Source organism: Wolffia australiana, chromosome 10, assembly GCF_029677425.1.
Source record: "Wolffia australiana isolate 7733 chromosome 10, ASM2967742v1".
Classification (NCBI taxonomy): Eukaryota; Viridiplantae; Streptophyta; class Magnoliopsida; order Alismatales; family Araceae; genus Wolffia; species Wolffia australiana.
In genome coordinates, this window is record NC_135844.1 from 12908976 (window position 1) to 12981064 (window position 72089).

Sequence of the window (72089 nt, forward strand, 5' to 3'; positions counted from 1 at the left end):
ATAGCAATGGGTTTCTTACATTTCAATAGTTCTTAAAGTTTATTAAAGTTTTTTATGAATTTATTTATTTATTGAGGATTAATATTTCTTTTGAAAAATACATCACACTTGCTTATCGACCCTCCAAGAAAATTAAAGTTTGAATCATGATAAATTACATTGAAAATTGAAGATAGGATACTTTAATACACTTTATTAAAATTTTAGTATATTAGTCAAATATGTTGCCTATTTTTTCTAGAATTGCATCAAGGTTAAAACCAATTAGAAAATTATTTAATGGAAATTAATGTAAAAACTAAATGTTTAAAATTTCACTCACACACCTTTTTTTATTTAGAAATTGGCAAAATCACGGTGCCGGGTACGTCCAACCCTGCGGTTGTGCCCATAGGCTGATCCAGCAATGCCCTGGATGCCACCCAAGGGTTTCATATAGATAAAATAGATTGTTTACTAGTGTTTGTAGGCATGGAGTGAGCATAAATATCCCAAATACACTCGGATCCCCCTCGTCCATGCCCATGTGCAGGAAAGGAAAAAGATGCATATGTGATACCTGGCAGGTGCTTGGAGAAAGTTGCTCGTGCCGACGGCTCTCCGGATCTCCCCGCAGAGGTGATGATGCATGGAGTGTGGGGAGCCCTCCCCGCCATCGACAGGTGGCATCGATGGTGCGTGGCAGGGACATCAGTCAAGCGAGAGAGCGAGCACTTCCGCCTCCCAGACTTCATGCAAGATGCCAATCATAGGGGCCAATCTCAAGGATATGTGTACGCGTGGCAGCAGGAGAATGGGGAGTCGGCGTAATAGATGCGATGCATGGAGGGCAGACCAATCCGCTGGCTACAGATGTCAGCGTTGAGGTGCATGACAAATGGAACTATTAGGCAAGAGGGTGGGCTCTCCCGCCACCAACCCTCCATGCAATCCGCCACTTCCATGACCGCTCCTTCGATAGTTTCCAACGCATGCGAAGAGCCGACAAGCCAAGGCATTCAACGCGATAGCATCCACGAGCTGCCGGAGGGAGTTGTTGCTAAGAAAAGAAAAAGGAGGTAGGGGTTCGTATGTGTACCGCGTGGTTGGCAAGGGCATCTGTTGTCTGATTTCCCTCACATAGCTAGTGATGAACATTAGTTGTGCAAGGGCGGCACCACATGATGTCCTACCATACGAGCTAAAGCCGCATGACGTTCCTCGCAAAGGAGTAAACCATCACGTATCGCCATAGCCTCGACTACTATATTAGTCTGAATGCCAAAAAAGATGAAAGCGCAAAGATAATTCTCATGTATGGTCACGGAGGATACCACCTCTCTCGGCTGGACCTGGGTTCCCTTTGGCCGCATCATCCATATTCAGTTTGAGGGTGCCGATTGGCGGTGGATGCCAACGAATAACCTGTAGTCGAATGCGAATGGAGGCGAGGGTCACTAAAATGCCCCAAGAGCGAAGGAGGTCGCATGCGAGGTCTGAGCTGTGGGTGCGAAGTGGTATAAGATGGTGGGTGCATCGTATCCATTGCTTGACTCGTTGCATGATATCCAATGCGCGCATGGGAGTTCCTGCAAAACAAGAAGAATTTCTCCCTTTCCATATCTCCCATAGTAAGTAAGCTATGATGACATGGAGGAAGGAGCTATGTTTAGAGCATGTTGGCAAGAGATACATCTTGCAAAAACACTCTAAAGGTGTTAGAGTAGAGGAGGTATCGAGGAGTGGACTCCAATGGTGTATGATTTGGCACCAACAGTCTAGGGTTGTCTCACTATGGAAGAAAAGGTGCTCCATAGTCTTAGCTTGGGGAGATGCGGGGAAACAATGGCAACGCGAACTGAGGGAGTGACCAATACTAGTCACTCGATCATCAGTTGGGAGGCCACGATGCAAGAGTCTCCAAAGAAAGAAGGAGATAGGAGTAATGATCGCCAATTGCCATATGCTGCAACCCCAGGGCTGGATGGGGGATTTCTCACGGAAATGTTCCCAAGAAGATTTACAAGAGTAGGACCCATTGAGGGAAAGTGTCCAAATAGCACGGTCGTGAGTGGTCCGGATGGGAGTACGCTGAGTGTGGGATAACATGTCTAATGGGAGGCCATGCTTCTCCCAAAGGCATGGCGCAGGTGATGTGGTACAAAGTGGGGCTGATGAGAAACTGTGCCCATGGGAAACTATGCCACGGTCAGTCGTAGGTGATGTGGTACAAAGTGGGGCTGATGGGCTAAAGGCTCGTCTACGAGCCATGTGTCATACCAGGCACTAACCGCACCTCAGCCGAGATGCCAACGTATGACCTTAGCTATCTCTAGCCAATGTCGCTACCAAGTCTGCCATTTGCGATGACCTTGGATATCTATCTCTCTACGAGCCCACTTGTCATACTTGGTTGAGACGAAACTTCCCGATGGGGAGTGCGTGGTATGCATACACCGCACATGCTTCTTTTGAAGCATGTGTTGGACGTCTTGAAGGCATCTAATCCCTAGACCCCCCTCTTTCGTTAGCCGACAAGCTTTCTCCCAAGAAACCCAGTGGTGGTGACTCTCTTCCTCGAGGTGACCTGACCATAAGAAGCGTCCACAAAGTCACTCCACAGAGCGAAGGACTGTGAGCAATAGTGAGTGGACCGCTAGGGTATGCAGCCGGATACTCCCGAGCACATGTCGAATAAGTTGGATGTGTCCTCTAGGGGAGAGAAAATGAAGTTTCCATCACTCTAGTTTCTTTCTCATTTTGGCGAACAAGGCATCAAAACAATGATGCCTAGCTGTCCGAGAAAGATAGGGCATCCTAGATAATTGAAAGGGAGGCATCCTTGTGTGTATCAGGTATAGTGTTGGATAATCTAAGAGCGCTTTATAGTGGTGGACGGACCTACCATAAAGCTGCTCTTTGAGGCATTGACGACATGGCCAAAAGCCCGCTCGTACGTTGTGAGAGCACTCATGAGTTTCTTAAATGATTTTTTAGATCTGTTAAGTAAAAGTTTGGCATTATCTACAAATAAGGAGTGCGAGAGGATCGGGCATCGCCTTTTCGTAAAGTATGGTTGGATGAGGCTGCGGGTGATCGCTTGTGTGAGCGATCGGCTGAAGACTTCCTCCATCAATATGAAAGGATGGGTGCGACGGGATCACCTTACCGTAGACCCCTCATGGCCGTGAAGAAGCTAGTGGAGTTTCCGTCCACCAGGAGGGAGAAGTGATTCTCTCTGATGCACGCATCAACGAGAGCAAGGAATGTATTAGTGAATGCAAAGCGACATAACACTTCGGTAAGAAAACTCCACTCGACTCGATCAAAAGCTTTTTCCATATCCAATTTGATGTCACTCATACACCTTAATTTGTAATAAAAATGTATATGATCATAAATTATTAAATGAGAAAATTACAAATTAATAATTAAAGGATAAAAATCAAGTGAATAAGATAATTACAGTAAAATCCATACATATATTTGGGTTGACTTAAAATTTTCAGAAAAATTGAATAATGACATGTTATCAGAATTAACTGAAAGCAAGGTACAAAGTGATAATATTTCCCATATACCAGTAGAAAACAAATTATACTCATTAAATGACATAATAAATCACATAAATCAATGGACATGGCAAAGTTCAAAGTTACTTATCAACAAATCAAATGAAATGAGAATCGACTACTTTTAGTCTAGATTATGTGGAAAACTTCATTACTTACCTGAAATTATGACCATAAATTTATAATGTTCTCTACTTCCATGGACATTTGAGTTTAGATCAAAATGAATATTTTTTTACCAAGATTTGAGTGCGTAATATATTCAAGGGGTATTTCACTCATTAACGAGAATGGTTAACACAAGTTGTTTCATGTAGTTAAAAACTGAGGCTCTTTCCGTTATCTTAGGAGATTTTTTAAAGGATAAGATATAAATATGAAACTAGTGTGGTGAAAGAATGACATTTCCCGACACCACAATATTGTCTCAAATGCTGAACTTCAATAGTTTGTGTGAGATTTGATACGAAGATAGAGGGCTTGAATAAGGGAGAGATTGATATAGCCGTCTATCACCAATTTCATTGGGTGAACCAATGGAGTGAACTTATAGACGGGGATAATGACACCACCTTAGTACAAGAATAATGTAGAAATACGACTTGAATCTAGAAGCCTCTCTCTAGTTGAAGTAGAAAGTAGGGCGATCGAAGAGAAAGAAAGCGACGGAAATTAGAAAATAGGGTTCAATGTTCTTGACAAGACATCCGCATATATTTATATGGGATATGAGAGAAGAAAGAGAATGTGGTCGCCATGGTAGTTTTGATGTCGTGTTCGCCATGGTCCTGTACTCTGACTCGGTAGTGGAACGGGAAATCGCATATTGTTTATGTGATCTCCATGTGACCAGATTGCCCCCACATAAGTGGCGTAGCCACCATGAGACTTACGATCCTCCTTATCACCCACGTATCCTGCATAAGAATAAGCCTCAACATGTAGATGGCCATGCCTCTGGTACAATAGGCCTTTTCTAGAGGCTCGCTTGATGTAGATGAGAACACGATATACACCGTCAAGGTGTACTACACAAGAAGCTTGCATGAGCTGACTCAATACACTCACTACATATGCAATGTCAAGGCGTGTCATAGTCAGATAGAGGAGTTTACCAACCAAACGACGATATTGGCCCAGGTCCACCAACAATGTTGTTGCCTTATCCCACCAATCGACATTTGCCTCCATAGGAGAAACTACTGGTTTACATCCGAGCATACCCGTTTCTTCCATGAGATCTAATGCATACTTCCGCTGGCATAAAACCATGTGGTCGGGGCGATAAGCACTTTCAAGACCAAGGAAGTACCATGGTGGGGAGAGATCACACGTCACAAAATGCTGACGAAGATAAGCCTTGGTGCAGCAATCTCGGCCTCGTCATTACCAGTGATAATAATACCATCAACATACACAGCTAACACAACGCACCCCACAGGAGTTTGCTTGCGCATAACTATGGGATCGGAGAGAGTGGAGACGAAGCCATAAGCAAACACAACTTGGAGAACTTTTGAAACCAGACGTGAGGGCTTTGATTCAAGCCATAGATTGTTTTGTTCAAGAAACATACCATAGAAGACTCCCCCTGAGCAACATACCTAGGAGGTTGCTCCATATAGACTTGCTCTGCCAAGTCTCTATAAAGGAAGGCATTAGAGACGTCAAGTTGATGAAGAGACTATGCCTGATTGAGTGCCACCGAGAAGAGGACTTGAATAAAGCTAAGACGGGCCACTAGAGAGAAAGTCTTAGTATAGTTGAGACCAGGCCTAAGAGAAGCCGCGAGCAATGAGACGCGCCTTGTGCTGGGCAATAGTACCATCAGGATTGTACTTGAGGGAGTACACCCACTTACAGGAGACAACGTTGGTATTGGACGGACGAGGCACCAGCTGCCATGTGTCTTGCTGAAGAAAGGCAACATATTCTGCATCCATAGCCGTCGTCCACTCTGGTACCTGCAAAGCTTCAAAATACGATTTGGGAATTGACCCATTGATGACGGAAAGGGCGAAGGTGTGATAGGACGGAGAGAGATGAGTAGAGGAAACATGATGGCTAATAGGATGTTGAGTACATCGACGTGTGTCTTTTCGAAAGGCAATAGGAAGGTCAAGGTTCAAGGGAGGAGGGGCAGGTACCGATGATAGAGGTGCGGGGGAGGATACAGGGTCGACGAATGGATCGACGAGTGGAGGAGATGTAGGGATTACAGTCTCAAGAGCAGGAAAAGGTGCGAAGAGTGGTGGAGAGTCGGGACCAGATGAAGAGTCGGCTAGGATGGTGGAAGAAGAGGATGCGGTAGCGGAATCGGAAATGGAAGCCGAGGAAAGAAGAGTGAGAAGAGGGCCTCCAGCGTCAAAAGGAGTTATAGAGACGGGTGAGGGAAATAGGGGTGATGGTGTGAAATATGGAACATCCTCATGGAAAGTGACATTGGCAGATGTGATGCAGCGGCGTGCACAGGGAAAGTAGACTCGGTAACCTTTTTGAGTCTTGGAATAACCAACGAGGACACCCTTGAGAGCACGCAAAGAAAGTTTGGATAACCGAGGGGTGTGATCTCGAACACATGCAGTGCAGCCAAAGACTCGAGGATGTAAGGAGAATGTGTCTGCATTGGGATGAAGCCGCTGAATAGGAACATCCCCACTTTAACGCAACAGATGGAAGGCGATTCGCTAATAATGTGGCAGTCAGAACTGCATCGGACCATAGATACATGGGAACATGCATAACAACCAACATGGTACACAATATCCAAGAGATGTTGATGTTTCCGCTCAGCCACTCCATTCTGTTGGGAGGTGTAGGGGCAAGTCGTCTGATGGATAATCCCTTTCTCTGCACAAATGGTCCCAAAGAACGTTGTACAAATTCCAAGGCATTATCCGTATGAAGTACCTTCGAGGTGGTAGCGTATTGTGTAATGATCTCCATCACAAATTGTTGAACCGTGTCTAAGACTTGTTTTCGGCTCTATAGAATGTACATCCAACTGCATCTAGTGTAGTAATCCACGAAGACAATGTAGTATCTCCCCCCGAAAGGTGAGGTGTGCTGAGCAGGGCCCCATACGTCGCAGTGCACAAGATTGAAAGGTCGAGCGGAAGGTATGCCGGTGCATGCAGGATATGATGATCGATGATGTTTCCCTAGTTCACACGATTCACATTTGAAAGAACACACATTAATCCATGGTAAGGCTTCTTTGAATTTTGCAAAACTTGGATGTCCCAAACGACAATGCCATAAAAAGGAGTTTTGGGAAGAACATTGGGATGCAGAAAATGAAAACAAAGCAAGTAGTCTAGCTGATGGCGAAGCAGGCATGAGCTCATAGATTCCCCGTCCATTCTCATGGCCCTGTCCAATCCTCTGCCCCATACGAAGGTCCTGGAAGATGCAATGATAAGGATAGAAGAAAACACCACAGTTGAGGGGTTTGGTAATAGCACTGATGGAAAGCAGGTTTGTGGGAAAGTCGGGAACATAAAGGACATTGTGGAGGGCCAAATAAGGTGTAGCGTGAGTGGATCATGACCCCTTTACAGGACACGAACGACCATCAACGATGTAGATGTCAGGGTGTGAGGCGTTGGGGGAATAGGGTTTTAAGATGGAGGAGGTACTCGTCATATGAGCCGAAGCTTCTGAGTCAATTATCCATATCAGATTAGAAGCTGAGAGGCCGGACATAACTTGAGTGGAGGAGCTTCCTATGGTGTAGGAAGCTGGACTAGTGGGGAGAGAGGCCATACTAGTTGATGCACCCTGCGAAGTGTGCATAGCGGATGCGCGGGAAGCCTAGAGATATGCAAGCTCTATACGTGAGACCAAGACCTGGTAGCCTACAACAGATGAGGCGGCGCGGACATAGTGGACATCATAGAAGGACCTGAGGCGCTCGATGCGGTCTGTGTGGATTTGCACCCATAGGCGGCGAGTACCCATGCTGGTTTCCCAAATTCCTTCCAGAACTTCTCAGAGGGATGCGTCAGCTTCCCACAATACTTGCACGGAGGAAAAGCATTACGTGGCTTTCCAGAGATAGGCCCCTTGCCCAAGTGCTTCGGGGGACCTCCAGATCCACTAGATTCAGCTAGGGCACAGATGTCGGTCGGAGGTGTAGGCGACAAGGTAGGCACACTGTCATGAGCCCAAAGTGTTGCAGAAAAAATTTCCTTGATAGGCATCACCCGATAACCAGCAAGAACTTATCCACGTATCATATGGGCGAGCTGAGGCTTCAGCCCACTCAGGAATGCGCCAGCCCGAAGCTCGTCTCGGTATCGAGTCAATGTGTCGGGATCAATAGACGGAGGCTAATACACTGGTATATCGGTAATGATGGACTCCATCGTGCCATAATAGTCCTAGAGTGAGTGAGAACCCTGCTTACATGAAAATAGATCTTCATATAGACGAACGGTCTTATTGACATTACTCTTGTTGGCGTACATCATTGCTAGTCGTTGCCATAAAGCACGAGTTGGGCGAGTTCGACTGATAGATTGCATGATCTTTATGTCGATGCTCTCACACAGCCACGTACATACTGCCGATTCAAGGTAACTCCACTTGGCATAGGTCGGATCTGACTTGATCGGCGGAGGATCCGTCAGGTGATGTCGAAGCCGATGAGCATTCAAGAATTCCAGGAATACAATCGACCATGAACTATAATTTGTTCCGTCAAATGTATATGACGGACGCGTGAGAGTCGTCGTGATCGAGTGCCTCATGGGAATTGGGCCAAGAAAATCCATTTGGACGGAGGATTCTGCTTCATCCGCCATGAACGGGGATAGAGATAGGAATGCCGCCTATAACAATGCCTCCGGAGAGAGATGTGCTGAAGGGAAACCGCCGCCTGATAAAGATCAGTGACTGGCCTAGAAGGCCTTGATGGAGACCCCTTGAAGAACGACGCCTAATAAAGTCGGCAGGAGGGAGACCGCTACCTGATGAAGATTGGCGCCTGGCCTGGAGGGTGCGTGATGAAGATATGTGGGAAGAATGCCTAGAAGGGCCACAACCTGATGAAAATCGACGCCTGATGAAGTCGGCTGGCAGATCGGCGCTTGATGAAGACACTAGGAAGGATCACCGCCTGATGAAGTCGGTTGTCGCCTGGAAGTTCACTGCCTTCAAGGATGGCCGCTGTTAAGGGGAAGACACCGTCAAGAATAACTGGGAAGGATCGCCACTCCCGATGCTCTGATACCAAGTAGAAAGTAGGGCGATCGAAGAGAAAGAAAGTGATAGAAATTAGAAAAATAGGGTTCAATGTTCGTGACAAGACGTCCCCATAATTTTATATAGGATATGAGAGAAGAAAAAGAATGTGAGCCCAGAGTGGACCCACTAAAGAAAGAGAGAGAGAGAGATATTCCAACAAAGTAGCGAAGTAGTGAATCCCCTCAACTAGCTTCTCCAGCCCAGGAGTCCACGAGCATGAAAACAATATCTAACAAAGAGAACAATCTAAGGGGAGAAACAAGAGTTTCGAAAAAAAAAATTCATTCAAATGATCGCCCTTTTGTACCCTTCTAGGGTACAGAAGGTTTAGGGTCATCCATACTGAAAAGACAACTCAAAACATTGACCCAAACAACTTTGAAATGATTAAATAAAAGATCTGTTGCCTTACAAGCCTGAGCAGAGATATTTTGTAAATTTTGGGGCCTATAGAATATGTCAAAAGATACTGTGTGGCTCAAGAAGAACCTAACAAGACAAAATAGAAGATTTCCATCTGAACTACGTCTAGTAGACTTATTCTACAAATTCTGGTAGAAGAAAAATCTATCAAAGGATTTTCTAAGATAAAAATCTGTCAGCTATGTGTCAAAATAAAATATGAGTATATATTGTCTATCAAAAAAATCTATTAGAGGAATTTGTGGTCTCTAGGTACTTTTTTGCAGATCTTGTCATCTTCAAGAAAGATCTCCTTCTCGAGGCACCAGTTGCTGATGGTCTCAAAAAATGGGCTTAGAGGCTAAATCAGATAATATGATGGCATGAAAGAGTTTTTAGAGAGTATAACTAAGTGTTATAATACCTTTAAGTGGGGGAGACTCTGTCGAAATTTCACTTAACACTAGGCATTGACCTTACCTTAGCATTTTAATCTACTGTGATCCTCGAAGAAACCCTTCTACATACTCTCTTTATTTAATATGTTTTGAGTTAGGTTGCACTTAAATCTCTATCCCATTATGTTATGCTACAATTAATGGCCTAAAATTTTTAAAATATTGATCCCATATGTGGCATATTAAGAGTTGAGCTTATAAACTAGTGGTGTCCATGGTCTCTTTGAATTAACCCCTATTGGAAAGATACTGAGAGCCAACTATGGGTTCCATGTGCATCCAACCCCATGGGATGTTATCTTGAAAATTCGTGTGAATCCCTATAGTTAGGTTCTACCACAATCAAAGATTTATCTCGAGATTCATGTTTCAGAAGAAACAAGTAAAATTGGATCTTAAAAAAACACACAATGATTAAATAACATTGTGTAGAATTGAATCCGTTATTGTTTCATTCATTTAATGAGCTATCTCAAGCATCTGGACATAATTATACAATCCTCTCCACTTATTGCTCTTTTACTTCTACTATAGGGGAGGGTACTCAAGGAGAAGGGAGATGAAAGGGGTAAACCTAGGAGATATTTGGACAGGTGTTTCTCACCTTTAACTTTTGGTCATTTTATTAAAAAGCCCTCACACATTAAGTGTGTCCTTTGGTGTTTAGTAAACCTTATGTGTGTGACCTTTTAGGCCTGTGTACTAGTCGAGTTTATGACTCCATTAGCCCAATAGTGAACTCGATTGAGGCATAGAAGTGTGATTCACTTGCAGGCCGAATAATGCCATCACATATTACTTCAAGCCCATCCATATGTTACACCTAGATGCCACTTGGGATGGCAGATTTCAATCTCAATGAGCCTTAAAACCTTAGAGATGGTGCAAAATATATTTTATCCTTGAAATAATATGTGTTTAGTTTATTTTATCATATTCTTTGCTTTATTTTTATTTTTTTGAACCATATTATCATATACTCTATGTTGCTCTATTATTACACAGAAAAACCAAATAAAAAAGGTAATTTAAATAAGTAGCCCATAAAATTTGTTCAGTTTTCAAAAGTCAAATGATGGTAGACAAGTGTGTTCTTCCTCGTTTGTATTATTAACCACTTGAACTGAGACCAGAATTTGATTAGCTCAACAATAGAGGATGGAAATATATTTTTATGACGTAAAAGGTGAAACGATGTTAAACCATAAATTAAAATGAAATTAGTGCGAATTGGAACTTTCGTTAATGTGCCTAGAGTACATGAAAATTTATGAAATAAAGGATAGAATCTTCGGACAACTAATTTTTCGCATTATAATAAACAAATGATGTATATTATCCAATACCTTTTAACCTTGTAAAAGGTCAAACTAGGTAAGCAATAAAATAGCACAAAAATGTGGTGACGTGTGAAATAAGAATAGTTTTCATGGAATACATGAAAGAGCATATACCGAATAATACCACACATCATGTAAACTAAATTTATGCATCTGGAGGATATCAATTATAGATGAATTGATGAAATTCATGTCATCCATCTCACGTTAATAGATAATCATGTTTCATTTTTGGATGTCAATGTTGGCTTTATTTTCCATTATATATATATATATATATTTGTGAAACAATATTCGATATAAAAACTCAACAGAATAGAAAATTTTTTTCCCTAATTTCAAAATTTTCCATATAATGAATTCAAATGCCCAATGAATTCCGAATGAAGAAGTTTCATGAACTCATATCATACTTATATTGTTTATTGATACATCCACTTAAAAAATATGTGCATTAAATAAACATGAAAATATTTGTATCAAAGTTCAATAAACCCATAAAGCTTCTAAAGGTTTCAATGCATGAATTACTCCAAATGATGCATAGTTGAAATTTAAGATATTTTAAATGGAATGCATGCGAATGCAAGAGTTTGATGATAGTATGAATTAAAAAAATGTGTTGCATTTATTTTACGTATGCAATAAAAGTAACTCTGTCGGTAATTATTATGTTATATACATGTTAGATACATAATTTGATGGCATTTTAGTAATAGATATGGATTAAAATGCTAAATTATATATATGCTACACTCCATGTGTATTTACTTATCTACTCATAAGCTAATATTATTGGGATAAGTAGCAAATCATGAAAAGTAACTTTTCCAAATTATATTATTTTATTTACTCTCAAAATTACATGCATAATTCAACTGGATTTTATGGTTTTCTTTTTGTCTTTATATTAATGATGCATGAAGACTTATATTGAATAAAAATACTTCTCATAGATGTAAACATTAGATTAAGGTTGTTAGCATTGAAATATATATAAAAAGTTTAGGATAAAATTTGAAAAATAACTAATCAAATTAGTATTTTATCATCATAATTCAGTCACCATTGCACGTATCCTTGGACTTAATTAAAAACATCACATGGGAATAATAATGAACATTAATGAACATCATATATAAAAATATGCAAAAAATTATGAATAAAGACGTTAAATTTGAGGTTGTATTGCACACCTTATAATTCCATCATTTAGTTCCTTTAAAATTTAAAAAATAGAATAATTTTTATAAGAAATATAATTTTCCTCAGAATTATTCTTGAAATATAATATTCACATGAACAAAATATTTTGTGAAGAAATTAGTGGTTTTTATATAGATTTTTTAAAATGAGAGGCAATATGACATTTTCTTTTCACGACGAGAGACAAATAACTTGATATCCTTTGTATTCTTCTTGAAAGGGTGAATACATTTGGATAAACAAAAAAATAAGGGCAATGTTGTGACATAAGTTTTTGAAAGAGAAGGCAATCGACATTTTTGGGGACCCATTGAGGTTTTTATTTTAAGTCCCATATGCACACCTAGCAAGTGATAACTACTATACCAAGTTTAGGAGCCTATTTAAACCAATAAACTCCTTGAAACATTAACATATTACATTTTTTTACCCGACACATTTACATATCTCGGTGGGCCTAAGATCTAGTACTTAACAATATTTGATTTAAAACTGAACCTAATTAATGCATTATGAAACATAAGGAACTCGTGTTCTTTAACTGTACACATTTACACATCTCACTGGGTCTAAGAGCCAATACTTAGTAGTATTGGAATTAAGAATGAAATTATTTAGCACATTATGAAACATGATGAACTTATTTTCTTTGAACCCACACATTTATACATCACACTGTGTCTAAGAGCCAATCATTCATAGTATTTGAAAAAAAAAAACCTATTTAACACATTATGAAAGATGAGTAACTTATGTTATCCTTACACATTTACACATCTCACTGAGTCTAGGAGCCAATACTTTATGGTACATGAGTTAATAATGAACTTACATATTTCTTAAATAAAAAGAATGAACTTGGCACATTATGAAACATGTTGAACTTATGTTCTTTGATTCTACACATTTACAAATCTCACAGAGCCTGAGAGAAATACATTTTTTTATTGGAAAAAATGCGGTGTCGGGTACGACCGATCCAACCGTGGCCTGGATGCCACCCAACATGGACTCCACTCACCCACACCTATGACATAAAAGATAAATATATAATAGTGATACTGCTGGATGTTATACCGTGCTATCAGCTCCTTCATGTCCCTTGGAATTGGCGATGCATGGAACAGATGTAAGAGAATACTTAACACTAATTGATATAAGAATGAACTTATTTAGCACACTATGAAACATGATGAACTTTTCTTTAACCCTACACATTAACACATTCCACCATGTCTCAGAGACAAAACTTAATCAGCACATGATGGTAGGGAACGACACGTCTGGGACGTGACGCCCTAGACGTGACGGGACGGCACATCCTAGGATTTCGGAAAAATCCATCACGTTCGTGTCACCGTCATGGTTTGCGGCGTCCCCGTCACGTCCCCGTCACCAGATGGCATCACCGTCACATGTGATGGGAAAAACAACCATGCGGAGGAGAGAGAATTGGAGGGGCATATCTCCAATTATCTTTGGAAGGCATCCTTTTGAGCGCGTAAATCAATGCAGGGATTTTTCTGCAAAAAGCCAAGAAATCAAGCTACCAACACCACATGGCAAAATGTCGACCGTCGAACAGCTTAAATCTAACAATTTTTAAGCTTTTTTGGTCATTTTTAAAAATTAGTGACGGCCGTCATCTGTGACGGCCGTCCCGTCACATCACTCGTCCGAGGCCCTTCGTCACCGTTGCGTCACCGTCACACCCAGTTCTTCATCCGTCACGGTCATGGGCCCCTAATTTTGTCACCGTCACCATCACGTCATCCGTCATGTTGCCGTCACCATGACGTGTGATGAGACGGATGACGGCTGCCGTCCCCTAGACTAACATGACTAGCATCATTTCATCACCACAAAAAAATCTCATCTTGACCGTCCATCAAGTGGACCTCCTTCCATGATGGTGATCCCAATCCGCCAACCATTTCCTTATAAAGGGCGGGAAAAGAGAACATTTGATCGTCTTCAAGCTCTAGCCGAAGATTTCAAGAACGAGAGAAGCCATGGAAGAAGAAGAGCCCTAGCTCTGGAGCTCGATGGGTCCGCGGAAGAGACCTTCCTCTTCGTCTTCCTCTTCGAGGAAGCCAAGTCAGGCCGTTCGCCAGTCCCAGCCTGCAAAGTTCGGCATTCAGCATTTCTTCGAGCGCCACACTCAGGCTACCGCTGCGGCCGTCGATTCTGCGGATGCCCATTTTGATGGCGCAGACTCTCAGTTGGATCCACCGGAGAAGGCGGAAGAAGAGAACCCTTCTCCGATTTCCCCGGAAGCTACCCGTGCTCCGCTGCCCAAGCGCGCCAGATTCTCTCCTGGGATGGTAATGTTGATACTGAAGTAACATCTGGATTTGGGTTCTTTAGGATGAGCGAATTTAAGAATATGCAATTTTTCATCCCGCAGATGACTGTTAATGCGACTAGTAATATGATTTTTCTTACTCGATCGTTTATCATACATGTGACGGTAAGAGTTGAGACTACTAGTTTTGGATCCACTATTCGTAGAACTCGAATGCAGGTAACTAGGAAAAAGAATATTCTAGTTTAGTGACTACAGAACTCTCATTGTCAATCCCAAAAATCAGGATAGATGAAAAATCACTTAAATTATGGAGTTAAGAATACTTAAATTGATGCTATAAGAAATCTTAAATTAAAGAGTTGAGACTATATGCCTGAGTCCATCGATATCTTGGCATTTAAAGGATGTCGTTTGAATCAACACTTTGTACATTACTCTTGGAAGTGATGGGGACTCTCCAGTAAAACTTCACATGTGACTTCAACATGCTCCGATTTATGGACAAGATGAGAGGCCATATCCTCATTAGTTCATCCTAAATGTCTTTCAAAAAAAAATTAGTCCATCCTAAAATAGCCCATCATTATTTTTAGGACAGACATGAAATGTCCAAACCCCAAAATTTAAGAAATGTTTCACTTTATTAAGAATTAATTGCTGGTTTGTGGTCTACAATGATGCCTATTATTGTTGTCCATTAGGAAGTTTAAACCCGATTGATGATTGATCTCGTTTATTTCCTTTCTCGGATTTTATACTTCTTTAATGATCTCTCTTCTTTCTTTGGTTATGCCAGCTGATTAAGCAGAGCCAGGATGATGGAATTGATGAGATTACCTGGAGAATCTCACCCATCAATCAGAGGCTACGATCTTTCACTACCAAAGTTTTCCAGGACGAGGCAAGCCCTCCGATTAAGACTGAACAGAAGTTATCCTCGTTACGTCCTTGTTCGGAAGAGAAGGTCTGTCAACTAAGTCAGTTCTCAGCATAATTTTCTTTATTCATGTTTGGAGTTTTGGTTTTCTTGGGCAGAATTCGGAGACAACTTCTGAGAATAACTCATTCCCGAAGCAGGAAGAATGCTTTGAGAATGTTGATTCAAACACTTTCGCTAACACTGGACAGCAAACTCCATTTAGAACCCCTCCATCCATGCCGTATGCCCCTCTAGAGGTATATTTTTCACTTTTTTATAAGACAAGGAACGACATTTATTCATTTTTGAGTTTTACTTTTGAAAAGTCTGTTGGAGGTGATGATTCCAATTCAACGTCAACGCTGGTGGACTCAATGAAGCACAGAAAGGTGTTTTACAGTTCATCCTCAAACTGATATCTTTGACAGTGCTCATTTTAAAATGATTTCTCTTAGTATTTCTCTTTCATCTTTGTCATTCGTTTCAGACACTACTAGAGCTTCTAGATGAAGTGGAGGATGAGATTTCCAATGACGATTCAACTGGGAAAACCAGAGAGCCGTCAGCTACAAGAAATGCAGACAAGGCTTTGAATTTTGATTCATTAACCGATGATCATCACAAGCCACCTGTCTACACAGGCCCAGAAAATAGTTGCAATGAAAATCTTCTTGTGCTTGAGGTGTTTTCATCGTATCCCCACTTTGGAATTGTCTTTAATTTTATCATTATGCAATTCTAATAGAAATCTGTTTGTGATAGGTTACAGAAGAGCAGACGTCCAGTGGTTCATCCCATAGGTTAGAATCCCTAAAGGTCCTCCGTTTACTTAACGAGAATTCTGGTGAAGAGCGGAGTTTGCATTTGCGTGATGAATGGTATGTCCTCTTCAATCAATATCATGCAACCTAGGTTTTTTTTTAGTTTTTTTGGCTTAAATGCCTGCACAGCTTTGACTGATGTGTACCGGCTAAGCTTTGGCATGGAGAGAGAGATGGAGAAAGAGGTGAGAGAGAGATGGAGAGAGAGATGGAGAGAGAGAAGAGAGAGACAGAGAGAGATATGGAGGGAGAGGAGAGAGAGAGACAGAGAGAGAAGATAGAGAGAGACAGAGAGAGATATGGAGGGAGAGAAGAGAGAAAGGGAAGAGAGAGAGAGAGATGGAAGATAGACAGAGAGATATGGAGGGAGAGAAGAGAGAAAGGGAAGGGAGAGAGAGAGATGGAAGAGAGACAGAGAGATATGGAGGGAGAGAAGAGAGAAAGGGAAGGGAGAGAGAGAGATGGAAGATAGACAGAGAGATTTGGAGGGAGAGAAGAGAGAGAGAAGGGAGAGAGAGAAGAAAGGGAAAGATAGAGAGAGAAGGAAGAGAGTGAAGAGAGAGATAGAGATAGAGATATGGAGGGAGAGAAGAGAGAGAGAGAGACAGAGATAGAGATATGGAGAGAGAGAAGAGAGGGAGAGAAGGAAGAGAGAGAGAGGTGTGGAGAGAGAGATAGAGATATGGAGGGAGAGAAGAGAGAGATATGTATGGAGAGAGAAGAGAGAGAGAGACAGAGAGAGATATGGAGGGAGAGAAGAGAGAGATATGTATGGAGAGAGAAGAGAGAGAGAGACAGAGAGAGATATGGAGAGGGAGAAGATAGAGAGATATGGAGAGGGAGAAGATAGAGAGAGAGAGTGAAGAGAGAGAGATATGGAGAGAGAAGATAGAGAGATATGGAGAGGGAGAAGATAGAGAGAGAGCGAAGAGAGAGAGACAGAGAGATATGGAGAGAGAAGATAGAGAGATATGGATAGGGAGAAGAGAGAGAGTGAAGGGAGAAGAGAGAGCGAAAAGAGAGGGGGGACAAGAGAGAGAGAGAGAGAGAGAGAGAGAGAGAGAGAGAGAGAGAGAGAGAGAGAGAGAGAGAGAGAGAGAGAGAGAGAGAGAGAGAGAGAGAGAGAGAGAGAGAGAGAGAGAGAGAGAGAGAGAGAGAGAGAGAGAGAGAGAGAGAGTGAGAGAGAGAGAGAGAGAGAGCGAGAGAGAGAGAGAGAGAGAGAGAGAGAGAGAGAGAGAGAGGGGAAGAGAGAGAGAGAGAGAGAGAGAGAGAGAGAGAGAGAGAGAGAGAGAGAGAGAGAGAGAGAGAGAGAGAGAGAGAGAGAGAGAGAGAGAGAGAGAGTGAGTGAGTTAGAGTGAGAAAGAGAGCAAGGGAGGGAGGGAGGGAAATATTTTTATTTTTTTATGTTACATGGCATATACTTTACTAAAATTTTGTCCTCTAATGTTGTCTTGTTAGTGAGGCTTATCACAGCCATTCAAAGCATCACGGAGAGCCATTGTTTCAGGTTTTATAGCCAGATAGGACCTGGCGACTGTGTAAATGTGATTGGAGAATTCGATGGCCATGGAAGATGTTTAATTGATCGGAATCAAAATCTTATCATCGTTCATCCTCACATACTTGTCTCAGGAACTCGTGTATGCTTTATAACTTTTATCCTTTTTGTCTTAATTAACAATATGCGTCAATTAGTTTTCCAGTTTGAATGCAGTTTGTTGTCTATTCAGTCATGCTCTTCCTCTGTAAAATATAGGTTGCCTCTAGTTTCAGCTGCCCAAGACGAACAGTTCTTGATGAGAGATTCAAAGTTGCTGAGTATTGTACACCAGCAATGATGGGGACCTTGCTTCATCAGATCTTCCAGGTACTTACTAAACATTTTTTGACCTTCTAAAGGTTGGTTGGTTTTTGTTCTTTCCGTGAAGGACTTTTGTTGAATGTATTTTACCAATTGAATCTCTCATCTTCTAGGCTGGACTGCTTAAAGACAATCCTACCCCTACATTCATGGAAGAATATGCTGGGACTTTATTACAGCAGAACATAGAGAGCTTATATGCTTGTGGAGGTATTGTTCCTTCAGCCTTTTCTGGTTTTTGTTTACGCTGCTTATTCATCGCTTTGTATGAACTGATAATTGTTAAACTGTAGGATTAAAAATGTCAATCTCGACTTTATTAGAGTGCTTTATGCGAAACTGTTATATACTATCTGCTTTAGATAAGGCAGATGGAATGCGAATGAAAATGAGTTTTTCTACTGATTTTTCTAGGGTTTCTTTTCGTGCTTGGGGGGGGGGGCCGGGGGTCCTCCCGTCACCTTGCCCTCTCTCTCTCTCTCTCTCCTCATAGTATCCCAAAAGTTAGCATGGTATCAGAGCAGTTTCAAAGTAGAACAAGAAGAGTAAGATGAGAAGACTGGAGGTGCACTGCGGCAGAAGCAGGTGCACAGCAGCGTTGACCTTGGGTCTGTGCACGATCAATGCTGAGGCCCTCTGGCTCCAGTTATGAAATGGCTTGAACGGGAGTATGCGAAGATAGTAGCAATTGATTCCCAGAATTTGTGAATAAATCTTTGGTATTGAATAGGGTTCCAGTCGATTTCAATCTTGAAAAAAACAGCAAACTTTCGAAACTCTGTTGTGGTCAACCCCACGGTCTGTGCCAAGGTCTTGCAATGTGGTCGATGCCATTGTTCATGCCTCAATCAAACCTCGGTCAAATGCGGGTTACGCCATGTTTTCCCTGCAGTCAATTCCTTGGTCTCCTGTTGTGGTCAGTGGCACAGGCCTACTGGGTCTGCTGCGCAGTTTCCCTGTCTATCACTTCTTATGGGTCTCTTGGACCTCCTCTGGGGTTTGTCCCAGCCTCCCATTTCTGCAGAGGCTCCTCCTCCGGTACTCTTCTAGACTCCCCTAGACTTCTTGTCTCCCGGAACTCCTCAGGCTTTTCCCAGTGCTCCCCAGGTTGTCCCGAGTCTCCTCCCAGTCCTCTCCTGGGTTCTGAACTGGGATAGCAATATGAGTCACTGTTTATACCACAAATCATTGCTAGGCCTTTCCCAAACTCAAGAAAATTCGTGGAAGGCTTTGGATATTTTGTCGTTTATGGACTGGTCCTCTGGCTTAAATCTGTATACTTCAGCTGGACATGTCCAGCCATGTTTCTTATGCAGAAGGTTTGACTTTATCTGCATTCTTTGTGTCAGCCGCTGGCGTTGCAGGCACTAACTGAGTTGCCGCCGCCTGTAGATACCCTGGCTGATTGATAAGAAAAACAAACTATTTCATTAACTTCGCCTGGGTTTCCCTGCACGATTATGCAGGTTAGCAATGCGGGCCACATCTAATGAGTGGTCCTTTCTGGGCGTATTAAAGAAGACCCTTACATGTGAGCCTCATAAAGACACGGGCGCAATTATACAGAAATACAGGATATATGAACAAAAAATAAGGCAACATGAATAAACTCCTCAGCTGATACCCTCCTTCAAGCTGGTTCATAGATGCTTCTGATGCCCAGATCGTCACTAAGACGACGAAGGAGAGTTCCTGGTAGCTCTTTTGTCAGCTTATCGACAACCCTATGTGTTGGCTTCTCAAGCTCCAACTGGACAATTCTCTGATTGATTTTCTCCCTGATGAAATGTCAATTAATCCACACATGCTTCTGATGCCCAGCTCGTCACTGAGCTAACGCAGGATTGATCCCGGTACCTCTTTGGTCAGCATATTGACTACCTGATCTGTTGGCTTCTCATATTCCAATTGGACAATTCTCCGATCAATTTTCTCCCTCATAAAATTTCAATCGATCTACATATGCTTGGTTCGGTCATTTTGCACTGGGTTGTGGGCAATATCTGACAATTTCTGGAGACCAAATTAGTGAGGATGACAGAGGTAAGAGAGAAGAGAAGGATTAGGGAAATTCACACTTGCATTCATTCATTTAACTACAATCGCACACCATTACAATTTATAGTTGCCGTCTAACGGCTAGTTTTCAACGGCTAGTTAACGGCTAGTTTAACTAGCCGTTAGCTGTCGTTAGTGGGCCCGATAGCAGCCGATATGGGGCCTGAGAGAGCCCGATAATGATTAAGAAGAGGCCCGATTAGCCTGGACTCCTTTTTGGCCCATATCTTCAACAATATCAATGGCTCCTTTTATAGTTCAAAAAAAATAATATTAATGGCTCTTTTGCTATTGCAAGACATAATTGTTGTCCCAGTTAGAGTTATTCCATCTTCTTTAAGAAAATTCCTCATCCATATGGCTTCACACATTTCCTTTTGCCTCTGACCTGCACTCTGCTTCAGCACTTGAGAGATAAATATATCTCCTTTTGAATAGGCAACTTCAATGCCCCCAAAATATCCCAATCTTCCCTGGGATTTCTTGGCAAATGCTTGAGAAAACTTGACACTCAGTTGATGATTTCCACCATCATCACTTGTGATAATTATGCCTTCAGGTATACAGCTAAAATATAAAGTTTCCCAGTCTCAGAGTTCTTTATAAACAGTGTATGAACTATCTGGCGATATATCATATTTTTCACATTTTGGGAAGATTTACCAAACCAAGATGGGGCGATTGCTTCAGACCTGGCAAGAACTTCTTCAACTTAACCCGTTATGTCCACACTCCACATAGTATCCAAGTGGCAGTTGCATTTAAATTTCCTTGTCAAGGTCTCCATGGAAAAAGGTATTCTTTATGCCGTACTAAACTCCCCTGGGAAGAGAAGAACTTTTCTCCTTCACGAAATGTGACATTAGTGAAGAAAAAAATCCTAATTCAGTTTTGTTGGTTTATATTTTCACAAAAGGATTCATGCACCACCCTTTACACTTTGAAGTGAGCAGATAGAGATTCATTGCAAAAATCACTGGCATTATTAGTTTTGAAACATTTGATAGACGTGCCAAATTCCCTTCTCACCATGGCTATGAAGTTCTGCACGACCCGCTTCATTTCCAACTTCGGCGGAGAAAATGGACCCAAGTCACCCTTGTACAATTATCAATGAAGATAATAAATCACAGGGGCCTGTCAGAAAAGCTGTTGTAGATGGCTACTTTCACTTCTCCCATTAAACACTACCCTTCATGTTTAGCTAACATGCACTTATCACTCAAAACATCTGAGAGTTGACAAAATTCAAATTCAAATGATGAACGACCATCACAAAAATGCCACAGTTTCACCTGCTTCAGATGTTCTTGTGATGCTTCCCTCCTGTACAACATTTCCTCACCACTCTGTCACCTTGGGTATCGTCCACATACAAAAGTTTATTCCTTTCTTTAGGATTTAAGTTCTTCTATCTCCTTGCCTTATCAAATAGAAAACATTAATTCAAAAAAAAATCAAGTAGAAAATACACATCATATGTCAAGTCCAGAAGGCAATTAATAACCTTGAGCAATTTATGGGGATATTTCAATCGTGTCTATATGTCAGGGACATGTAAGTCATTTTTAACAATACTCGGATCTTTAAGCTTTATGCCACCAATGCCAGTGACCGGCAAGACTTTTCTCTGCAGTAAAGAACCTTCTTTCTACCTTGCGGAGAGTTTATGTATGGAATTTAGAACAATAAGGATCATATGATCAGTTACACTTGTATCCAACACCAATCACCGGATATGTGAGATAAGGATGAATACAACTTACCAGATCTTGCCATGGAAGTGGAAATAAACTGACCCTTCAACTTTTCAACTTCTTCATTCAGAGAAATCAGTTATTCCTCTGGAGTTTTGGACGTGACTCTGATGATATCCACTGCCTTGATCTCAGGTTACATCTGGTCAACCCCATGTGTATTGGCTCTGTATGCTTGACATTGTCTAAGGGGAGGCCCATGTATATCCCAACAAGTATCCTTATTATGCCCCTTCTTGCAATGTGAATATGACTGGTTCGACCTGTATTGTTGCCCCTGGCTTCTGATCTGGTTTATCACGGTCCCCTTGGTTTTTCTTCTGGTAGGTTTTTTTGATCCCTTGGACGGAGATTCTTAACTCTTTATCTTGACCATGAGATGAGCCCCCTTCCTCCTTTGTAACACCAGCAACAAGCTGTAGACAATTTTCCTCCAGAATAATGAATAGCCTCTTCAAGATCTGGTAATTTTCATGTTTAAGAAGCCGGCTCCTCGAGGATTCATTCTCATTATTATATTAGTGTTAGACCTTGAAGGAGGTTAGGAGAGGTGAGAGGGATGGTGCTCCAGCCAGAGGCAGTGCCTGAGAGGGAAGCCAGTTGAATAGAAAAAAAGAGAAAAGTACATCTCCTTGGCGGCTAGGGTTTGGGGCCCTTTAAAGGGCCCCACACAGGTGTCCCACGTGTGGGCTCATTAATGAGGCTCACACGTGGGAGAAACATGAGTTTGAGTAAAATAAAAGAAAGAAAGAAAGAAACTCCCATGTGGGCCACTTATATACTGTGGTCCACTCACAGTGGAGAGAGAGAGAAAGAGAGGGAAAATTGAGAGATCTTCAGGTGCTACTGTTCAACAATTAGACCCATCATAAACTTGTTTAAGCAATCCGTCAATGCATACTTCCATGCTAGAGTCTCCTTGATTAGATACTGGTGTACAGTGGTCAATTTCCTGCCAGATTGTCTGTAGCTCATTTGCATATCCCATAACTGTCAATTCACCTTGTATCAATTTGGTTGCTGATATGATCAGCGGGTTTGTGCTAGGAGGAAACCACGGGTCAGGCCCATCAAGCACGCACCGGCCCAATCCACATCAATGCCTACTTAAGAACCCTTCCCGTGACCGGGGGAGGCAGGCAATCAGATAGTAAGTTTCACTCTCCTTCCCTACCTCCCTCTCGGGGTTCCCTCACTCTCTCTCTCTCGTGGTTCGTAGGTCGACGCGCCCTCCTCCACGCGGAGCCAACAGCCTCCTCTCCCTGACCATTCCCGTTCCTCCTCTTCCAACCCCGGGAACTTCTCCTCATCCTCTCTCCTCTTTCATCTTGATCATCGTCGTGGGATCTTGAAATATTTCTGTTGGAATTATTGAATTGCTTGTGGTTACACGATACGCCCCAAGTAGGATCGTATCACTGGTATCAGAGCCAAACTTGCTCCACCCCGCCGCTGCACCTCGCTGTCACCGTCATGGAGAACATGTCGGAGCGGGGATCCCCAGTCCGCAATGACAAATCATGGGCGAAGGCCCTCGCGGACGCCCTAGCGCCCATCCACGCCCAGCTGCGGGGGCTCCGGCAGGAGCAACAGCAGCAGGCCGTGCAAATTTCGGTGACCATGGCCGCCGCAAGCATGACGGGGGAGACGAAGGGCCCCTATGCCTCTGCGACCCTGAGGGGGGAAGGACAGCCACCCCCGCCAGGGGCTACCGACATGGTGGTGTCGGATTCCTTCTCCGACGAGGAATACGGGCTGCTCGTGCCGCCTCCACCGCCGTGCCGAGTAGGATTGTATCAGTTGCCTTTGGTTGCCAGTTCATACACTCACCAATTATGGTTTTTTCTTGAGTAGTTTCTATGCAGATGGTCCCAAATTTGCTTTGCTATCTTTAGATAGATAAACTTTTGGAACAAGCCTTTCACCTCACCATGCAGGATCCAGGCATGGACACTAGCGTCTTCACGTTTCCATGAGTTGTATTTTGGGTCACTGGGGTCGACTACCTCTGTAAGGCGATCACTCAACCCCTTGCTCTGTGAAATAACCTCTATTTACTGGCTCCAAATAAGAAAGTTGAATGTATTGAACTTCACCTTGTATGGGAATGTTACTGACAATTGAACTACTAAACATATAACATATAATAGATGACTGTAACGTTGGAACATAAAGATAACCTCTTAAGGAACCTCTTATCCCCTGTTTTCTCCCCGTCCCTTCAAGAATGTGACAATTGAACGTTGGCACCGCCCACTTCCTTACAGGGAAGAACTTTTTTTTTTCTAATTCACTTCATAAGGGTTCTCTTCACAATTATGTAGGTATACAATGAGGTCCACACATGTGGAGTGGTCCTTACTGGGCCTATTAAAGTGGTGATATGTTACTGTGCTGCTTGTATGAGAAACACCTGCTCAGAGCTATCGCAAAACCTTTCCACCAGCCAACCCCAGGCCAACCCAGATAAAGGATACCAAACCCCTATAAAAAGGGTAGGCGAGACCTAATTGACAGGAAATATTCTACAATATGGGACTCACTTTCCCTCTCTCTACTCGCGACCATTTTCTGGCCCCTTCTCTAATTCTCCCTCTCTAAAGCCTTCCTGCAGTCGTGCCTGTGGGCAGCGCTTATCCTCAGAACATCATTGGCTGATCTCGCTTCCCTTATACTATCTTTCTCCCTCTCTATGGACAATGGAATTAACAAATGCATAACAGATATGTTCAATTGAGAATTCAGTTGAACATATCTGTCATGCTTTTGTTCATTCCATTAATTGAGAATTCAATTGGATTTTTCTAGATATCTGGTCAGGACAGATATGTTTCAAGAACATATCAAGAATACCCTTACACGTGAGCCTTGGGAGGGCACTTACACAAATATACAGAAATACAGGGTGGAGGAACAAAAAATAGAACAACATTGATAAACTCCTTGGCTGACAATTTTTGCATTAATTAGCTAAAATTTGCATTTGTTTCTTGCAGTCAGCGAAACTGAAACTTATTTGAAACTTGTCCGAGAAATTCCAAGAATTTTGAGGTGGATTAAAACTTTCAGGGATGAGCAGGTAAATCCATTATCCTTTTGAAATGATGTCGACAGATTGTTTCTTTATAGCTCTGGCTAACTCTTAAATATTATAGTCTGTCACCTATTCTAGACTTGTTTTTCATATGGAACGTATAAACATGGTGGATAATATATTGTTTTTTCTTCACCAAACTGCTAAAACGACATGTATATCTCCCCAAATGAGTGAGTTTTGCTGATGCTTCATATTCATGCGCTGTGGACAGATTTCGTTCTGATTTAATCAATAAAATGGGAAAATAAGAATAAATGAAGAAACCTGGGGTCAGACATTTTTGTGCTATTAGAGAGCTTCAAATTCTTCTTGCTACCCATCGGATTAACTTTTAACACCATTTAATAGATCTGAAAAGGGCAGTATCATCTGATGTAGGCACACGGGAATGTTTAATGGTTAAAATCATCTCGATTACAGGCATACAAAGCTGTAAAATATTTGGCTCCGAAGAATACCGTCAAGTGCTTTTATTTTTTTGTCTTGGCTTGTATCTCCATCTTTTTGTCCGCATGCTTGATCTCTGTTGCATGGTTTTTCTTTCATTCCTTCATCTATTTTTTCCTATAAATCTCTACGTCAATTGGTAGATTTTGGGGCTATGATGCTTATTTTCTTCACATCGTGCCTTGATTTTCCATCTCAAGTTTAAAAATGTGACCCATTCTCTTGTTGGACCTGAACAGCCACTGGTTAACTTCGGCCAGTACGAAGGAGAAAGATCAATATCTCTTACAGAGGTATGGCCGAAGTATATGTTATTGGTCTTGTATCTTTCAGCTATACTTACGCATGTTTTTCCTCTATAGTCAAGAGTACCAACTTCTCTTCTAGAGTATTGTTAAGCATTATCAAAATAGTGACACCTGTCCTTAAAAACAATGGATATAATTTTTTTCTATCGAAATATTCTTTATCTATATATGCAGATTTCTATATGGATAGTGATTCCACGCAAGAATTATAGACATGTGCAGGTGCCAAGTTTGTGTTGGCCTGTGTCGAATGCAATGAGGTTTTGGACTTGCAGTTGCTGAGAACAATAAAAATTCGTATCCATGTAATGATTTGAAAGTCGTATCCTCTTGCTATGAAATTGTTTTTCGAAATTTACTCACCTTTTTCGTTGGTTTCTCCTAGAATACTTTATTGCCACAGAGATATAAATAGAACAAGGTTACGTTGAGTACAAATCGATATAATTCTGCCATCTCTTTAATGCCCCAGTGTCATGTATCAGTGGCAAAAAATAAACGACTTCTTGTTCAACCTGGTTTGAGTATTGTTTTTTGTTCGATCACTCATTATTTTTGGGTTATCTATTTTTGAATAATATGCTATATTACTTTCATCAACCCTGAAGAATGTTAGGTTGGTTCACGATTTGTTTGTTTGGAATATAGGTTATAGATATTGAGGAGATGGTGCAGACTAGAAGATATGGATTGAAAGGAATGATTGATGCATCGCTCCATCTAAAAATGAAGTCAGTTGATGGTGGCTTAATGGACAAAATCGTTCCTTTCGAACTCAAGACGGGGAAAGCCACCACTGGTCAGGCATGTTTTGCAATGCCTTATCCATAGTCGTAACTTTCATATTCAAATATTTCTCACATCAATTGGCGGCTATCAAATCATCTTCTCTTAGACCAATTTTTGTCTTTCCATTGGCTGCCTCTTTTAGAGAGTGAGGAGCTGTGCTAATTTCCTTTCAGTACCTCTTCTCTTTAGGCTGCCATGGATCATCGAGCACAGGTGATCCTGTACTCGCTGCTAATGAGTGAAAGGTGAGACTTGTTTTGACACGATTAGAAATAAAATCGGCTATCTATCCTCCATATTATTATTTTATTTTGCATGAACTTACAGATATCCAGAGAGTGACGTGGATTCTGGCCTAATTTATTATCTTTTCACCGATCAAACTTTGGTGTGTGCAAACTTTTCTTCTGTATAACTTCATATCTTTTTGTCTCCTGATAGTGCTTTGGCTTTTGCACAGGGTATTAAAGTTCAGAGGTCTGATTTGGTTGGGATAATCATGCGACGTAACGAGCTTGCGACAGACATTTTAAGGGCATCAACGTTTCAAATTCTGCCCCCAATGCTAAGAGTACTGCAACGAGATCATTCTTTCTTTCACTTTTGTGCTTCCACTTATTTCTTGATGAATATTTTATTTCAGAGTCCATCCATCTGCAGAAGTTGTCGACATCTCAACACTTGTGCAATTTATCATAAGGCGAGCTCTTTTTCTATCTTGTCCCTGACTTACATTCTTAGAAAGCTTTTCACTCGAAAAATAATTTTCAATCTGGAGGCATATCAAAGATAACCAACTTCTTTTATGCATCTTTATATTAGTATTTTAGAGTTCTCACTTCATTCTTGTATTGACCGATTGTCATCAAATTGGTAACTGTTCGTAGCATTTTGGACCATACAATTGCGATCTGCAGGCTTATGGCGGTGACCAGGCCAGTAGCGGTCTCGATGAGTTTGATTCGTTTGTGAATCATTTATCTCCTTCGCATGAAGCTTTCTTGCGGCAGTGGGACAGATTAATCGACCTGGATTCTAGAGCATCCTCTGTATGTTTTTCTTCAATGTCTTCATTCATTTTAACTCAATAAAATCTCTCACGTGTACACGGCTGTTGACTTAGGTTGGGAAAAGAGAAGCATTACATCTTTCTGATTCATCGCCTGACCACAACAGTCTTTCCTCTATCGTTCTGGACATGGCGAGGAAATATACAGTAGATGAATCATCAAGAAACGGGCGATTTATTTATCATTTCATAAACAAAAATGTGCATTCAGAAGTGAAAAACGGGCTTCAAAATAACTTGGATTGTGGTCTTAGGTGTGGAGATTATGTGGTAAGAATCTCATCTACTGTCGTCACTCTATCTGCTATGAGTTTCTCCTTGTTGACTTTCCTTAAAGATTGTGGACTCAAAAACTGATGTGATAATTCCGGTAGTTCAGAAGCTTGGATAGAGAAACTACTATGGGAGGAGACATTATCGTCTTCAAGTTGATAAGGACCAAATCATTGGTCCCTATCTGAGAGAACATGAGAGAGGAGGAAAGGAGAGATATAGAAAGCCGATGCCAACAGGCCCAGTCGGTGCCTGTGCCACTGGGAATATTTCCCATCCCAAACTCTGCCCACGCCCAAAATCCACTCTGGTTTTTCGGCCATCTTAATCCTATCAAGCTTCATCCTCATGGCTGGTCCTGGCCATGGCCTATGTGTGTATCCCGGAATCCTGTCTTCTCCAAGCCAATCCCTCCATAACTGCTTTCCTTAAAGGAGAGTTAGTGGCATTTAAAGCGATTACAATAAACCTAAATGAGCAAAAAACTCCTCGTGGTTTGGGGGTCATAACATCAGTCTTTCTTTTATGTTCATGCCTGTATTTTTTATGACCCTCGTGGGGGTCACTTTTCTCATCTTTCATCATAATATCTTCCTGCCAGACACCTTGTCAAGAATACGGTCCACAAGACGTAATTTCTCTTCTTTTCCTGGTTGACTTTGTGCCTTTTTATCTCTATCTGTGGTTTCTAGTTTAGGATGGTGGTGTAAACTGACATAGAAACCCAGACTTACCATTGGAACCATGTTCACTTGCTCTTGTCATTGGTGAAATTCCTGTCTATGGGCCTGAAGTTAGTCTCAGCATATCATTTCGTGCTTGATTCTCTTAGGAAAGATTACTAGTGTTCTTCCTAGATCTTTGCAGTTATTGCACTTTACTGGCTTTGACATCAAGATTATACATCCCGTGTGGATCTGGATTCTGTTAGAGTCCTGATGGATAACCAATTCTTGAAAATCGTAGGGTTATAAATACCCTCTTGTAAGGTCATTAGAGAACCTTTTGATGAATGATCATTTTGTGATTGCTTGGGATGAGTAGCTGTATTCGGCAGTCGTGAATGCAAGAACTCCAGATTCGGAGGTTCTTGAGGGTTTGTTCACCTATTGCTCTCTCTTGTTCTCTATTACCTCTTCCATCTCTCCCGTTCGCCTCTTTGCCTCGTCCCATTTCTTGATTTCATTAGATCGTCATGTGGATCATAAATTATTCTGGCTCAATAATTTTTTAAAAGAAAAAAGATTCTGGCACAGGGTTGCCAGAGAAATTGATGTGTAGAAGATTGATCTATCGAAGAGGTCACAATGGGAGGGTCAAAGATTTTATGTGATCTCTCCTCTCTTCTTCTTCAAAAGAAAAATTGATCTATCAACAAGGGTAGGGATAGATCAGGGCCTAGCCGCCTGTCGGTGAAGTTGTGATGATTATGGGGGGAGTGGATCGTACAGGATCAAAGGGAGAATCCAGATGAGGAAGCAAGGAGGGAAATTCGACAAAGGGCTCCAAACTTCAATATTGTTGGCTGCCCTCCCTTTAGGAAGGCTTCCCTATTCAAGGGGAAACACTCCTAAGGAGGAAATGACAAAAATGGCCCTAGAGGGTTCAGATGAAAGAAATATCATGCACGCGGGTTGGGGTTTGTATCAGAAATGGGAGCCATGGATAGAGACCCAAGTCAACTACCCAAAGAGGGAGAGACCTAAACACAGCGATGGCTTCTTCACCCTAAAGCTCTGCGAGACCTGAAGTTATAAATTCCCTCCTGTATTATTTGTTTATTCAGAACGGCAGCTCTCCTCTGCCAGAAAATATTAGTTGAGAAGTGGCATCAATTACCTATGTTACCGCATATCATTGCCCTGTATCAGTAGTACTAATAATGATCTGTATGACTATGTACCGTAGTCTCTGGTTGGCTGTCAAGAGTCAGAAAAGGGCGACCACAAATTCTTAAAAGAAGCGTGCCTATAACGATGGAGCCAGAAAGAAAAAAAGGAAATTATTCCTTCCCAATCCTCAAAACACTCATGTATTTTCTCTACTCTTGTTCCGTCCAGATCAAAGATGTAAAAGTCAACATTATCTCAGAAACTGACTGCAATTTGTCACAAACACGAGTCTAATTTAGTCAAGGGTTTGTTCTTTATACAAGCATTTTCATCTCCAGTATTTTTTATTGTCACATATGCGTCTTATTAGGTTTTATTTTTTCTTTGGTTTCTTCTTCTCCATTGTCTCTTGAAATTGCTTTTTTTTCATCACTAAAAAAATCGTCTTTTGATCCTTGTCTGAAATTTATGTCATGCATGCTTTGATGCTGTGAATGATGTCTTGTCATACGTCTTTTTTAAATTAGGTTCTCAGAGCACAAACTGGCCATATTTCAGTCGGCAATGGTGTGATTATGGACATCGGCCCTTTTAATGTTTCGGTAAGATTCTCATCTAATATGCAGCCCCAGATATTAGTTGCCTTTCTACTGTTTTGAATTTCTTTTGTAATTATACTTGGCATTATATTTCTTTGGGATTTTCAACATTCCCTTGGATTAATAGCATCTTTCCTGTTATATACATTTCTTATAATCTTATTTTCAGTTGGGGCGTCCAAGTCATTTGTCCGATGACTCCATAGTTCCTTCTCATGCCACATTAATTCATGTTGAGCACATGATCCTCGCCCTTTATTTGTCTCATATATCTTGTTTCTCTGGGACTCTTACGTCCATGTATTAGTGGGCCTGACAATATGATACGTTCTTTTCAAGAATGTACCAGCGACACGCCACCAAGAGGCTATGTTGAGTTAACTCGCACATATGACTTGACTATAAATAAAGCCCAGCCCACTGAGCGCTCAAGAAGCAGTTAGAGATTTAATCGGCAGCTGGAAGCTGAGGCTGGAGTGGGGGAAGACGTCTCTGCGACCAGAAGGGGGAGAAAGGGAGCCGATTCCACTCTCCATTGTTCTTCTTCCATCCTATCCCTATTCATCAGACTATTGTTGATTTCTCTCTTGTTCTCTACTTTATCCGTGACAAATTTCGAACATCTTCTTCTACATTGGTGCTTACAAGTCCGGATTTGTTGAAGTAATTCGATCCAAGATACCCATAGGGTATCACAATATAGTAGGTCAGCTTCTCTGTGGCTCAATTGATGCATGTGTGAATTGAGTCACCTAAACCTGCTTCTGGGCCCAGGCCTTTTTTGTTCTCTAATGGGTTTATAAAACTTACTTGCTCAGTAAAAAAATATTACGTTCTTTTTCTAAACCCTAATGCGTGGGGGCTGGTGGCTGTCAACTTCTGGCCATGCAGATATGATAATTTGTAGTAACAGTATTCCATATCTTCTAAAGATTTTCGTCATGGACCTCAAACAATTTAGGTGGCGCTTCCTAGGAGGTTGAGAATCCCTGGTCTTAAATGTTCACAAGATGAAACTGCTCTCGCTCATCAAAGTTGGCGAATTGAAAAGGATGAAGTTGCTTCGTCTTACGCGGTCATGAGGTATTCCTTTTTCTAAAAAAGGAATTTTCCGTTCAAAATTTAGAAGCATTAATCAGTGGCTGGGATCTGTTCTTCCTGTAGATACAACATAGTGCAGTTATTTCTTCAAAATCGGGAGAGCTTTCGTCTCACAAAAATGATTGTTGACCTAGAGGTCAGTGATTTTATTCTAAGATATCGTCTGCTCAGTTCAATTATATTCAATTCTAACTAACTATTTTTAGGCTCCCATGTTTGATAGAGGGGGTATATTCAGCCAAGATCAGGCTGTGGCATGTGTTCGGTCAGAGAAAACATTGAATGACGATCAACGTAAAGCCATCCACAAGGCATGGTCTCTCTCTCTCTCTCTCTTCCATGTGACATGTCATTTAAACATCATCAGTGATAATCATCAGATTCTAAGCGCCAAGGATTATGCCCTTATCCTTGGAATGCCGGGAACTGGGAAAACCTCAACTATGGTTCATGCTGTGAAGGCATTGTCAATTAGAGGTGCCTCCATTTTGCTGACGTCATACACTAATTCGGCGGTTGACAACCTTCTGCTAAAGCTCAAAGCACAGGTATATTTCTACAATTACAAAAAACTTGATTTTTCTTCCTGATTAAGATGTAACTTGCTGTGTCTCAGTTTGGCTTTTTTGAGTCTGGAAAAAGAATTACCTCCAGCACTGGATTGAAATTTCTGTTTCTCATGCTCTTCTATTTTCATTCCCTCTACCTTAGGGTATATTTGCTCGCGAGAGATGTGCAGTCTTATTATGATAACTATAACTTAGTGACAGCGTCGAGTAGAAATAGTATTGGTTGTCTCGGGATGAATTTGTCGTCGACATCAGGAAATAGTCATCAGTATATTCACACGGTAGTATGATGATGATGATTTCATCATCGTCATCTTACTGGCTCAGACAAATGATGTGGACATTGACAAGTTGTCATCATGAGAAACGGCTAAAAGTTCTCAAAGTTGGCAGCAGTGATTTGTCCCTAAGTCGTGGTTATTATCATCATTCACGTCATCATCATTGTCTGCTGTAAAGGTGACATTGATGACTTTGTCATCATCCAGATATGGGTGGATGGTGAGGGTGAATGACTACTCATCATCGCCCCGTCTTCATCATTGTCGTCATCAGGAAGATTTATGCAGGAATTTACATTCAAGAAAAAAGTATTTAAGCAGAAATAATACCGCTTCTCGAGTTGTCTGGATGATGAATTATTTTAGTTATTAATTTTCAAGTTTTTGGGGCAAAAGAAGATTGATAGAATTAAGGTTTATAGTTACTTTTTTATATGCTTTTGTAGATTCGTTCTTGCATGTTTATCCTGTGAATTTATTATTAAATAGAGATAATAACGTCTTTTCTCCTCTGATATTTCTTGTGGTTCTTTTTTCTTTCAACTTCTTGCAGGGGATAGACTTCATACGCATCGGAAGACAAGAAGCTGTCCATGTTGGCATTCGCGAGCACTGTTTATCAGGTCAAGTGCCACTGACTTCCATTTTTCTCTCATGTATGATTATCTCATTTGTTGTTCTTGATGAAAACTATAGGCAAACTGGGTTTGGAGGCTATCAAACGCCAGATGGAATGTGTCAAAGTTGTTGGAGCAACGTGTTTAGGAATAAATCATCCCCTTCTTTCTAAAAAAAAATTCGATATTTGCATTATGGACGAAGCTGGACAAATCTCGCTTCCGGTATGTGTTGTGTGCTTTTAGGTGTCATCTGTTAAATAATCAGAATTTAATATACTCTGAGATAGTATAGAGTAGCACTCGGTCCCCAAAATGAAATCATCATCATTGTCACAAGGTTGTGTGACAATTGCGGTTTTGTTATCAGCGTCATAATTGCAGACAAGTAACAAATACAATGAAGATGATGCCGATTTACATCATCATCTCGTCGTCTAGAACAAGGAAGAGAAGCTTGCGATGGGAGGAAGGGATCCTTCCTTCCATCAGCATGTGCATTGCCATCATCATCCTGGCTCATACCAATGATGAGGAGGATGATGAATCATCCTCTCGTCATTGGCATCAAGGACGGCAAAAGCTACTTGAGAGATATGGCTGTCATTTGTTTCGGAGATTTCTTTTTCATGCATGTCCCTTTTATTTTCCTTTAATGTATCTCGTCAGATGTTAAATCTATGACATCTTCTCCATCACTTATTAGCTGATCAATTTGGTCCAGATTACATTGGGGCCGTTGATGCTTGCCAAGAGGTTTGTACTTGTCGGAGATCATTACCAGCTTCCTCCACTTGTCAGAGTAATGCTCAATTTCTAATGTGGGATCACGAAATCTGCATTTCACCACTCTAAATATATCTTTCACATTTAGAGCGCAGAGGCTCAAGAAAATGGAATGGGGATAAGTTTATTCTGCAGGTTATCCGAAGCTCATCCCCAGGCAATTGCGGCTCTACAATCTCAGGTCTATCATTAGACTTCCTTCTCTCCTATTTATTTTTTTAGTGAATTAAATTTGTCTCCGCTTAACATATGTATTTACACAATGCAACTGTCATTCAGTATAGAATGTGTGCGGGGATCATGGAACTATCAAATGCCCTGATATATGGGAACAGATTGCGCTGCGGTTCTCCTGAGGTCGCAAATGCAAAGTTGATTTTTTCAGGCAGCGAACCTCTCTCTTGGTTAAAAGAGGTAAAAAGAGATAAACCTCGGTTGCTAATCTTGCTCGACCTTTATCAGTTAATTGGAATTTAGTTCCCTGGACCAGTGGAAAAATTATAGTTACTTTTTTGGCTCTTTTGAACAAGGTCTTTCCATAAAGCATGAAAATTTCAGATTTTAAAACTTCTTGGGTCCAGACAAGATTTAAAAACTTCTTTATCTGGTTATTTCTTTTCAGATTTTGGATCCAGAGAAACCTGTGATATTTGTGAATACAGGTTTGATGGTTCTAATTTCACCTACTCTGTCCCTTTATCTAATTAAATTAATGCGTGAGCTAGAATATATTTACATGGATGAGGTCACCTACTGCAGATGAACTGCCAGCATTGGAGATGAAAGCAAAGAAGGCCATAAGCAACCCTGCGGAGGCAAACATTGTTGCAGCGGTATGGTGTTTGTTGACTTCAAGATTAATGAGAGAAATGCTGAAGAATCAGTGGGAGAAAGGACCAGCAATCAATAGGAAAAATGAATTAAAGATTCTAAAGATCATAATTTTATTTTTGAAAGATGATTGAAAGAGGGTGGGCACCGGGCAAAGCATAAAGATCAGAAATGAGAGTAATGTAAACCCGAAAAATCAATTAAAGGTAGAGAGTTTACATCGGCCTTTATACATTGCGAGGAATCTTAAGAAAAGCGAATTCCAAGAAGACGTGAAGTGTAAATTTAGTTTTTTGGGTTTACGATTTTCTACTTTTAACAGTAACTCCAGTCTTAACCCTCGAGAGATTTTCCCTTCTCTCCGGATTACTTGGACTCTGCATCAAACAGGTCGTTGAGGAATTAATGAAGAGAAATATATCGGGAGATGATTTGGGCGTCATCACTCCGTACAATGCGCAGGCAGATCTGATCAGAGGGCTTGTTGGGCCTGGTGTAGAGGTGCACACCATTGATAAGTATCAGGTGATGCCAAAAAGAAAATCTCATTTCCTCCAAATTTATCGATTTTCTTGTTGCTGACTAAGTCTAAATAAAACTTTCCTCCACTAGTTTTGTTGCTTACTTTTTTTCTATGGAGATAGATTTTACCTATTATCATTATTTTTTAGTGTTAAAATTTTTCATAATGGTTTGTCCAATTTATTTATTGGTTAAGTAGTAATAAAACATATTTTGCAGTTTCCTCCATCTATAGTGATTTTCATTATGGAGAAAGGTATTACTGACTTTCATGATTTTTATCGCTTCAAACTTCCATTCATGTTTCTTCTAAAATTTTTTTTTTATTCATGTTTCATCCAACATATCGATTGTTTTATTTCTGATAAATAATTATCTTGAATTCCCCGCTACTTTTATTGTTTATAATTTTCAATTATGGAGCAGGGTGTCACTGATTTTTCATTATTTTTTATTGCTCGAAATTTTCATTTATGTTTCGTCCAAATTATCGATTTTTTAAGTAGTAATTAGAACTCACGTAGAACTTTCTTCCCTTTATTTTACTGCTTAAACTTTTTATTTGCGAAGCAGCTGGTACTTATTTTCATTAATTCGTGTATCGTACATTAAAGACTATTTTTTTACAGAAAAAACATATCGGTGAACTTTTCTCCTCCGACTTTATAGCTTAAAATTTTCATTTATGGATCAGGGTAGGGATAAAGATTGCATTTTACTCTCCTTTGTGAGATCCTGTGAGAAACATTTCGGGAGCTCTTTACTTGGCGATTGGCACCGGATTAATGTGGCTCTCACACGTCCAAAGGTCAAAGTCCAACTACGTCTTTCCCTTTCCAATTTGGTTAATGTGACATAGATAGAAGTAGCTGAAAAACTTGAGAGTCCTGATTTTTCAGTTGATTATTCATAACTACTGTCACCTATGTTTATTTTCTTAAATTTATCAATGTTCTGAAATAACTTTACACAAAAGAATCCAGAGTTATTAATGAATAAAATATTGCATAAGAATTGGATTGACCATCTTAACGATGACTGGATTCCTCTCGGATGTTTATGATTAAGACGTACTTCTATTCATTGAAAATTATGCCTTCTGCATCGGGTTTTCAACCTATCCCTAGGTTCTTTTCAAGAAAGAATCACATCTAAAATAGAGGTTCTGATTTCTTATAATAAGAAGCAAATGTCTCAATGAATCGACATAATTGACTCTCTTTGTGGGTGCTACAGAAGAAGCTGATCATGGTGGGGTCATGTGGGACCCTCGCCAGGATGCCTCTCTTGAAGCTTTTGATAGAGAAAGTGCGAGAGACAGGCAGCATCATTTCCCCATCCATCCGAGACATGGGCTGGATGAGGCAATTCGTCAGGTGTTCGCATGATTAAATTCTTAACAGGTCATTTTTATTCTTATTTATATTATTTTCATTGGAAAAAATGTTGTCAACAGAGCAGTGCTGGCAAAATAATTTCAATTTTTTAATCCGCGCAATGAGTTTTTTGAATTTTTAGTCATTCTTCTGAATGTTCGTATGATGAAAATTTTGAGTTTTTTGAACATGCAAATAATGACGATGCCTGGCATCAACAGTGTCAAACAAAATTATGATGATAGCGTCAGCTGTTATCGATGTTGATGTCGTCTGTCTGTGGAGTCCCAGGATTTTATTATCATTCACATCGACATCAACATCCATATAGCCATCTAGTAAAAAAATAAGTTGATAACTACATGTAGAATGCTGCCACTCATTAGATATCCAGAGCCCTCCTTACCTGATGCAGATAAAAAAATTGGCTCAATTGTCATTCAATGACAGCATTGAGTCCTCCCATCTGTTAATATATTATTAACCATTGACCATTGTCATCATCGCCATCAATGTCATTATAGGGCAATGACATATTACTAACTATTGACTGCCACAGTCATCATCATCAACATCATCATAGGTCGACATCTATATACCAGCAGAGTAACATTGACTGCCTACCCCTAAACTTAACAAAAAAATAAGTATCTAATTTTCCATCTACATGAGAGAGAGAGGGCTTTGGTGTAAGGTTCACCATTCTAGACAGCAGACCAATCAGACCTGACTTGACCAGGACCGCAAGCATGCCATTTCAGGGTGGACTGCCTGCCTGGTTGGTCCAGATCATGGTCTGTGGATCAAACCAGACTGGGAAAATTAGTGCTTAACCCATGGCCCTCCCTCCAATTCTTGTTGGTGCTTCCCCCCATCCCGGTTCACTTCCCTCTCTTTTACTGTTTGCTGCACTCCTACCCCCCATCTCGCCTTCACTGTCCTGCAACTCCCAAACCCCCACCCTTCCACCCCCCCTCCTTTCTTCTATTTTTATATCCTTCTTTTCTTCTTCATTTCCTTTTTTCTCCTCTTTGTATCTTATTCTTAGTTTCTACTCGGGAAGGTTGTGCGTTCTGGTCCAAGAAATTTGCACTGTCGCACAAGAAGCCTTGTAAGGTGTCCAGTGCAAATTTATGCAAAAATTTGCAGTGCACATCGAACGAGTTCACTAAAAGGAATACCCTTATTCTGATTTTAAAACAATTTGTTACTAATATAAGAACATTAGAGTGCAAAAATATTTTTATTACCATAATCATATACCCCACCAGACAGTTAAAATTCTTTAATAATTGGATTTCATTATTGTTTATTGTTATTTTATATTCCACCAGACAGTTAACATTACAATTTCATAATTATTGGATTCCACCACTACATAAATAATAATTGTAATATTATCCAAATTTATGGGCATATGATTGATTTTGTACTAACATTAATTAATGGACATATTATTTTATAATAATTTATAAAATTGTAATTTTATATTTATTGGATTCCACCACTAAATATATAAAAATTATAATGTTAGTCTGACTTTATGATTAATATTTTAGGGACGTTAGTTGAAGTGGGGCATGCAGTATTTTATAAAATATTTATGAGTCATAAGTTTGATTTATATTATCGGATTCCACCATTGCCTAGATGATGATTATGTTTAATATTTAAATAGCATGAGGTTTAAATTATGCATGAAGTATTTTATAAAGTATTTATGAGAAAAAAATGCAGACACAATATAAATGAATTTCAAAATATAGCTTTATGAAAAGAAATATGAATTATCTTTGAATGTAACCTGTCAGTACAGAATACATTGATTAAAATTTTCAATATGCTAAAGCAAAGAAAAGAAGGTCAACCTAATCAACCCTCGGGGTCCTCATCACTCTCTTTGTCATTTTTCTTACAATCATTGTTGATATTGTTATCTGCTCACCACCAACAATTTAATGTCACAAGTAGTTAGATGCTCTCCGCTGTCCACTTGGATTGCTTGTAGTTGATAACGGCATGACTTTTGGAGAAAAATCTCACTGAGGGTTCACTTGTCGTTGATACTGATAGGGATTCCTTTACAACCATTGCTAATCCTAGATAAGAGTATTCACTTGTGACCTTCCACATGTAGAATTGTTCTGACCCCTTGATAGGACGCGAGCTAATGTATACATCTAGATCATGCACGAGATCAATGGTTGTATATGCTCTTTATCTGGAAACAACTTGTCGAGTGCTTCACAAAAAAACAATTATAATTGTCCAAGCTGGACGAAAACATCCAAAAGAAGCTGAATGAAACATGATCTGATTATACATGATCCCAAGGGTAGTAAATAAATTCTGCACACAAGATATGACTTCATCCTTTCATCTAGGTCAACTAATTATTACTTCACGGATGGATCAAGGAGTGTTGAGATGTTGAATGTTTGGTTGTGAGTGAGGATTGTTGTATATTTAGTCATCTTGGTCTTCATTACGAGACAAGCGTGATAAAAATGTTTGTTGTTGTCATGATATGACACTACTTACTTGAAACATGGTCACATCTCTGATACCACGCTTGACACTATTGAGATGTCTCTTTATAACTCTAATGATAATAACTGCTTCATTTGCTTTTGCTGACTTTGAGGGACAAGCAAGGCAATAGCCCTCAAATGGAGCTTCAATATACATATGAAATCCTTGATCATATGGCACTCCTTTTCAACCAACACAGATTTCTTCAATACCTTCAATGCCATTATGTCAAGAACGTTCCACTTCTCAACAGTGGCAACAGGCATCTCACATGTTGAATTCCACATTTTCAGACAGTCTAGGGAACCCTCTGTAGTTCAACAGGCCAAAATGCTTGCATAATCATATATAGTGATTGTCATAATGTGTCCACCCACGTATTGCAGTGATGATTTCCCTAAGCCGAAATATTGTGTTGCCTAATGTAGGTGAACCAAAGTCATCTTATTCATTGAGCTGTTTAGTGTTGTTCACCCAAGGATGTTATTAGCATCTATAAAGGCCTGCTCTTATGGTGCCTTTGTCGCATGTAGGGAGCTCACCCTGGCCCAGACTACTAGGTTTACAATGTGCGCCATACATAGTACATGTCTACTTGCACTAAAATGAGGGAACCCAACTTTAATTCCTCTTCTATAATATTACTCATTTTCTTGTTATTCGATGTGTTGTTGGTAGTTCCCCCACACATCTATGTAAAATTACAGCAAAATGATAAAAGTAGTTGATAAGAAACATATTATTCATGAAAATGTGATGAATATGCTTTCTTTCAACTCAGACTCTTGCCTTAATTTGGAAGATGCTCACATTGATATTTTCCCTAATGTGGGAGCCTTTTGACTGGCATATGCTTGGCACACGCTCACACAATTTCCACTATACGTCTACCTAGTGCACAATCACCCATTATGCAATGTTTTTCTCTGAAATACGTGGGTCAAGTGTTAGGGATACACATGCAACATTGGCTAATTTTCTTTGGATACTCTTCATATCCTTGTAAAGTCCATTTGCTTTTGCTTTGATACCCTAGAATGATGGGATAAATATCTGTTCTTGTGCAATATAACATAGGAGTATTATGAAATATTTCTTCTTGTAAATTGCTCACAACAAAATAAGAAAGACGTAAGTGGTGCAGAAGTTATTCTTTTGTATTCTATACCATAAGACTTGTATAATACTGTTTTGAGGTTTCGAGGTGTCCCCTTCATGTACTCTATCCCAAATTTCTCTTATATTGACCTGCTATGTCAAAGTACTCAGATACCAATGTCCATGAATACATCAATATTCTTAGTGAATTATGATGAGATTATAATATGAAGATCACTAGTCTTTAAGCATGTAGTTTAAGCATTCATATTCAAAGGATACTTGATAAGGACATCAAAGTATATGTATAGAATTACTATTTAGCCTCACTCATATAATTACTATGGTTTTTCCCTTAGTTATTAGTGTGGAGACACGATGGATAGATAGTGGGTACTCTTTACTGGAAAGAGTTCATTGAATTGATCTGTACAAATCTCTGAATCGTATTACACCAAAGTGTCAATCAAATTGATTCTCGCCATGGTTGTGTAAATGGTCCTTAGACCTGAGATGCCAAAGACGTCATGTGGGCGGATAGTTATACTTTGACTATGATATATGAGTTTCTAATTTGGGGATTCTATATAGTCTTAGTTTGGGTGCATGAAGAAGTTCACGAAGACACAATTGAATGGTCAAGATGGGATCGTCCAACCTCAATAAAAGAGGTGACATCTCAAGGAAGAAGATGCGATAAAGTCCTTGTCTAAGGTAGTGAAATATCAGAAAAGAGTTCTCCAATGATTTCAGAAGGCGTTAGTACTAACTTGGATGACCGATTATGGTTTGATAGTTGACCATACTCTAAGTCCTATGAGAATCAAGTGGATAAGATACTATACTTAGATGGTAACCGATGATGAACATGTTCCATGAATGAAGTCGATACACACTCCTTTGTATCTTCTAGAGCACGAGGTGTAGCTTGGCAACCTACTTGTTCGAGACTCAACCTATGGGTTGGGTTAAATCAATCTGACATTAATTAATCTATATGGTGATATAGTTTATTACTATGAAAGGCCAATAAAGGTTATTGGGCCACTCGAGTCATTAACTAGACTAATACATAGGCCTAGAGGGCCACACATTAATAGTTTTTGGACGTCAAAAGATATATTAAAGTTTGAAAGTTTTATCAAAAATACTCACTTAGTATAAATAGGGGAAGGCTCTGAGTGAAATTCATCCAGGACCGAATTGTTTAGGGGCCTTCCTATTGTTCTCCTTCTCCCTAAGGCTCCTCTCTGATCCCAATGCGATCGAGTTGATGTAATGACAATGACATAGGTTGAACAGAGCCCATCAATGTGAAGGAGGAGATTTTATGTGTTGAGGATCGCATGGATACTTCTTGAGGTTGCACACATGAGCAACTCCACGTGACTCATTCGAGTACTAAATGAATCACGGGCGTGATCCGTGCTGAGGTGATTCGTTTCATGATGTTGTTGATGGTGTTACGATTCCACTTTAAAGTCTTCTCCTGCGGATCATTTTGAGGTGTTCATCTAGTTCAAGGTCTCGGGAAATCAACTCTCTCCCCTTGCCCTTCAAGTTAGCATACACTTTATGGTGAAACCTCTCTAGATGTCTCTAGAGAGGACTGTGGCTTAGATATTTGATGCGGGATACAATGACACCACATAAGTTGCATTTGGAACTTCTGTCATCCCACAGATGCATAGCATCTTAGCGCATCATAGGCGTTAGGGCAAGGTCTTTTTTGTTTGATGTTTGTGCTAATATCATTAGATTCATCTTCCCAAGACATGACTACAAATCCAGTCCGTGTGAAGACATGACATGTTACATCCTATCAATTTGAAGTTGTATTAAATGAATTAAGATGCATGGTGGAACATAAATTACGATTTAGGAGAAAGAAAAATGACACTTATGATTCACATAAAATGGGCTTTGATGAAGAGACAAAAAAATTAAGAGTTTGCAAGTTTGAGGTTTAAAAAGGAAAAAAATAGGGGGAATACTACGAAACAGCATGAACTCCCGTTTTTGTCAGCCAGGCAGCATGAACTTTCATACTTGTTCAAAAAATAGCACGAACCAATAAGAAGACGCCAAGTGGCGTCTTCTTATTTTTTTTGTCAGCGATGGTCAACTGGTGACGTGGTAGCCAGGTGGCTTCCACCGTGGCAGCCAGGTGGACTCCACGGTGGCATCTACGTCTCCGGCCGCCGACGCCGCCCGTCTCCGGCCGCCGCCGACGCCGCCTCTCCGCCGCCGACGCGCCCGCTCGCGCCGACGCCGCCCGTCTCCGTCCGCCGACGCCACCCGTCTCCGGCCGCCCCCACCGCCGCCCGTCTCCAACCGCCGACCCCGCGTGTCTCTCTCTCTCTATCTTTATCTATCCATCTCTCTCTGTGAATGAAGTTGACTGGATTATTTACATGATTGAAGAGATGCGAGAAGAGCTGCCGGCTTCGGTGGACCAATTACTTGATACCTGATCTCAAGCACGACGAGTTTACACCGCGGGATGAGCAGGTATCTATTTTTCTCAGTTTCTGATGATGGGTGTCTCCAAAAATCCCTTCATGTGGGGGGTTCTGATCGTCAGGATTCGGAAAGTTGATCTGCAAGAGAGGGAAAGATGTTTCGCTGCAGACGGGTGGCGTCGGCGGACAGAGACAGGCAGCGGCAGCGGCGGCGGGAGATGGGCGGCGTCGGCGGCCGGAGACGGGCGGCGTCGGCGGCCGGAGACGTAGATGCCACCGTGGAGTCCACCTGGCTGCCACGGTGGAAGCCACCTGGCTACCACGTCACCAGTTGACCATCGCTGACAAAAAAAATAAGAAGATGCCACTTGGCGTCTTCTTATTGGTTCGTGCTATTTTTTGAACAAGTATGAAAGTTCATGCTGCTTGGCTGACAAAAACGGGAGTTCATGCTGTTTCGTAGTATTCCCCCAAAAAAATAAAAGGTATTACAGGTGGGGGGACAGGGTTTTTGTGTTCTTTTCTTTTTTGTGGGTCATTAGGTTTTAATGAAATTTTAATAAATCAAGCACAACATTGTGTTAGTGACCCATTTCTTCCACTATAAGGCTTATTTTCCTAACACTAATAGTAAGGGTCAATGCAATTCTGGACAATGAAATGGATTGATTAGTTGATTTACATAGATAGATTGGAATTTGATCAAAATGATGCAACAATCATCAGATGAAAATGATAAAAAATATTGATTGGTTGGCTAGATTTTTATAATTATTAATTCAATATAAAAAATAAGAATAAAATCATTGATACAAGCAATTTTCTCTCTTTCTTTATTAGCCCATTCCCTTTTTGACCCAATGGGCAATGAAATCCATCTACCTAGTCGTATTAAATCAATTGATCCAGTAGAGTTAATCACTGAAAGGTAAGAAGTCTTATTAAAATTAAAAGAAAATTCAAGATGAAGTTTAGAAAAATTTCATGCAAATAAGGAAGAATTAAGAAGAAAAATACTGAAGTCTGCTAACTTTTATTTCAGAAAAATGAGTAAAACAAAAAAATTTGAAGCAGAGTTTTAGAAAAATCAATGTAATTGTTGGCGGTTGAAGGGTCTTATAGAGGAACATTAAATGAAATGAAAAATGCAAAGATATGCCTGATTAGACCTAGGGTAGCTTATTTAGTGATCGCTTTGGCAACAAAGATATCATTTTCAGAACAAGATTGAAGGTTTCAGTACAAAAATTTTAGGCCTATAAAATAAAAAAAAACATCAAGTTAAAATGATCCAATACAATACCAACCTTAGCCACAAAACTGACAAATGAAAGTATTATGAATTGAAATATAATTCCAAGATCATGTGGTATCTCGACGATATGAACTTTTGATACAAGTTAACTCACAACCTCAGTCCTAGTCATCCTGCATCAAATTACCAACGGGGTGGTTGATATGTGGTCTGATAATTCAGACTGCACTGCACAGCACAATGTTTTCACATTAGTTGCACAAAAGGACCTACCCTAGTTTCTTATTCTCTTACTCATCTTCTTCTTCTTTGATTCTTCTTCTCTTCCTCTTTTATAAGTCTTTTCATCTTGCTTTCTTACTTGTCTTCTTGTTCTTTTCATCTTCCTTTCTTTTTCTCTTCATATTCTTCTTCTTTTTTCTATTACTTTTTTCATCTTCCTATTTCCATATTATTCTCTTCTTCTTTTCTACTTATTTTGATATTATTCTCTCCTTCTTCTTTGCATCTTCCCTTTTATATTTTATATTTTTTCTTTTCTTCTTCTTTTCGTGTTATTTTCTCTTCTTTTCTATGCCATGTTTTTTACTTTTCTTGACTTTGACACTGACCAGTCAATCTGGTTGAATGGGGACCGGAGTGAGACTGGACCGAAACTAGATCAAACTTTAAATAAGTTTTAGGTCCTTAAAAAAATAGGGACACGACCGGGACCGTCAAACCCTACTTGGATGAGGCCCAAAAATCGGTTGCAAGCGAACACATGTAACTAGAAACTACATCTGAGACTGAACAAGATGGGTTACAGGTCACAATGATGTCCACGCCAGGTGCATCCCCCCCAGTTTATTTTAATTTTATTATCAGGTGGAATATATTTAGGCGAACCGTCTGTATTTATCTGTTGGAAAAATCTTTACGGTGGATAAATATATTAAATATCTAGTGATGGCATTTTCGTTATTAAGGTTAAACATGGGGGCATGAATTAATTACCTCCCCTGCCCGTGAGAGTTTGAAATTGGACTTCTGCAGTCTCGTGAAGAACCTGGTGGGACCCACAAGGTTGGATTATTGCCACGTGGACGACGTACGGCCGCTCATCTGAAGAGACAGTGGAGAATTACACGGAGGGTTAGTCCCATCGATTTTAGAAGCGGCAATTTCGAGAAAAACCCATAAAAAGTAATTTTCTTTTAGGAAAGACTTGCGGGCGTCAGAGAATCCAACGAAAGGGTCTGTAAAGCGTGCACTGTAAAGTGAGGTGGCATTTTACGGATCAGTCCTCTTCTTTCAAAACATATTTAAAGGGGAGTAGGTTTCGTATATTTGAGTAGGAGGGAAATAAAATATGTTGTCTGGGTATTTGCGGAAAATTAATCCGTCTGCATTAAAGAAACACGTCGGGAGTTGCATGCTTACGTAGACCGAAAAACACTTCTTCAAATGGCAATTTCTCCGGAAATCGAGACTTTGATTCGTCTCTCTCTCTAGCTTTCTCTCTCTAAAGCTTTCTCTATGAGACATTCTCCCTCTATAAATTTCTCCCCCTGAAGCTTTCTCTCTCTAAAGCTTTCTCCCTCCAAAGCTTCCTCTCTATGAAGTTTTCTCTCTCTAAAGCTCTCTCCTTCAGTCCTTCTAAAGTTTTCTCTCTCTAAAGCTCTCTCTCTAAAAAGTTCTCTCCTTCTGAAGTTTCTCTCTCTCTAAAAAGTTCTCTCCTCTTGAAGTTTTCTCTCTCTAAAGCTCTCTCCTTCTGAAGTTTTGTCTCTCTAAAGCCCTCTCTCAAGCTCTCTCCTTCTGGAGTTTTCTCTCTCGAAAGCTTTCTCCCTCTGGAGTTTTCTCTCTCTAAAGCTTTCTCCCGTGAAGCTTTCTCTCTCTAAAGTTTTCTCCCCATGAAGCTTTCTCTCTCCGAAGCTTTCTCCCCATGAAGCTTTCTCTCTCTAAATCTTTCTCCCTATGAATCTTTCTCTCTCTAAAGCTTTATCTCTCTGATGTTTTCTCTCTCTAAAGTTTTCTCTCTCTAAGACTTTATCTCTCTAAAGGATACTCGCTCTATAGCATTGCTGAGCCAGTTGCAGTCGGATCTCAACACCCACAGTCTCCTCAGCAGGCGCGGAGCTACTCTTTCTCTATCTCTAATTCTCTCTCTCTAGCTTTCTCTCTCTTCGGGGCCATGGGGGAGGAGAGAGAGATGGACTGAGAGGCGACCATCCCGTGCGCTTTGATGAGAATCCAAGATCGTTCCTCGTCTGCGATGTTCTGTGCTTGAACTGAGCCGATTGGGAGGAGATGCGATCGGATTTCCGCCATGGATGAGGTTTCGGTGTCGGATTCGGATCGGGGGAAGGATGAACAGGTTGAATGGCGAGATTTCCCCAAAGGGATTAGGGTTCTTCTTCTTCTCGAACGCGGTTCCTCCTCCTCGGACATCAAATCTCTTCTCGAGCGGATGCAATATTCAGGTTTTGAACGGATTAAATCGGTTTTTCCTCCTCAATCTTGTTCTTGTTCTTCGATTCGATTGTTGATTTCTTCGTTTTTTGTTCAGTTTCTGTGTTCGAAGACGAGGAGGAGGCGCTGGAGGCTGTAAGGGGAACGGCGGAGAGCTTTCACGTCGCCATTGTTGAGGTATTCGAGCTCGGATTAGACTGTTTTATTTTTTGTTCCTCTTTTCTTGATTAGAAATCGTTTCAGGTGACTGATTACAACAGCGATGGCTGCTTCAGATTCCTGGAAACTGCGAAAGGACTCCCCACCATCAGTAATAAATCGTCTTCGTCTTTGTTCTTCGCAGAAATCTCTAGTTTTCTTCCTGAATCGTTTTTTTTTCCAGTGATTTCTGACGCTGAATGCATTGAAACGACGATGAGATGCATTGCTGTGAGTTGCTTAGTTTTCCTTCGATGTTTTTCTCTTCACACAGGTGAATATACCAATTTGAAATTGGGTTTCTGGTTTGATTTCTAGCTTGGGGCAGTGGAATTTCTTCGAAAACCGGTCTCGGAGGAGAAGCTGAAGAACATCTGGCAGCATGTTGTTCATCAGGTGACTGAACTAGAAGCTCCTTCATGGACCTTTAATGGAGGCTGAGAATGGGAAAATGTTCTAAATTGGGATTAGTCTGGGCAGGCCTTCAATGCAGGCGGCGGCGCCATCCCCAATTCCCTGAAACCCGTCAAGGAGACCGTCTCCTCGATGCTTCAGCTCGAGCCGGGGGAAGACGGCGATAGGCTACCGGCGCCGGCGACACCACAGCTGGAACAATTCAGTAGATCTCCGCCGTTGGATCCGTCCAAGGCCTGCAGCTCTGGCAACAAATACGCCGACGAAACATGCAACCATTCCTCCACTGGCGAGGAAGACGACGGCGAGAAGGAGATCTCCGCGCCACCGCCGGGAAGCCGGCCCACGAAGAGGAGGACGAAGGTGAGCTTCACCCAGATTGAGTTCAAAGATTGAATCTTTGAACTCAACTTGCTGATCTAATGTGTTTAGAACACGCAATTATGCATTATGGATCATCATTCTGTGTATTGAATTATGTGAAATAATGCGTGCGACCATTGATCTTATGAATTTTACACAGTCAGTGCATAAGCTTAGTGATTTTTATGATTGAATTGCAGGTTGACTGGACGCCTGATCTGCATAAGCGGTTCGTGCAGGCGGTCGAGCAGCTCGGAATCGATCTGGCTATCCCATCCAAGATCCTGGAGCTGATGAGAGTGGAAGGGTTGACTCGGCACAACGTGGCTAGCCATTTGCAGGTTGACTTCTTCTTATATGATTTCATGCATGTGTCTTGTGACTTATGTTTTTATTGGTCTTTGATGATTGCAGAAGTATCGAATGCGGAAGCGGCATGCGCTTCCGAAGGACGAAGGCAATCGGGTCAGCTGGCAACGGCATGGAAATCATGTACCGCCGTCGGCAGTGATGGCGAGATCGTGCCATTATCGCCCGGTTATGGCCTTTGCCGCCGCCGGGGGGTATCCTGTTTGGGGCCATCCACACGCCTCCATCCAGCCGTGGGCTGCTGCCGCCACGTTCTCCCATTGGCATCCTCCACCTGATCCTCACTGGCCATGGAAATCCCACACTAGGGTGGGTTACCCTTGGGTTCATCATCATCGTCATCATCATCGTCATCTTCATAGTATTCAATGTCGTCATTGTCGTCATCATCCTCATCATCGTCTTTATGGTACTCAATGTCATCATTGTCATCAGCATCATCATCATCATCATCATTGTATTCAATACAATCATCGTCTTTATCATCTTCATGGTATTCTATGTCGTCATCGTCATCATCATCATCATCATATTATTCAATGTCATCATCGTTGTCATCATCTTCATGGTATTCACTATCATCATCGTCATCATCATCTTTGTAGTATTCAATATCATCGTTCTTCATAAAAAGGTATTCGATATCATCATTGTCATCATAATGATCACCTTCATAGTATTCGATACCATCATCATCGTTATCACCACCATTATCTTGAAAAACGAGTACCTCACTTTTGAGCCTCCACCTTTCTTTTATTCAGAATTTCTTCTGTTCTTCTAGTTTTCTTGGTAGGAATCCGACCTGTCTTCATGGTATTCACTATCATGATCGTCATCATCATCTTTGTAGTATTCAATATCATCGTTCTTCATAAAAAAGTATTCAATATCATCATTGTCATCATAATCATCATCTTCATAGTATTCGATATCATCATCATCATCATCTCATGATATTTCTGTGTCATCATGATCGATATCACCACCATTATCTCGAAAAACGAGTACCTTTCTTTTATTTAGAATTTCTTTTGCTCTTCTAGTTTTCTTGGTAGGAATTCGATCTATCTTTTCGTCTATGCAATTATCTTGTAGCCCAAAAGAGTTCAATAATCGCCATACTCATCCATCCTCATCAGCACCATCACCATCATCATCATATCATCATCATCATCATATGATCAAGACATTAACCCAGAACTTTCTTTTCTAATTATACCAAATCATCATCATCTCACATTCATCATCTCTTTTCTTTTGATTTTCTCGATAAAAACGTACCTGTTCATCAGATGCACGCGGATGCATGGGGCTGCCCAGTCCTCCACCATGGCTCATATCCTTCAACACCCATCCACACCCAGGTGCAAATATATCATATTTTCTTAAATTAACACCCCCAAAACCGCATACCTGAGAGTGTCAAAGCAATTAACAAAGATCTGGGTCGAAAAAAACAGGATTTTGGATCGTACTACGCTGGGCCGGCGCAGTTTACCGAGCCGAAGAAGCTCGACGGCGGACTGGTGAGTGGTTTTCTTGATCTTCTTCTCTCAAGTTCTCTGATTGGACGGCTGTGATCGATCCTACGGTTGATCAGACGGAGGAGGTGATCGATGAGGTAGTCAGGCAGGCGTTGACGGAGCCGTGGCGGCCGCTGCCGTTGGGCTTGAAGCCACCGTCAACGGAGAGCGTTCTGTCCGAGTTGCACCGCCAAGGCATCAGCCGAGTCCCTCCTCGTTGACGGCTCTCCTTGTGCCACGTCACCTGGAAAACTTGCGGCTCGGAATCTCTCTCTCTCTCTAGATCTATCTATCTATCTCTCTCTCTTTGTATCTTTATCTCTGTAGGGGTGGTCTTTATTTTGTGTTCTGGGGCTTTGGCCAGCTGGTGGAACGGTGAGTGGTGGAGTAAATAAAAGCGCCTTATCCGGAAGGGGGCCCATGGGGAAGTTAATGGTGTAAAGAGAGATGCATTTAAGAGAGATAAGTGCACGGTCAGATAAGACAGAGGCATCTAGATGGAATGGCAAGTGTCCACAGTAGAGAGTCGGAGTAGGATGATAGAGATGTGCAGCAAAAGGAAAAAGATGGGTGGATAAATAGATGGGTAGATAGATTAGATGGGTGGACGGATAGATTGGCAGATAGGTTAGATGGCTGGATAGGTAGATGGTTATATAGATTGGATGGGTGGATAGATAGATAGATGGGTGGGTAGATAGATGAACAGATAGGCAGATAGACGGACAGAGAGATAGAAATATAGATAATTAGATAGATGGATAGAATGATATAAAGATAGATAGAAGGATAGAATGGCATATAGATAGATAGACAGATAGATGGATAGAATGATAGATAGATGGATAGAATGATACATAGCTAGATAAATAGATGTATAGAATGATTTATAGATAGATAATTAGCTTGATAGATAGATGTATAGAATGATATATAGATAGATAGATAGATTGATAGATGATATATATATATAGAATGATGAGTGGATGGATAGATGGATGGAGGGAAAGAAAGATATGGGGTTGACTGATGGAAGGATGAATAGCTATGGTTAATAGAACGGCAACTAATAGATATATACATATATATAACTAAGTAAAGATTTTTCTAGAAAGAGAGAAATATGAAGATAGTGAATAGAAATCTCTAGAGATATAGACTACTATATGAATCATTTACTACCATTATATACTGTTGGAGTGGGACCGAAATGACGACTGACACAATACTGAGCTGTTCGGATACCGACAATGAACAAACCAGAAAGATATGCTGGTCTCTCTCTCTCTCTATCTCAATCTCTCTCTCTCTCTCTATCAATCTATCTCTCTCTATGTCTCTCTTTCTCTCTCTCTCTATCAATCTATCTCTCTAATGTCTCTCTTTCTCTCTCTCTCTCTCTCTATCAATATATCTCTCCAATGTCTCTCTTTCTCTCTCTCAATCAATCTATCTCTCTAATGTCTCTCTTTCTCTCTCTCTCTCTCTATCAATATCTCTCCAATGTCTCACTTTCTCTCTCTCTCTCTCTCTATCAATGTATCTCTCTCATGTCTCTTTTTCTCTCTCTCTATCAATGTATCTCTCTCATGTCTCTCTTTCTCTCTCTCTATCAATCTATCTCTCTAATGTCTCTCTTTCTCTCTCTCTCTCTCTCTCTCTCTTTCTCTCTCTCTCTATCAATCTATCTCTCTCTCTCTCTATGTCTCTCTTTCTCTCTCTCTCTATCAATCTATCTCTCTAACGTCTCTCTTTCTCTCTTAGTATCTCTCTCTATCAATCTATCTCTCCATGTCTCTCTTTCTCTCTCTATCAATCTAGCTCTCTAACGTCTCTCTTTCTCTCTCTATCAATCTAGCTCTCTAACGTCTCTCTTTCTCTCTCTATCAATCTATCTCTCCATATCTCTCTTTCTCTCTCTATCAATCTATCTCTCCAGTCTCCATGTCTCTCTTTCTCTCTCTATCAATCTATCTCTCCAGTCTCCATGTCTCTCTTTCTCTCTATCAATTTATCTCTCCAGTCTCCATGTCTCTCTTTCTCTCTCTATCAATCTATCTCTCCAGTCTCCATGTCTCTCTTTCTCTCTCTATCAATCTATCTCTCCAGTCTCCATGTCTCTCTTTCTCTCTCTATCAATCTATCTCTACATGTCTCTCTTTCTCTCTCTATCAATCTTTCTCTCCATGACTCTCTTTCTCTCTCTATCAATCTATCTCTCTCCATCTCTTTCTCTCTCTCTCTATCAGTCTATCTCTCTCTATGTCTCTCTTTCTCTCTCCCTATCAGTCTCTCTCTATGTCTCTCTTTCTCTCTCTCTCTCTATCAATCTCTCTCTCCATGTCTCTCTTTCTCTCTCTCTCTCTATCAATCCACATCTCTTTCTCTCTCCCTACTTCCTTTCTCCCTACCTCAACGGCTCAACGTGACAATGCACAAAATGACAAGCCTATTTCTCTCACTACTCACTAGTTCTGTTCTCTTTTTCTCTCTCTGCAGTCCGCACCATACTGGGGCCTCGGGGTTATCAGTTGGCTAGATTTCTTAGGGGCCCAATCAAGGACAGTTAAATACTGTAGTATCCTCAAGAATAATAAATCCCCGTCCACCCATTTTCCTTCTAATTTTTTATGGCCGACTGACTGAAAGGACGTAAAATATATGCTCTAAAACCAAACATTATTCACTAAAATATGTTGCCACAAAAATTGAGGTTTACATGGAAGTATCTGTGGACTGGCACCATCTATGGGGTTTAGGTATCTAAAGGTTTTGGCACGGTTTCCCATATGGGATTATCAGATGTAGAATATGAGAGGGATTTCATGCAAACTTTGTATGGTATAGGGGGGGCACTATCTATATCTGATATCCCATATTTGATAGTGCACATGGATCAAGATAATGGGGGACTATCCCTAATTGTATCAACTGTTGGAGTCCTTCTAGGGGAACATTTCCTTAATTAAATTGAATTTCATAAAATTCCTCTGCGATTCATGAAATTTGAATCGGGCTTCAGATGGCAACAAGTTCAATGTTGGCCACTTATTTCTTTCTCTCTCTATTTCCCATTCTTGTTCCCCTTCCCTATATATCACACTTCTTCGTCTCATCCTCTTCCTCAAATTTTCTCATACTTGCTCTCTCTTTCCTTCTAACTCCCTCTCTTTCTCTATTTCTTTATCTCAGTCTTTATGAAATAAACGCAGTGCATTATCATCCCGTAAATTTCCACCCAAAATTAAGCAGTTTGTGCATTTTCCAGTTTGAAATTCTAATCCAAAATTTTGAATATTTCTTTCCAATTAAGATTGAGTATATCTGTAAAAACATAATGAAATTTACTTCTCCAATCTTCAATCTCTCTATCTCTCGTCCTTTCCAAGTAGCATAAGGCCATCTCAATGCCCCTAACAGTTCATTTGGTCAATCCCCTATCCGACTATCGATTGCATATGAGACTGAATGGGCAAGCCCATTAGGGCCGGTAAGCCATTAAGTGGACCATGCCAGGCGTCCTATCAAGGAGTGAAAAATGTCAGGCCCAAAAATTGAAAGATAATAACTTGCTTCCCTTTTAACTTAATGGCATTTCCTTTTCTACAGGTTAGTCATGTTATCTTTCCAGAAAAATCACAGAAAACATATAATTTGCAAAGTTGAGTAGATTTCAGTTCTCTGTTCCCTGGGTTCAAAATTTCTTTTAACTTAGAAACATTTGAGTTTTAAATTTTGACATATTCGATGTTGAAAAAACATAAGCAGTCCCATTGTTTAGTCATTTATGCTGACGCTGATGAGACATTTTCTCGATCTTTGTGTTCCTCTCTCTCTCTCTCTCTCTCTCTCTTTCCATTTATCTCTAGATTTGTCTCCTTGCTCTCTATCTTGCTCTTTTCTCCCCCCTTTTCTTTCTCTCTAGGCCTCTCCCTCTTCCTATTTCTGCATTTCTCTCTCCAGATATTTCTTTCAACCTCCTCACCCACTTCATTCTCTATATTTCTTATCACTCTCTAGAACTCTCTCGATCAGGGAATCAACATTTCTCTTTCCCTCCTTTATTTCTCATTATTTGTCTCTCTGTATATCTCCCATCGTTTCTCCAAATAAATTTTTTTTGCACTAAGCCATAATTGTCCATTGAAGTTGTCAGCTCTATCCCTGTCACTCTAATTCAGCCTTTTTCAATTTCCCTAAAATACCGTCCGATTAGCATTATAGCGCAATTATTCTCCATTAAATAACGCATAAAAGCAATAATTCATACTGACTCAAAAACTATTTTCCCTAATGGACTCAAATAAAATTTAGATAGAGAAGTCAGTAGATCGAGTCATTATTCATCAGTTTTTTTAACTGAAAGTTCCTCCATGGGCTCATTTAAAATAAAAAAATCAGTAATAAGATTTATGAATCTGCATGAGTTAATTTTAAGATTAAAATGATTTAATTAAAGTTATTTTTAAATTTAAAATAATAAATACTCTTATTTTGAATATTTCACTCGTAACTAATCTCTCTTAAAATTTCCCTTGTCAATGTTTTATCTTCTAAATATGTTGGATGTCATTTTTTACATACATTTCGTAGACCGCGGATAGGGAAACTTTTAAATTATTTGTCGTATGTATTATTCATCTTACTACTAGTCATGTTGGAGAAACACAAAGTGAAATATTCAAAACAGGAGGGGAATAGTGATGCTTAAGAGCTGCGTAGAAGAACCAAACGTTCCCTAATACTAAAATACTCAACTTATGTAGTTATATGACATATGAATGTGAGCTTTTTCACACCAAGAACACAAGAAAGTGCATCCAAAATTTTTCATAGTAAAAAATACAATGACCTCAAGGGTACTGCTAGCACACAACACTATATTAATGAGCTCATGGATGATGGGAAATCAGGAGTCTTTGACAGAATGTGATCCTTCAATGTTAGAATGTCAGAGATGATTAATCAGCTTATTTACCATACTAACTTGCCATGGATTTGAGTTGTCGGCACTATAATTTTTTCTCATCAATCTATAGTGGTCATCGTGGAGCAGTGTTGTGATGTCAAGAAGACTACTGACATTTAGGATATTTATTGAATTGGAGGCGTGTGTTGAGAAGAATGAGTCATATACGATGACACACTAATTCTCTTAGCAAAGCAGCTCAAAAGTTAGAATGGTTGTTTGTGCCATCAATTGATCAACAAAGAGATAACTACACTCTATGGATCATTTTTGGATGCCCAAATTGAAGCTGACCTTAAATCATCTTATTTTTTGATGTGATGGAGTAGCACTCACAATATACATGATGGAGCCATTAGAATTGGGACAATCAATGCACTGACATCCCCCACCATTTCTGGAGGAAAAACAATTTCAGATCATGCGTGAAGAGTGGGAATTGCTTAAGGATTTTGTGTTTGTCTTGGGTTTGTTCATGTACAAAAAGCCATGTGAGAGTTTTTGGAGATGTTCTACAAGATGAAAATGTTTGTGGAATGCAAGCTAATCATAGATTCCATATCTTTTTCCATGCTCATTTATACAAATTATTAAGTATAGTGCAAATGTAATGTTTATAATACACAATCTGGCTGGCTGAATTATAATGAGATCACAATACACATGTCTCTAAATCTTCACCATGTATTCTAAATATCCCTTTTTTAGAGGTCCTCGAGAAGGACATTGATGTATTTGGATAGAATATCACTATCTAACCCCACTCATATGATGAATATGGTTGATCATATAGCCACTAATGTGGAGATTAAGGATAGATAGTGGGTGCTCTTCAGAAAAAAAGAGTTCACTTAATCAGTTTGCATCAATCTCTGAATGGTATTACACCAAATTGTCAATCAGGTTAATTCATGTCACAATTTTGGTAGTGTTCCTTAGACCTTAGACACAAATGATGTCTTGTGGACGGACAGTTGACTAGAACCTAAGATTTCATACAAATAGAATTCCAAACCATCTATGCTCGGGTGTTGCAAGAAGTTCATGAGTATGATTGAATCGCTGAAATATGGCTATATGTCAATTGTATAAGAGTAGACATCTCAACGAAGACAATGCAATGAAGTCCTTGGCCAAGGTAGTGGAATATCAAAGAAGAATTATTGGTGACGATTCCTGAAGTCATCATAGGAGTGTCAATCAAATGAGGGAGTTAATACACTCCTTTGTATCTTCTATAGCATGGGGTGTATCTTGGCACCCATGGCTTGGAAACTCAACCTATTGATTGGGTTGAGTCAATATGTAGTTCATTAATTGATATGATTATATAGAAAATTAATTTGGAAGGCTAATAAATGTTACTCACCACTAGAGCTGTCAACTAGACTAATACATTTGCCTAGGGGATCACACAAATGAACTTTTGACAGTCATAAAATAGATTTAAAGTTTATTAGTTTTTATTAAACTCTTCCACAATATAAATAGAAGAAAAACCTAAAATAAATTCACCCAGGCCAGAACCGTTTAGGTGCCTCACCCTTATTCTCACGTCTCCCCTTAGTTCCTCTCCACTCTCGATGAGATCAAAGAGGCATAAGAATGACACTAGAGAAATAACGGGGCTCATCAAGATTTTGAAAGAGATTAGAAATTCTGGGGATTTTGTGGATATATCTAGAGGCTATAAACATTACTAGCTCAACATGTCTCACTAAAAGAATCGATAAACTACGGATGTAATCCAGGCATTATGGAATGTTGTAATAATCCATTCAGTCTTCAGCTGCATGAATCATTTAGATCTTGTATCAATCATGGACCAAAACCCATCACTCCTTGTGGGGCACTAATGTAAACATAGTTAAGGTTATGATGTGGGTCATCAAAATTGACATTGGTCACAAGGAAGAGGCTGACTTAGGAGAAGCAGGTATCTTTGATGTCTATGTGCATATCTATGCAGCCAAATCTTCATAACAGGTCATTATAGCAGATCTATTTTGGGATATCATATTTTTCAAAGAAAATTAATACTCAAAGATTGTATCCAACATTTGAGGTCTTCGATCCAACTACAACACTAGAAATATAAGATAGACATGAAGCATGCGCACCCAGTTAGCAGCCATCATCAAAGTCTTGGGTCAGTTCTGCCCCAATGTCCAAACCTGCTAGTATAGCATCGTCACCAAATACGTTGAGGCAATTAAAAAATGTCCTATGTACTACACAGAAGGGTTGAGATGAAACTGTGCTTAAAATAGTGGTGCATTAAAGCCATTCATATACTCATACTCTCAAACATTCCATGCAAATGTTTTGGAAATTTTCAGAATGAATGTTCCATCAGAAAATGTTTTCTCTATGGGCTGAGTGGTTGTCACCTATAATAATCCCAATTAGAGCAATTAGAGGTCCCAAGTATCTAGACGCTCTTGTGTAAGTGCAAATGTTGAGGATACAATACAAGGTGGGTTGACGTTAGGCTAGATGACAACATTGTCATTAAATTAGAATCAACACATAGTTATCATCTTTAACTTTTGTATGATACCTTCCCATGTTACCATTTTTTCAATATAATTAATTTCTAGGTACTGTGGTGAATTGGTGGACAGGAGACATCCTTATCAACATTGGGAGCCTTGATCTGGAGAGGCATCAACATTTTTATTTCCTATTTTTTCTGATTTAAGTGAATGTTAAGTCATCGTCTTTCATTTGCTTTGTTGCTTCAGAACATTTCTTATGCATCAAAATGTCATCCATATTATTTTGTTTATAAGTTTAAGAATTTTGTATATTCTTTTTTCTTCTTTCTTAATTTATGGGGTGAAACCCCTCTCAAAACTTTTTCATCCCAAGGCAAAGAAAAATTAAGGTGCTGGAGGAGAAACATTCTTGTCACATGCTAGGAGACCACAACAAATTTCTTGGGAAGGTTTTGCTTCTTCTTAAGTCTCCTTTTCCCTGTAAGTTAATATTTTATATCTTGACATAAAAATTTATCTCCAAAGTTTGAAAATTTATGAATATATTTTATTTCCATCCCATACATTTTATCTTGGTTTCGTTTCTATATTCAGTATTTTTTTAATTACATCATTTTATTAACTTCCCATCCTCCACCTTTTCTGTCTTGGAGTTATTTTGGTGGTCTTTTGAAGAAGCTTCCAGGTAGCATTTGATCGAAATGTGAATAACATTGTAAAGGGCGCGAGTGTGATCTTCTATTTCTCTTAACTCCCCGCCCCCCTCTTTCTCTCTTAATTTCCTCCATATCTCATGATGGATATTAGGTGTTCATCACAACAATCATACTTCCCTATCATGCTTACATTTACTAAAATGAATATTTATTCATTATTATTTTGTGCGATGGTTATGATGAAATGTCTAAATACATGCCATGACTTGGTGAATTGTTTATGAGATCATAATACAATCATCACTAGTATTTTAAGCATGTACACTAAATATTCATATTCAATGGATACTCTACAGATATATCATACTATATGAAAAAATAATACTATATAATCCTATTTACATGGTAAGTATGGTTGATCCTATGACCATTAATGCAGAGACATGAAGGGAAGACATTGGGTGTACTTAAGAGAAACGGTTGACTGAACTGATTCATATGAATTCCTAAATGTTATTATACCTATTTGTCAAGTAGGTTGATTCATGTCACTATCATATAAGTGGTGTGTAGAACTGAGACACCAAATATTAATCTTGTTGATGGATGACTTACAAGTCCCTAATCATGGAATTCAAACAAATCTTAACTCACATACATCAAGAAATAAATGAAGGTGGTTGAGCGGTCAAGATGGGATCATTCACCATTGATTTTGGAGGATATTGAATCGAAGAAAAATATGACCAATCAAATTTTACACATTCAATCGTACACTTTTTAAGGATACTATGGTATAAATATGTTCACATTATTCTCATTTTATTGTGAAATTATTTAGAAACTGATAATCGATGCCACCTTGTATGATCACTTCTTTATATCTGTAAAAGAGGAGTCGATTGGCCCATTTGTTAAGTCATACTTAAACATGACATTACATGAGATTTGTTGATAAAGCCTACCACGACCTTACCGATAAACCATTTCGAGTCCCCTTAGGTGGGATTGGTAACAAGATTGAACCGAGGCCCGCCCCCCCCGGGGGGACAACCAGACCAACCAGTAAGGTTTCTCTCTGATAAATCAATCAGAACCTTTTAATCATTGAATTAATAGGGGTGTCCTAGTGGTCCAATGATAAAGAAATAAAAGATAGCAGGCAGATTGGATTCGTCGTGGTCAGTTCATTCTAGGTTCTGAAGGAAGGAACGGAGTCACCTGAGCTACGCGAAGGTTCTGCAAGAAATCAAGGTCACTTTCCCCGATCCATCCCGAAGGAACCCTATATCGCCTAGTGATAAGCCGAAAATAGGGGTAAAAACTATGCAATTTTTAGCCCTTGTCGTTGTTGATTTTGGCTTATGCAATAAAATTTATAAGAACTCCACTTAAGACGTATAGTGATAAGTACGAGTGTCGTCCAAGGGAAGCTAGTAAGGAATTCGATTTGGTGATTGTATTGGTCGTTTCACTTTGATTAAACTGAATTTGATCTTCAATGAGGATCAAGTCACCCTAATTAGATGAGAATTTAGAAAGGGGGGTAGAAGAGTTGAGATGAATAGAAGAAATATGGAGCTCTAAATTGGCTTCTTTGATCCTAATAAAAGGATCCAAGAGGTCAATTAGAGAGGTTAAAAGGGAATTTTTAATTTGAGTTTGGTTTGTTTTTGCAACTTTGATAATTCAGAACTGACTAAGTATATATTTGAGTAAGTATATATTTGAGTAAGGGTCAAACCATACAGAGCCAGAAATTAATTAGAATATTTTTCCATGTGATTATAAATTTACAGTTTTTTTAAGATAAAAAACTCTAACTCTAAGAGAAGCAATAGTTTTCTTGTTCTTTAAGCAAATGCAATGAAGGAAAACCTAAACAATAATGAGAATAACTTCAAAGATGAAATCTATTTAAATATTTTAATATTAAGAAATCAAAGAACAACTACTTAAAATAGCTTACAGTATTTGTTTTGGCAGAGGGCGCCAGGGTTTCCCATAGGAGCACCCTAGATGTGATGTGTTGGAGCCTGATAAGATGAAAATAGGGGTGAAAATTACGCGAGTTTTTTAGCCCTTGTCGTGATGAATTTTTGGCTTATGCAATAAAATTTATAAAACTCTACTTAATATGTATAGTGATAAGTATGAGTGTCGTCCAAGGGAGGCAAGTAGGAATTTCAATTGATTTTATTTTTGGTGTTTTAGATCCTAATTAGAGTGAATTTGATCTTCAACGAGGATCAAGTCACCCTAATTAGGTGAGAATTTAGAGAGGGGGATAGAAGAGATGAGAAGACTAGAAGAATTAAGGGCTCTAAATTTCCTTCTTTGATCCTAATTAAAGGATCCAAGAAGTCATTTAGAGAGGTTGAAAGAGGGTTTTGATGTCAGATTGGTTGGTTTTTTAGTTTGCTGATTCAGAAATGAAATGGGGAAACTTTAATCTCCTAAGAATTAAAACTAATTTTTTAGAGTTTTTTATTAATGTGCACTCAGAATAGCTAGGTGAATCTCTCAATCTCTCCTCTCAATCTCAGTAAGGGCTTGTACGTTTCGCTCAAGCCTAGCAGTTTAGAAGTTCATACCAAGATCAAGAAAAATGAAGAAGAAATGTCACTAAAACAACATCCAAATACACTAAAAGTTCAAATACAACAAGCAAAATGGTACCACATAGGTTGATCCAAGCTAGAGCTCCTCCCTGTCTTGCAGCTGTGATAGAGCACCATCAAGAATGAGCCCCTCCTCTCGAAATTCAGCTTTTATACCTAGGTCACATGGTGAAAATAACCATTTTACCCCCGTTTAGTAATTAATTTTTATCTATCAATATAGGCTATATCTGAATTATCCAACCATACAGATAGAAAGAGGGGATCAAGACGAGCAAATCCATAAAAAAGTCATCTCAATCGGACATCAAGATCAAAAGTTATTAATAAATCAATTTTAAACCAATTTAGTCCATTGGATTTAAAATTGATTTATTTATTAATACACTCAATGACGTGTCGACTTCCCATTGGCTGCGGCGTTTCAACTCCTTTGGCGGGCACTCTCTCATCGCGCCATGTACCCCTGACAAGAGAGTAAAAAAACAATTAAATTTTTGTTAGTGCGCATTTTGCGTACGTTTTGATACGCACGCACACGTGCATTTTTTCGTTCCTTTGCCTACTTGTGTGTCGCCACGTCACCGCCTGTGCACGCGCATTGTATGCGCCGCACGGGCGGTGAACTTACCTCCTGCCACATACACATGTGCGATCGCCGTTGGATTTTTATCCAACAGCTAAAGTTGCGCCACGTCGACAAGGCGGGAGGCTCTTTGCGTTTTTTTTCAAGAAAGCCCTTAATAAAACAAGCAATTGTAAACGAACGCCGCCCAAAAATATTTGTGTATATGCCCTTTCGGCACTCTCTCTCCTCCGATTTTCTCTAAAATTAATAATGCAATTGCAAATAAACCCTGAATGATTTTAAATTGGATCTTTACGCTTGCCGTGGCGACCGAGAGCTGTTTTCAGGGTCTTTTGCAACGAAACGTTGCAAAAAGGCCCCGAAAAATCTAGAAATTGCATAAATACATTTTTTTCTCTTATAAATATGCCCTTTTTTAATAGAATAAATGCATTTCTTCTTGAAATAAATCCCAGAAAATTCCTAAAAATTCGTAAAAATTTCTAGAAAATTCTAGAAAATTCCCTGATTAATTCCCATATTGATAAATGTCGAAATAAACTTTTTAATGTGCCATTTTCATCCAAAAATAATTATTTCGAGCTTCAATAAATCCTTACAAATTCATATAATTAACAGAAAATTAGGGAAAAATCAGAAATTACTTGGAAGCATTATTTTCGTGTAAATATATGATAACAACCCAATTTTAAGCCTTTTAAATGCATAAATCATGCTAATAACATGAAATAAAGACCAAAATTAGGGTGTTATCACCCAGATTCTGCAAAGAGAAGATGGATTATGGGAGTGTGTGACTTGAACTATTGATTAGACCATGCGTATATATGGATTTTATCCGCCACATTGAAATTCAAAAACAAATGTGTCTCCGCGTCCAATCACCGCATTCATTATTTGGTGCATTGTATTAATAAAAATCTTCTATTGTAAATTTTACAGGGAATCATATTTACTTTTTATTAGGCCTTTAATAGGTGGAATATATTTTTGGGCCTTATTCTTCTGTAGGATTCATAGTGTGTGACTTGAACTATTGATTAGACCATGCGTATATATGGATTTTATCCGCCACATTGAAATTCAAAAACAAATGTGTCTCCGCGTCCAATCACCGCATTCATTATTTGGTGCATTGTATTAATAAAAATCTTCTATTGTAAATTTTACAGGGAATCATATTTACTTTTTATTAGGCCTTTAATAGGTGGAATATATTTTTGGGCCTTATTCTTCTGTAGGATTCATAGTTCTATTTTTTGGGTTGAGTTGAAATTAAAAAACATAGGAGCAAAAATGGGTTGTGCTACAGCCATAAGCCAACCAGTTAGTGCAAAATGCCTCAAGCTAGCTATTGTCCAGCGGGCATCAGTACATTCATGCTAACTGACTATTGTTGATTGTGGCTGTTCAAGCAGGTTCAACACACCATGGTGGGATCATAGCAAGGACCCTTGTGAAATGATCCAAGATGATGGGGACATCAAGGGCTCACAGTAGGTCCAAGCAGCCTGATGATAGAGTACAGACCACACACATAGATGATGATGTTTTAATTCAATTCAAGATCATTTTGGTTTTATAATATATATAGTGACCACAAGTGATTAATCTTAGAAATGGGATTCACATGTTTGTTTCTTTTAGTCATAGGCAGTTGGGTTATGAATATCAAGAGACCGGATTGGGGTCCAATATGGTACAACCTTAAGGAAATTATATATAAATATGATCAGGCTTCAATCCAATCAGGCCCAAAACCTACATCATAACAAACGTATTTTAATTGATGATATAATTGATGGTATATGTATTTAACCTCACACTTCTTTTCTTTCATTCACAGGTTGTGATTCATCAAGGTGGATGACATGGATGAGGGTGTCATTTGATCAATGTTTGTTATTCAGTGGAAGATGCTGAGGAATACAACCTTAAGAGAGTGCCCACGGCTACAATTTGATCTTAGTTTTCGCCCCCAATAGAGAAATCTTATGGCTAATGGCAGAGATGACAACCTCTACACCTGGCTTTTTTCTTCCTCCAGCTAGGCGATATGTTCTGACAGAAAATATCACCAAGGTTGATCCTACGACCCTCAAAAGATTGCCATGATGTGGCTCACACAACCAATGGTGTAGGAATGGACTTTTTGATCCTTAAAAGGGGTTTTTCTTGTCCTAATACATCCATATTACAACCAAGGAATTGAACAATGGAAGGAGATCCATCCTGGGTTTATCTGGCTGGCTGAGAGCATTGCCAGCTCAACGAGGCCCTAGAGGAACTCCAACATAGCTTGGATTTGTGCCAGCACATGGATTAAGGACACATGTCGAAGACAGGGTTGACAATTGATGCTCCCATCCTAAGCTCATCTGAATTAGGGCAACCCCATTTTCATTTATAAATCCTTACATTATATCTTTACATCTTAATATTACATTTATTCATTGAAATAGTTTGAATTGTGTGCGAATCAGATTCTGAATAAAATTCCGTCGAATAGGCCCTCGGGGCATTTTTTGAAACACCATATAATCATATATTTTTTTTTATTTTTTTATTTAAATTTAAGATATATTTTGAAAACCAAAAAATCCCTTCAATCTAGAAATCCTTATTTATTAAGTACTCCTGTAACTAATCTACTCCCTTTGCCTTCCACAAAATGAAATATTACTCACCTTTTATTATGCCCTGTTACCATCCATGCTTCCCTCCATTTAACTTCTCTTATATCCTCTTAAAAATTAAAATATGTTTCATTTTATCTCTTTGAATATTAATCTTCTTTTAGATACTCTAATCATCTTTTTTTTAGTACTTGCATCATTTACCAACTACTCAAAACAAATAAAATAATGTCTTCATATCTATTCATTTTCTCCTATGTTTTTTATATCTATTTACAAATCCCTATCCATATCATAGCACCATAACTATATTTTGTCTTCATAAGTTTCCACTACCTTTAGTCTGTTCAAAGGAAGAATAATAATAACATAATAAGTATCTTATCTGTTTTTTAGTTTACTCATTATCCTTCAGCATTAATTCTTATGATGTCTTATCTTGACCCAACAACATCTAATGTAACTCTTGCCATACAACTACATCTAATATAACCTAAACTATTACTATTTTATTCATATTATTATTTAATCAATATCTCTTACTTCACAATTATGATATTATTATATTAATATTTTATTCCAAGCTTAATTGTTACATCTAACTCTAGGTACCAGTCTATGCGTGTACAAACTCACTCATCACTACACATCCAGAATGAGTTTAAAAAATTACAATTTCATTTGATTGAAGAAAATTAAGTTTACATAGACATCAAAATTATACAACTAATTCACATCTGTCAATGGGTAGTGGATATTTTGGAAACGAGGTTCTCCAATGATCTCCATAAAATATTACTATTAACTAAAATGGTAGATTATTTTTTGATAGGTAACCATTCTCTAAGTGATTCAAGAATCTTGCGTAGATGAAATATTATACATGTATGGTAGCTTTGAACGTAAAGATTTCCATGAGATAGTTCAATCAGTAATATATATCGTCTTAAGAAAAAAACTGTAGCTTGGTACCCCAAGAGTTGGAAATTAAACCTATCAATTGGGTCGAATTGAACCTTGGTTAGTTAATATATTGATGTAGTTAATAATATATTAATGCAGTTAATTAAAACCAGGAATGAGACCCATACATGGGCATTGAGGACCATTGTCAGATCTATGGACTTTGGTCGATATGCTTAAGTTATAAGGAATGTTTTTTGAAATTATCTGAACCAAGTATAAATATAGGCGGTGTCCATTTTAGGTGTCCATACCAGCCAGCCCTCCTTCTAGGGAGATATCAACTAGATCTTCAAGTATTAAGAAGATCAAGAGGATATCCACATATCATTGGTCGCCTGGATACATGTAAGTCCAAACATCTGAACTTGTTGAAAAAAATTTCTAGAGAAAAAGTCAAGGTTCAAATTAATTCCCCACTAGGTGATGAGGAAATCTAGGGTTTATAACATAACTTATGAAATTATTCCATCCTTCGCTGTATGAAATTTGGTTTCAAGAAATCAATCAAAGGCAGATATCATCAGGAAGGGAGGGGAGCCTTGGTACTTTTTTAGGAATTGAGAAGAAGGAAGGATGGTCGCTTAAAAATTTCTGGCCTTGGTATTTATTTAGGGCCTTCTAATATTCATAATTAATGATAATATTTCATAAAAAACCCTAACTTTTAAGTATATCTTCTGACATAAAAAAACCATTTGCATCGAACACTCTTGGATCATGTATCCTTATAGTTAATGTCTCTAATGTACATATTATTAGCCAACCTAGTTAGTTATATATATCATTTAGTTAATCTTGAATATTTTACTCAACCTAATTAGCTGCACCTTGTTCTCTAGAAGATACATAACAGTGATTGAACTTCCTCATGGAACCTTTTAGAATATTAATTTACTGCATGTGTATGATACTTAAATGTAGTGAAGGCTTGGCGATTCACTAAAACATTCCAAAGTGCTGAATGTAACAAGAGGAGGGGGGGTGTGATCCTGACTTGCCCTAGGCAGGTTAGTATTCCACGAATAAGAACTTGTCAGTCATACTGTAACCGTCCATCGACAATATGTCTTTGGTATCTTAGGTATAAGGACAAGTTACATATAAATGACATGAATCAACTTGATTGAAAATTTGTTATAATATCTCTTAGGAATTCATACATATAAATTTAGTGATATCTTTCCCCTAATGCACGCCAATATATTCGCTTAGGATGAAGACACTAAGGGCTACATGGTTGGGCATACTCATCATATGAGTGAGACTATATAGTTCTATTCTGTCTAGACATAAATCAGTGTTCTTATTTGTATCTTTTGAAAATGAATATTCAGAATACATGTTTAAAGGCATTCATGCAGCATTGAAAATATATATTATAACAATGAACCTTGAATGAAATATGGAATGTAGGATTGGCTTGCAGGCCATCTTTATTCCATAAATTCCTGGGCTTTCACTATCCATTATCCTTATCCCAAATCCATCATAATGATGATATCCAATACCAGTGTCAGTGACATATTGTTTTTAAAGGATAATGGATGTTGCGATCTCCAATTTTTTATATCAAATATGGCCACCACCAATAGCACCCAACTGCAGTGTCATGCACCCTCATCTAAGTCTTAGTGTTCGAAAGTGTCAAACCCCCCATTCTTATCTTACAGAATTGAGTGGTTTTCTTGGCACATCAACAATTACTTGTAGATCCTAGAGAATAGGATCATGTTTATTTTTAGGGGGCCACTAAGGCATTAGTTTGTGCATAGTTAAAAGCTCTATGTTCTCTTATTTTTTATCCTGATTATTGGAGTTTCCTTTCAAAGCTTTTGTTTGAACAAAGAGACTCTCTGTCTCTCTCTTTCACACTCTCTCTTTGTAAAAGGGTCCTCTCTTTCCAGTGACAAGATGAGGACATGGCAAGGCTGACGATGACATCTTTATCTTCTAGAATCTTTCACGTCCAAGTACACTTTCTCAACAATATATGCCCACCCAATGGTATCATGGATACATGTTTGTTGAATGTATGAGGGCTTACAAAATATTGACTTCTATTATTTCTTCAATCAATGTTGAGAAACTGAGCAGTTTGGCCAACTTCAGTCTGCCACATCAGAATGTGAAGGATACATTTATTGACAATGATGTTATTGAGGCAATATATGATTCAAAACTTCAAGGTATCAAGGATGATGATTGGAGATAGATGTAAATGAAGGCCACCAGTACTATTCATCAAGTTTTTTTGGATAGTGCGAGATATAATTTTTTTTCTATCATGCCTATAATTGGAAGACATTGGATGGATGGTATGTGGGCAAGACACCTATGAGCAAGGCTTTGTCAAAGGCAAAGTTGCTTACGCTTTGGATGGCCTAAGACACAAAAATATCATGCTCATATCAACCATTTTAAATGCTTTGCATTGAAATCAAGAAGTATGAGGATGAATTATTGTTAGGCCCCTAACTAGGAAGCTTCCCTGCCCAGAGGCCTGCATGATTATTGGGAGGGCTTGTTCGTGTTGGAATCACGATCTGTGATGGAGGACCATCCAGCGAACACCAAGCTTGGACGTCTCCAGCCACGACGAGCTGCCCGCGCCGATGCTCGCGACCCGGAGTTTAAGTACTCTGCGTAAGCATCTTATCTTCCCTTTTATTTGTTTTATCTTTTCGTTATTTTTATTTCTGGATTTTATGGACTGGGCCGGTGTTGGGCCTCGTCCTTGTCATGTTTTTACTTTCAATTGTAACCGTGTAAGAGAGGCCGAACCACGTCTCGCGACGGTTCGTCCTCCCCCACGTTCCCACTTGGCAACTATCCTCATTATATAAGGGGATAGCATGCCCAAGTGAAAGTTTTTGAGCCATTTGTTGAAGAATTTGCAAAATTGTCTCCACCTATCTTAGAGATTAGAGCGTAGAGAGGTTTGGCTATCCTCGCCCACGTCGAGATCACTCCGTGGTTAGAGCCCGCGTCGTCACGTCGAGATCACTCCGTGGCGTCGTTTTTCAACGACCCGACGAGATCACTCCGGGTTGCTTAAAGATTCAAGAGGACGTTCCCTTCTTGAAGCCGAGAAGCCCTCTATTGAGATCACTCCGAAGGAACTCAAGGATTCAAGAAAGCGCCGTCAAGGGAGAAGTGTCGTCAGCCATCAGCGTCGAGATCACTCCGGGTACGCGCTGCCCCCGTTCCTCCCCAAGAATACTCCAACCGCCCCAAGAATCGCCACTCCTCAGGCCAAGAAACACCCTCTTCCTGGGAATCTTGGGTGGTTAGATTCCAAGAAAACACCCGACATCACCGTGCGCCCTGCCGTTGTCCTCACGAGCCCCACACGAAACCGCGCCCACACAAGCCCTGCGCCCGTGCAAGTCTGCACGAGCCCTGCCGCACCCGCACGAGCACAGCGCCCGCACGAGTTCGCCGAGCCCGCGCGAGCCCTGCGTGCACGCGCACAAGCCCGCACAAAGCCCCGTGCGAGCCCCGCGCACGTCTGCACGAGCCCCGCACGAGCCTGCGCGCGTCCGCACGAGCCTGCACGAACCCCGCACGAGCCCCGCTTCGGCATCCGCACGAGCCCGGGCGCGCCTCATTTTGACGCCCGCCCACGCCACACCGCTTGGCACCGTGCACCCTGCCCGTTGCCCTCACGATCTCTGCACGAGCCCCACACCCGCACGAGCCCCGCTCGACTCGTCCTCACTCCTTGGTGTTCTAACAACTTACCGCGCAAGGGACTCTCGTCAAAACAGGTACTCACTCGTCTGCTCTCCACTAAATTCCAGTATTATTACCTGTTTACAGTGCCGTCTTCCCCTATCTCGTCCTCTGTCGGGTTTCACCACTTTATTGATAGGATAGCCACCTTCGTCGAGGGGTAGGATTTTCTTGTGGTAAAGGGTTAATTGTTGACCTAGGCGTCTAACTCCTTTGGGCCGTCAAACGCCCCTCATTCCTTAGGCGTCTTAGTTGGTCCCAAGGGTTAGTGGGAGTTTAATAGGATGAATATCTCGTCCCTTGATTGACGATTGACTTCCCTCCCTACTCGTGGTTGTTCACTTATTGCTCATTAACGGGGTTTTCCTACGCAATACCATTCATTTCAAAATCATCATATACACGTCATCGTCATCCCTATGACGTAATACGAGCCGATTGATCCCGGCACGCTCATCGTATTACATCAATCTGAAATGACTGAGTTTTGTGTGGAGCCGCGCGGGCATTGGGCGCATCGTGTGTGCAGGGCGGGAGACATCCCTCCAGGAGACTAAGGCAACGGCGCACAATGAGCACCGAGGTGGCATGGGTGCGTGGTGCCCTCGCGGGTAGCACCGGGCGTGCTGTGCTTGGTTTGAGGCATCGAATGTGGCAGCGTCACGCAGTTTGTGTGCGATTGATGTCAGCGCGGGTGCTAGTGGTGTGCATGATCATCAAGGCAGAGGTGACGTGTGTGATCGCCATGTCCGCAGGCGCGCGGCGCGTGACCTGGGGGCACATGTGTTGCGGTAAGGCTGGCGGGCGCGTGCATGGATCGGCATGCCTCAAAGCACATGAGCGACACTACCAAGGCACAAGGCACCTCGTCTCGTTACTTCGGTGTCATCCCTGGTCTTCCCCCATGTAATATTCATGACTACGATGTAACCTCTAATGATATTAATGTAATGACCCTATTCCTCGACGGGGCTGTGTCCCCTCCCTTTCATCTAACCCCTTCTATGCAAACATAAGTTATTGCAAGAGACTTCTGCTGCAAGAGATCAAGGCTTCTCAGTGTTCTGCTCCAAGCACTGAGGCTGACACGCACCAGATTTGAGCAATTGTCCTAGCTCGGGATTCGACCGCGTTAAGGTTTGTTCGGATAAGGCAAACAAGTAAAATCTTTGAAAAAGGTGAGGAGTAAGTTGATAAGCCGAAAATAGGGGTGAAAATTACGCAAATTTTTAGCCCTTGTCGTTGTGAATTTTTGGCTTATGCAATAAAATTTATAAAACTCTACTTAATATGTATAGTGATAAGTATGAGTGTCGTCCAAGGGAGGCAAGTAGGAATTTCAATTTGATTTAATTTTTGGTGTTTTAGATCCTAATTAGAGTGAATTTGATCTTCAATGAGGATCAAGTCACCCTAATTAGGTGAGAATTTAGAGAGGGGGGTAGGAGAGATGGGAAGATTAGAAGAATTAAGGGCTCTAAATTTCCTTCTTTGATCCTAATTAAAGGATCCAAGAAATCATTTAGAGAGGTTGAAAGAGGGTTCTTAAAATGAGTTGGGTTGATTTTTCAGATTGATAATTCAGAACTAAAATGGGGTAAATTGAGACTTCTAAAAATTAAAACTAAATTTTTTATAATTTTCTTTTGTAATGCAATTGAATGCCCAGGTAAAATTCCTCAATTTCTCCTCTCAATCCTAATCAGGGCTTGTACATGCCGCTCAAGCCAAGCGATTTAGAAGTTCAGACTAGAATGGAGATGAAGAAACAAACAACTTAACCTATTTCATTCAAAATGCACAAAAGTTTGAATACAATGAAAGAAAAAAATACCAAAACTGTTGATCCCGGCTGGGACTCCTCTCTGTCTTGCAGCTGTGATGAAGCACCCTCCAGAATGAGCTCCCCCTCTCGAAATTCAGCTTTTATACTTAGGTTATAGGGTAAAAATCACCATTTTACCCCCGTTTAGTACTTAATATTTATCTATCAATGTAGGCTAGATCTGAATGATCTAACCATACAGATAGAAAGAGGGAATCAAGACGAACATATCCATAAAAAAATCATCTCAATCGGACTTCAGGATCAAAAGTTATTAATAAATCAATTTTAAACCAATTTAATCCATTAGATTTAAAATTGATTTATTTATTAGTTTCGTTTTTAAACACGCAATGACGTGTCGCTCTCTCATTGGCTGGCGCATTTTGAATCCTCCTTTTTGCAGAAAAGTCCTTAAAAAGCCTGGAATTGCTTTTGGACGCCGCCCAAAAGTAATTGCGTATATGCACCTGGCGCACTCTCTCTCCTTCGATTTCTCCTAAAACATTAAAAATATATATTAAAAATTGCAATAAAGCCCTGAATGATTTTAAATAGGATCTTTACGCCTGCCGTGGTGACCGAGAGCTGTTTTCAGGGTCTTTTTGCAACGAAACTTTGCAAAAAGGCCCCGAAAAGTCTAGAAATTGCATAAATACATTTTTTCTCCTATAAATATGCCCTTTTTTCATAGAATAAATGCATTTCTTCTTGAAATAAATCCCAGAAAATTCCTAAAAATTCTTAAAAAATTCTAGAAAATTCTATAAAATTCCCTGATTAATTCCCATGTTGATAAATGTCGAAATAAACTTTTTAATGTGCCATTTTCATCCAAAAATAATTATTTCAAGCTTCAATAAATCCTTAAAAATTCATATAATTAACAGAAAATTAGGGAAAAATCAGAAATTACTTGGAAGCATTATTTTTGTGTAAATATATGATAACAACCCAAATTTAAGCCTTTTAAATGCATAAATCATGCTAATAACATGAAATAAAGACCGAAATTAGGGTGTTATCATAAGTCCAGAGAGAAGAAGGTGGGTTGATCCAATTCTAGGGAAAACTGTTTGAAAAACCAGGAATGCCATATGTCCCATGATGAATGTTCTGCTCTACTTGCAAGGACAACGGTAATCATATGTGTCTACATGTGGATTCTTGATCTTGGCTTCTCTTACCATAGGTGTGCACATGATAAGTGGTTAAACTCTTGTAAGACTTCAACAGGGACAATTTTTATGAAAAAACTGATTTGTCTGAGGTTATTGGCATGGTAAACATGACAATTCAGATGTCTGATGGTGTTGTGAGAGTTTTGACAAATGTGTGTCATGTACCAGATTTTGATTAGAACTTAATTTTGCTCGATATGCTAGAATTAAATGGATGTTCCTATGAGACTAAAAACATGGTGCTTAAGGTTTGGAAAGCTTTAGTTATCATAATGAGAGGGAGAAGAGGGTGCGATATGGGAGCTTTGTTGTTGGAGGAGCTGCTACAGTAACACCAAACTGATGGCACCTTAGTCAAACTCATGCACGTGGACTGCGACCAGGACTTAAATCTTGTAAATAGGATATTTTCAGGTATTGTGCGATAGAAATATATTACTAGGCCAGCTTCAAGGTAGGAATTATACTAATAGGTACATTCTTGACTACACTCATCCTAATGTCTTGGTGTGATGTCAAGAGGTGCTCATCGTTTCTTTACATTTTATAAACAATTTTTCCAGGAAGGTTTGGTTTTATTTCTTGGCACACATGTTTGAGGTATTCTCTCAGTTTAAGGCACACTATCTAAGGTTGATAAACATACAAGGAAGATCAAGGTCTTGTGGACTGATAAATGAAGGGAGTTGAAGAATTCCAAGTTTGATATATATAGAATTGCTCAGTTTGGTCAATGAGCATACTTGGACGAGAACCATACATGGTATCTTGTGGACCTTCCCACAAGAAATCATGCTATTGGATGCAAGTTTGTCTTGAAGTAGAAGCCACCAACATCAAATTTGGGTCCAGAGAAGAACATGGCAAGGCTTGTTGTAAAGGGATATGCTCAAGTTGGAAGAGTTGATTTGAATGAAATATTTTCATATGTAGCGATGCATATATAAATTTGGTTGGTCTAGGCTATTTTGCACATGATGATATGGAGAAAGAGCATTTGGATGTGAAGACTGATGGATATTATGTGGCCATCAAGAAATCCCATCACCATGTTTATTTAAGTTCATTGAATAAAATATTTATGTTTATTATTATTCAAATATGATGTTTCTAATGAAGTCCATGAATACATGCAATGACATAGTGAATTATGAGGAGATCATAATACAGATATCACTAGTCTTTAAACATGTATTCTGAATATTCCTATTCAAGGGATAGTCAAGATGGACATCAAGTTATCTAGATATAATAAAATTAAATGGTCCTACTTATACGATAAATATAGCTGATCATATGGCTATTAGTGTGGCGACAATAAGG

The 72089-nt window shown here is 39.8% G+C and overlaps 2 protein-coding genes across 3 annotated transcripts; both read left to right on the plus strand.

The window, feature by feature from the left end:
• Positions 1-14166: 14166 nt before the first annotated feature.
• Positions 14167-36540, plus strand: EMB2411 (DNA replication helicase). The gene is made up of 33 exons (XM_078581844.1): positions 14167-14528; positions 15309-15476; positions 15548-15688; positions 15758-15820; positions 15919-16113; positions 16194-16309; positions 17760-17892; positions 18009-18119; positions 18227-18323; positions 24925-25007; positions 25712-25765; positions 26429-26584; positions 26759-26814; positions 26897-26957; positions 27030-27140; positions 27213-27269; positions 27487-27618; positions 27693-27908; positions 30271-30345; positions 31304-31425; positions 31507-31579; positions 31650-31754; positions 31824-31991; positions 32847-32916; positions 32990-33135; positions 33635-33712; positions 33785-33877; positions 33976-34110; positions 34319-34358; positions 34456-34529; positions 34918-35052; positions 35744-35857; positions 36286-36540. The coding sequence occupies exons 1-33, from the start codon at positions 14250-14252 to the stop codon at positions 36439-36441; spliced, it is 3813 nt and encodes a 1270-aa protein (XP_078437970.1). The 5' UTR covers positions 14167-14249; the 3' UTR covers positions 36442-36540.
• Positions 36541-45229: 8689 nt separating this feature from the next.
• On the plus strand, positions 45230-49521 carry LOC144708497 (two-component response regulator-like APRR2). Of its 2 annotated transcripts, none has more exons than XM_078581868.1 (11): positions 45230-46234; positions 46321-46400; positions 46467-46533; positions 46606-46652; positions 46740-46817; positions 46893-47198; positions 47399-47539; positions 47613-47876; positions 48863-48934; positions 49031-49096; positions 49171-49521. In XM_078581868.1, the coding sequence occupies exons 1-11, from the start codon at positions 46081-46083 to the stop codon at positions 49312-49314; spliced, it is 1419 nt and encodes a 472-aa protein (XP_078437994.1). In that variant the 5' UTR covers positions 45230-46080; the 3' UTR covers positions 49315-49521. The 2 variants fall into 2 exon arrangements, with proteins under 2 accessions (XP_078437994.1, XP_078437995.1); XM_078581869.1 differs by having other exon boundaries at positions 45232-46234; positions 46902-47198.
• The last annotated feature ends 22568 nt before the right edge of the window (positions 49522-72089 follow it).

Coding starts and splice junctions, on each gene's coding strand:
- LOC144708497 (XM_078581868.1), top strand. CDS start 46,081: ATGGATGAGGTTTCGGTGTCGGATTCGGATCGGGGGAAGGATGAACAG. Junction 46,818..46,892: donor GGCAGCATGTTGTTCATCAG/GTGACTGAACTA, acceptor AATTGGGATTAG/TCTGGGCAGGCCTTCAATGC. Junction 49,097..49,170: donor AGAAGCTCGACGGCGGACTG/GTGAGTGGTTTT, acceptor ACGGTTGATCAG/ACGGAGGAGGTGATCGATGA.
- EMB2411 (XM_078581844.1), top strand. CDS start 14,250: ATGGGTCCGCGGAAGAGACCTTCCTCTTCGTCTTCCTCTTCGAGGAAG. Junction 27,270..27,486: donor CTTGTGCAATTTATCATAAG/GCGAGCTCTTTT, acceptor TGCGATCTGCAG/GCTTATGGCGGTGACCAGGC. Junction 34,530..34,917: donor AGGCAAACATTGTTGCAGCG/GTATGGTGTTTG, acceptor TGCATCAAACAG/GTCGTTGAGGAATTAATGAA.